The 71,076-nt window shown below is 50.6% G+C and overlaps 1 protein-coding gene across 2 annotated transcripts; it reads left to right on the top strand.

Moving 5' to 3' along the window:
- The first annotated feature begins 16,984 nt into the window (after nt 1–16,984).
- On the top strand, nt 16,985–30,796 carry LRRC32 (leucine rich repeat containing 32). Of its 2 annotated transcripts, none has more exons than XM_019726428.3 (3): nt 16,985–17,146; nt 21,959–22,049; nt 26,780–30,796. In XM_019726428.3, exons 2-3 carry the CDS (start codon nt 21,963–21,965, stop codon nt 28,670–28,672), a joined length of 1,980 nt encoding a protein of 659 aa, XP_019581987.2. In that variant the 5' UTR covers nt 16,985–17,146; nt 21,959–21,962; the 3' UTR covers nt 28,673–30,796. The 2 variants fall into 2 exon arrangements, with proteins under 2 accessions (XP_019581987.2, XP_019581986.2); XM_019726427.3 differs by lacking the exon at nt 16,985–17,146 and adding an exon at nt 19,515–20,892.
- Nucleotides 30,797–71,076: the final 40,280 nt, after the last annotated feature.

A 71,076-nucleotide genomic window follows, 5' to 3' on the forward strand; every position in this document is an offset into this window, starting at 1 on the left:
ATTGGGGTGACAATTGTTAGTAAAATTACATAGATTTCAGGTGTACAATTGTATTACATTATCTATAAATCCCATTGTGTGTTCACCACCCAGAGTCAGTTCTCCTTCCATCACCATATATTTGATCCCCCTTACCCTCATCTCCCACCCCCCCACCCCCTTTACCCTCTGGTAACCACTAAACTATTGTCTGTGTCTATGAGTTTCTGTTTCTCATGTGTTTGTCTTGTTCTTTTGTTGTTTTTGGTTTATATACCACATATCAGTGAAATCATAAGGTTCTCTGCTTTTTCTGTCTGACTTATTTCGCTCAGCATTACACTCTCAAGATCCATCCATGTTGTCACAAATGTTCCTCTATCATCTTTTCTTACCGCCGAATAGTATTCCATTGTGTATATATCCCACAACTTCTTTATCCATTCATCTATCGAAGGACATTTTGGTTGTTTCCATGTCTTGGCCACCATAAACAAAGCTGCAATGAACATTGGAGCACACGTGTCTTTATGTATAAATGTTTTCAGATTCTTTGGGTAGATACCCAGGAGAGGGATTGCTGGGTCATATGGCAATTCTATTCGTAATTTTTTGAGGAACTTCCACACTGCCTTCCATAGCGGCTGCACCAGTCTGCATTCCCACCAACAGTGTTTGAGGGCTCCTTTTTCTCCACAGCCTCTCCAACACTTGTTACTATTTGTCTTGTTGATGATAGCCATTCTGACAGGGGTGAGGTGATATCTCATTGTGGTTTTGATTTGCATTTCTCTGATGATTAGTGATGTTGAGCATTTTTTCATACAACCTGATCTTTTAAAGGAAACACAAACATGATCAATATGAAAGTTCCCTGTTTAACCCTCTGGGGCTTCCTATCCTTCTGAGGCTCAAACCAAAACTCTTTCATGTTGCCTCTGAGGCCCAGGTCTGTCCGGCCAGTGCCTGCCCCTCGGTCTCGTCTCTCCTGCCACCTCATCCTACTGACCCACCCACTCAAGGCCTCTCACGGTTCCTTAAAATCCATTGAGCTGCTTCACATCCCAGAGCCTTTGTTCTCGCTGTCCACCATACCTGGGACACCTGGCCTGGTCCCGTCCTCTCCTTCAGGTCTCAGCTCTGATGCCGCCTCCTTCATGAGATAGCCCTGCTCACACCTCCTAAACGGAGCTCTCTTGTCACCCTCCACCCCATCTCCCAGCATTGTCGCTGTAGCACTTGTTACTCCCTGATATTTCCTGTTGACATGTTTATGGAACTTTCCCCTGCCAGCACAAGCCCAGAGATGCTGGCCAGCGTGCGTCTGCACATTCCCCGGCTCTCAGCACCCAGGGAGGGTGAGCTCTGGAGCTCCTGCCTCTCCCCAGCAGGGCCCTGGCCGTGCAGGCACTAGATAGCCCAGCTCCCAACCCTCCTCAGCCCACCCTGTCCTGGGAGTGGGAGCCAGCAGGCCTGGCAGCCATTTGTCAACCAGCGCTCCCTCAACTGATGACTTTTCCATTCCCAGACAGAAACTTTAGAAAGTGCCAGAAACGTTTTCATCTTCTTGGCTTAGGGAAGGAGGAGAGAGATCAGCCCCAGTGAGCACCACCTGATCGGGGCGTCTCCCAGGCCTCCATGCAGGCAGGGGAGAATCCCATACCCACCAAGGCCCACAGGCTCAGACCCAGCGAATGGATCCCCAGGGGACCACACACACATGCCCATGGACACGTGCGTGCACACACACACACATGCGCACGCATACACATACACACGTGCATACACACTACATCCATCATGAGCATCAGGCACATACACACACAGAAACACCATCACATGCCCTTCCATCTGCCTGGAGATGAGCTCACAGACAGACACACAGACACACAGACTCTCTATAGGAAGGGCTAGGATGCCAGTTGGGAGGGAACTTGTCTTAGAGTTATGTTTACAAGGCAGTTACAAAATTTTACTTGAACTGCATGTTATAGCTTAATTTTTTTCAAGTCAAGTTTTCTAAAAATGCTTCTATCCTCACTTTCTGTATTTGCCACATCTGTAGAAGTTATTCATCTTTATATTTGGGGATATACAGGGAGCCTGGTGGAGATCAGGGGAAGACCAAAGCCCCCTCCGTGTCTTGTTGTAGCCACAACCCAGGCAGCAGTGCTCGCAGAAGACATTCTGTCACGTGTCACAGAGACATTGCACACAGTGGCCCCTTCTCCCTCCTCTGCTCCTGCCAGCCAGGCTCAAAAGTGTCCCCTGCCAGGTTGCTGTGAGGTCTTGGCTGTCTCTTGGAGTCTTGCTCCTTTCTCTGTGCAAAGGCGATCACCTCTCTCTACCCTCCTTCGGGCACATGGGAAGCAAATGAAAAAATGGGTGTGTGCAGGGTGGGGGTCCAGGGTTCCTTCCCTGGATTTGCATAATACCTAGCAATCACAAAGCCCCTCACCCCACGGCCTTATGACCTCCCAAGATCACATCCTAAGTAAGGAACAGAGCCAGGGCGGCCCTTCTCCTGGGAGGCCTCTGGACTTGACAGACACATGCAGGTGAGGCAGCAGTATTGCACCTGTCTGAGCTTTGGTCCCCTGGAGTTCAAAGTGGGGAGGGCACTGGTGTGCCCATGGCAGGGCTAGTGCAGGGCTCAGGAGAAGTCAAGGAGATGAAAGGAGCTACTCGTAAGCCGGTGTGGGCTCTAAATAGCCACCACTGTTGTTCTGGATACGGTTTTATTCTTCTTGCTTCTCCTTTTTCCCTAGGGTCCCCGAGCAGGTTCTCATAAACCAAGAAATCAGGGCAGCCTTTGCCAAAGGCAAGCAATGCTCAGGGAAGGCGTTGGTTGGGCCCTGACGTGAGGGACAGAGTGGGGTAAGGGCTTGTACCAACCGGGAGACTCTTGTGGGTGGTTCACTCCCCTCAAAGAATTCTCTTGCTGAGCTCCCTGGCAGCCAGCCAGGTGCTCACTAATGAGTACCCTAGAACGACATTAATTGATGTGTTCCACTATGAATCCTATGGGCAAACTAGCCTCTTGACACAAAAATAATAAAAATAGAAATATTCCCTTCCTTTCCTGCAGCGCTTTATTCTCAAAACAAATTGTTTTGACTCTGAGAGCTCGTTATTACAGAGCTCAGTATTCTTCACACCCAAAACACTGTCGCCGTTGTACGGCCAAAGTGCCCAGGTGCAGAAGGAGGACGTCACTTGCACCAGGTGGCATGAGCAGAACCGGGAACTGGAGCCAGGCAGAGGGGGGCTCCAGGCTCAGCCAGGCCACCTACTCACATTATATCTCTTCTCAGACTCTCTGTTTTGTCGTCTCTAAAATGAGCATTGAGAGACTACACACAAGGCTTATGCCTAACACAGGCCTAGGCCCACAGCAAATGCTCAAAGACTGCTGCCTCCTTTCCTGACTCTCCTCCCTGAGCCGGTCTAACCCTTTGAGTGTCTGTGAGCACTGTGCTGGGAGTCCAGGTCTTGGGTTGTCAGAATCTCTGGGAAGGGGAGGGGCGTGATAATTCCTTGGTTCTTAGGAAAATGAGACTTCTGTCTTAGAGAAAAACAACCAAACCCACAACCAACTCATTAATCTGGCTTCCAACATCAAAGAGTGTTCACCAAAACCCCCAGGCAGACCAGGAGCATGTGGAATTCATTTCCCTGACAGAGGGGAGAGGGCTGGGGGCCAGGGGGCAGGTTAAGCCCTAAACAAACTCATCTTTCTTCCAAAGACTCCTTGGGAGTTGTTGGGAAAATGTTCTGCTGGGTTGTACTCACAGAGGCCAGGCTGAGTGTGTGAGTGTGTGTGTGTGGATATGGGTGATATGTGTTTGGAGCCATGAGCTGCTGTGTGGTGGAAAGTGCTGGACTTGGCTTGGGGAGATGCCACTGCTGGTCCTTATCCACACAACTTCAGGCCTATCCTTTTTACACTACAGTTTCCTCAAATGCAAAATGAGGCCAGCCACCCTTACTTCTCACGTCATTGTGAGAATTAACCGAGAGAACTGTCGCATCTGTGGTGTGTGTCCAAGTGCATGCCTTGTACATGTGTGAGTAGTATGTTGGGGTGTGTCTGGTTCCAGCCGTAGGTATCCTTACTCTTGGGCCCTCCAGAATGGTAGTGTGGGGGGACAGCCCCTGGCCCTCTGCCTACCCTCTGAGAAGGACTGAGATCGCTCTGTTCTCAGACACTGCCTGCTCAGACCACCCCCAAGGCAGCACACCGTGGGCTCCAGGAAGGAACGCTGACTCCAAATCTGACACACTGCATGTGAACAGACCCCCACACACCGGGGTCCTCACCTCTCCCCAACCTTCCCCCATCATCTGTGGACAAGGATACTGAGGGGCCGGCACCCTCCTGGTTTCTGGGCTGTGCCCCCACCAGGGGCTGTGCTGGTTTCCTTTGTGCTGGCAGCCTTTGGGCTCATTTGTTCTGCATTTCCCCGCTGCCTACTGCAGGCCAGGCCCTATACCTGGAGCTTCTTTCTACTCATATTATCTCTGCGACACAACCACCCTGTGAGACGAGTTATTTATCCTCTGAGAAAACAAAGGCTTGGAGGGATGAAGTGACTTGTCTGTGCCAGCCCCTGGTCTGTGTCTTTCCTGATTTCAGGTGGACACATGGTGCTACAACGGCCCAGAGAAATGCCAGTGGTCCCTGGAGGCTCCCAGAGAGGACGGTCTCAGGGGACACACAACTTTCTCTTCTGCAAGTGGGGTGAGGACAGGTGAGGCTGAGGAGCTAGCCCTCCTCTCATGAGGAGCCAGCCCAACATTTGCATGGGGCTTCCGGGCACATGTCCAGGTGAAACCCTAGAGATGGGGCCCCACGTCACAACTTTCATGATGAGTCAGTGCCAGTTGGTCCCTATGAAGTCCCCCTTCCTTCCCCCGCCAGCCTGAGACTACCGTCCTGTCCCTTGGGGTGGGTTCCCAGCAATGGGACACTGCTGGCATCTCTAGGGGATGGGGTTCTCGCTATGGCAGATGGGGCCATGGGGCTCCAGAAGGTCCTCGCAGGGCTGGATGATCTGAAATTGCTTGACCCATGGTTCTTCGGGTAGACACAATTTAGGACGGACTCCTTAGAAAAGCCCAAACATTTTAAGCTGTCATTCACAGCCCTACGCACGCTGCCTTCACCTCATCTGCCCCTTCCACAGCCAGCTCTCTGGCCATGACAGACTGCTTACTTTTCCCCAAGCCCTTCGTGATGACTTGCTCTCGTTGTTTTCTCTACCTAAATGACCTTATCCATTTTTCAACATTTGGTGAATTCCTATATATCCTTCAAAGTCCACCCGAAAAGCCATCTCCCTAAGTCCCCCCACATGCAATTAGTAGTTGCCGTGCCAGGCCCTCACTTGATGATAGCAGCAGCCTAGTCTACTTCATTCCTTCCTTCCAATGCCCGAGAAGAGGTGTGCACTGGGAGGTGAACAGATGAGTGAACAAGCTAATGAACTAGTTAGCCCAAAGGCTTTTAGTGAACAACCTCCACTCCTGACGTCTCCTGCCAAGTTTCTCCTCTGCTGTTCTCTGCATCTGGGCTGGCTTAGTTTAATGCTTAGTTGAAATCCTGCACACGAGGGGTGTCAGCCTATGACTAGTCCCTGGCTGCTCGTTCTCTCCTCATCACCACCCCTCCTGCTGCTATGGACACTCTCATCACCTCCAAGCCTGGGTGCTCTTCCCCAGCCCCTCTGCTTCCCACCCCTTCTGGCCAACTTCTCTTCATCGTTCATGATGCTGCTCCTTTGCCGCTTCCTCCAGGAAGCCTTCCCTGAAATCTTCCCTTCCATCCTTCTGAGTGCGGTGGAGGGGCACGTCCTCTGGCTCCACAGCCCCCTAGCCACCCTGTCCTGCAGACTAGAGGCTTCCTGAGGCCAGGGCTGGGTCTAAGCCCTCTTTCTGTGACCCCAGTGGAAGAAGAAATATAACAAGACAGGGGAGGTAGAGGAAGCCACTGTGGTGGCAGGTAAACCTCACTTTAAGGAAATCCACCTGCATGAATGCATGAAAATCAGGTGTGCTCAAAGGCTGTTAGAGCTGAGTCGACACTCTTACAGGGGGAGATAAGTGATGTAGAGTGGGAAGGAAGGACCACACATGTACTGAGCATGTTGTGTGTGTGTATCGTCTCAGGATGCTGTCCTCGCAGCCCTAGGAAGAGGGTGCTATCATTGCGAAGTGGGTGCTATCACTGCCATTGCTGCTGAGTTTCCCTGGGGCTGTTGGACGCCAAAGTCCCGGTTCTTTCCCGAGGGCTTGTCATGCTGTCTCTAATCCTGGCTCTGCCCCTACATTCAAACAATCCACTCCTGCTCGGGGTTTCTATGAGTCCTCGAGACTCTTCAGAAGTCCACTAGGAGGCAGGCAAACTGTTCCAGAGAGAATCAGGAGCCCCTCCAACAACCAGAGATTCCTGGCCCTGCCCCAGCCTGCAGGCTCCTTGGGTTTGACTGCCCAGCCAGGGAGGGAGGGTGGTGCTGCCCAGAGTCATAGGTGGGGCCCCACCCCACAGAGTACTCTTGCTTGAGGAATCTCCCTAATGACTGAAGGACAGTGAGAGGACAGCAAATCTCAGCGTCCTGTCCGCATTTGAAAGGCCTGGCCCATTTGCATTTCCTATTAAATAACCCATAGGTTACACTCAACACTCAGTCTTACCCAGGGCTTTCCTGGGCACTGGCTTGTGTGGTCTACCACACCCCCTCCTAGGAGGCAGGTGTAATGGTCCCCATGCAAAGACAGGAGAACGAGGCTCTTGCTGACAGTTCTCTTCCACTGCTGACTGAGCCCTTCCCTCTGGGCTCCAGGCCCAGTGTCGGGCTGCCTGCCGGGCACCTCCCTGATGAGCCACAGACCAGCCTGGCTGTGCGTTGCCCTGTCCTAGCCAGAACCAGGGGTGATCACCCTCTCTTCCCTGTCCTTCCCTGACCCTCACCCGTACCCCCATGATCAATCCCCATGTCCATCCCACCCACCACAATGGCCTCTGCCTTTGTCCAGGCCTCGTCCTGGATCCCCCGTGACGGCACCAACCTCCATGCTACTCTCCTGTCTCCACTCTCCACTGGCCCGTGCTGTTCCCAGTCTACCTGCAGCACAGACCTTGCCACGTCACTTTCCTACTTAGTGTGCTCCCCACTGCTGATGGCCAGGTCCCTTTGCCACGGAGCTCCTGCCAACAGACCCTCCTCGCTGTCTCCCCTGAAGCCCCGCCGTTTCCCACCCCCATGCCTAGCTCCACGCTGTCCACTCAAATTTCTCAGGTCCCCAGTTTCAAGCTAGAGGATTTTCATTATCAAAGTATTCTTGTTAATAGTTGTAATAACCCCCCAACACCTGGAAGCAGTGACCTGGAGACCGTGTAACCTTCCCCTCTCACCTTTGTGTCCAGGTGCAGAATCCTTCCAGCTTGAGGGATGTCACAATATTCACTTGGCCCATTTCCATAACTGACATTGCATGCATGGCCTGGGGGAAGCTAAGCTGTGGGGGCAGGCTTTGTTCTCCTGTGTGTCTACCTTGAGCATTTTGATATAGCCCTAAAACCAGATCCAACTTTCCAGTGTATCAGTGAGAAGTGGAGAGTTTGCTGGAGATTTCCTGGGAAACAGAAGAGAGTATATCATCACGCATCGTGCAGCCAAGTTTTGTGAACCCCTCTAAACCTCTGAGTTCTCCCTCCCAATCCCCTCCTGGGCAGTGCCCCGGCTTCCTCGTCCTCTTTCTCACCACTCCCTTGCCTCGCAACCCCTTTTTATTCCAAGCCAACCAACACCCAGTCTCAGCTTCATGCTTCATTAGTATTTACCCAAAGAGCAACTACAAGATCAATTAAAGCCTAGGAGCCTTTAAAAGGGCAAACGCAGGCTTTCCCAGGCATTGGGCAGGATGTCTCCACGCCTCCCCCTGCAGGCAGCCCTTAGAAGGGTCTTTATTTCACTGAAAAGGGGAACTGATAGGAATAGGCTGACTATCTGCACTTTAACCCTCACTACAATCATGCAAGGTAGACATCATTCTCCTCATATTTTTGATAAAGCTACTGAGACTTAGTCCAAGGTCACCAGCAAGCCAGTGGCAGAACCGGAGCTTGACTCCAAAGCCCCCACCGCACACACCACCCTGGCTGCACAGTTGGCCACAGCCACGTGTTACACGGAAAAACGTGACGCACACCCGTGATGGCCTCAGTCACCAGCCACAGGGTGGGACCAGCCAAAGGAAATGGGGTGAGCACTGGAGTGAGGTCCAGAGGAGCGGGCAGGTGAGGCTGGGCCCCGGGTGAAACCAAGGCCAACAGCCAGGTGTCTGGATGGCAGCTGGAGTTGCTGAATCGGGCAGACACTGGAGTGTGCTGCAGTCAAGGTCAAGGTTGAAACCTGCAGTGAAAGTGGGGCAATGGGAGAGCGAAAGAGCAGGGAAGTCAACTAACTCTGGCCAATCCCGGAGCCTTTTAAAAAGCTGATTCAGGCCTTCCAGACATTGAGCAAGATGTCTTTAAGACTACCCCTGTGGATAGCCCAATGAGAAGGTGGTTTTCTCACTCTTGTGGTTGCAATCTCTCCTCTTTTATGGGAGCCCCATAAGCTGATTCTTACAGCCCTCACGTCTGCCAACTCTAAATGGAGAGAGAGACAGAGACAGAGAGACAGAGACAGAGAGAGTGAGAGAAGAGAGGGAGTTTAACAGAGTTAACAGCATGGTTGGGAGAGAGCAGGAAGGAGAGAGGAATGATGGAGGATGTATGTGGGTGCGTGATATGGAATCTGGGCCCCCTGAGTAGTGAAAGAGACAGGAAAATGGGAAATGTGACATGTGCTTGGACTCCCAGGGCCATCAAAGGGTTTTAAGCAGGGGAGTGACCTAGTCAAACCTGTGTTTTGGAGCGACTCCATCTGGCTGCCATGTGGAGGATGAATGGCTGGATGGATGAACAGGAAAGGGAGACCCCAGGGCAGGAAGTTCTCCTGGGGGAGGGAGAGGAGAAAAAGAAGCCAAGGCCACAGGGAGAGACCCAGGAGCTTCCACATTTAAAAATCAGGTGAAGGAAGAGGAAGAAAGGAGGGGCCAGTACAAGGAGTCAGGAGGAGATGCAGGAGACATAGGAATAGAACCAGGAGAGGGCATCACAAGGTGCCAAGGGAAGGTGATTCAGGAAGGAGGGAGTGGGCATCTGTGAAGAATGCAGCCAAGTGACCAAGTGACCAAGGCAGCTGGGGACTAAACAGTGTCTGTCCATTGCAGTTCTGGACATGAAGGCCAGGAATGAGCTGGTTGGAATGATGGGGCTGGAGACAACTGGAGGAAGCAGTGAAGAGAGTGGGGAAATAGAGATAGCAAGAGTAGGTGACAACCTTAACAGGTCTAGATCTGAGGAGACAAGAGGGTGAGGCAGTAGTTGGGGGGGACCTGAGAGGCCTGGAAAGGGTTTGTGAAATAGGGGAGTGTACACGCTGGTGAGAGACTGAAGGGACAGGGGATGCCCAGAAGCTTTCCCAAGAGGCAGCCTCTGCCATTGGGAACCACGGCCCATCCCCCAGGAGGCAGGTGGGCCCTGATGCAGGCAGAGGTGAGGTTGGTTTTAGGGGTCTGGTTCAGGCCTGACATCCAGGTCTCCTGTCCCAGCATACAAAGATGGGGGAAGGCAAGTGGGCAGAAGTCACAGAGTCCAGAAGAGGCAAGAGAGCATTAGTCTAGAAGGCTGAATACTCACTTTCAAGCTTCCAGACCTAGAGAAAGGGGCTGGATTTGAGGACAGAGACAGGGATCTACTTCTTAAGAGACAGGATCCAGCCCTCTGGGCTGCAGAGCCCCAGCCCAGCCTCTGGGCTCGTGGGGTCCTAAGCTCACAATATCTCATCAGGATTCATCACAAGGTCCCGGGGAAGCATGGCAGTCTGTCAGACAGTGCCCCTTCCCCTTCTTCCCTTTCGCACCCCAGGAAATCAGCCAAGTGGAAGTCTCTTGATTCATTGTGTTGTCTGCTTCTGAGAAAATCAGTCATGAGCAGTGCAAGATCACAGCCTAGCTCCCACAAACACATGTGTCCATGCGTGTATTTGTCTATGCACACAGGTAGCGTGCTGATCTGGGCACTGGGTGTGGGGTGTGTCCACTGGGTTTGGGAGCCTGGTTGTGTGTGTGTGTGTGTGTGTGTGTGTGTGTGTGTATCGGTGTGCACATCGTGTATTCTCAATGTGCATGCTTGTAATGTGTGCTGCACACATGCTGTATATTTGAGTTGGACTCGTGAGGGTGTGTGCATCTGTGTGTGGTGAGTTTTGAGGGTGTCTCCGTGAAGTGTTTGCAGATAGTGTGTGTGCCTGTGTGAAATTTTCATGTAAGATTGATGCATGCTTGTTGTTTTCCTGAGTTGTGGTTCTGGGTGGCCTGTGCTGTCTTTGAGGGTATATATAAAGGTGTGTGTACCTGTGTGTACTATGCATGGTGGGGGGAGTGTGCTTTGCAGGTGCACTGTGTCTGCATGCAAGGATGTCCTCAGGGAAGGTGTGAGACTAACATAGCAGAGAAGGGCAGACATCCAGCCCCCACTTTGCCATCTCCTGGCTCTGAGCTAGTTCCTATCCCCCTCAAGCCTCAGATTCCCCCCACCCCCAATTGCAGTACTTGACATATTCTGGGAAGGCCCTATGGTTGGGAGAAGGAAGGCAATGTGAGTAGGACAAGAACAGGTCACAGTGGCCTATGCTAAAGAGGATGCTCCCAGGGAGAGTCGGGTGTGCCCAGGCCTCCATCCCCTCACCCATCCTCTGCGGTCCCCCCATCACCCTGCAGAATGAGAATGCCGCCCACTCTCACTGCCTCTGAAAGGCAGTCACAGCTACATTTTAGAAAGGTCCCTCCCCACACCCCCCGAGCACAGCCCGGGGAAACTTCACAAACTACTTCACTCCTTCTCTGAACCAAATTGTTATGAAGAAGATGGAGCTGCTGCCCAAAATATGCAAACAAGAACTCGGCCAGAAATCACAAGCTGTGCCATCAGCTGGGTGAGTATCATCAGCGGGCAGGCACATGACACAAGAAGCTCACTCTCCAAGCAGCCCTAGTCATCCTCATTGCTCTACTTTACAGTGACAGAGCGGGTTCAGAGAGGTGAGGCCACCAGCCCAAAGTCACACAGCAGTGGGCAGCACAGTGAGGATGGGAACCCAGGTAGGTCCCTCTCTGAAACCTGGGCTGCTTATGTCCCTCGACTCTGCCCTCCTCAGGCCCCTCCTCACCCCACCCAAGAGGGAGGAAAATACAACTCTACCCCCAGGGGATATCATGGTAAATGTAGAATTTTAGATTATTTGCTTTTTTGGCTAATTAAAATGCTCCATCTAGTGACAGTACAGTAGAGTATAAAGTGGGTAGGCGCTGGAGCCCCGCTGCCTGGACGAATGTACTGGCTGTACAAGCCTGAGCTACTTAATCTCTCTGGGTTTCCTCATGTGTCATCTATAAAACGGAGATAATGATGACACTAATAATAGTAATGATAATAATATAATAACATCCACCTCATTCGGTGTGGTAGGATTATATGGGTTACAACACGAAAGCTACATTAGAAAGCTGCCTGGGCCGGCCCATCCCCTTCCCAACTTGAAAGTACACGGAGGCCTCACACTGGCCTCAGAATTTCACTCATGGGAAGAAAGAGTCCTAATCCTGTTAACCAGAACCTTTACATTTCATCCCTTTGTTTCTTCAGCTCCGTGGGCAGGGGCTATTGTTGTTGCCACTTCATAGAGGGGGGAAGGCTGCACTGGAAGAGCGTCATCACAGAGTCCGCTGCCCCAGGCCCTCACTGGCACAGCGGCCTGTGGACTGGTGGCATCGGCCACTGGGAGTTTACTCCAGATTCTGGCCCCACCTCAGACCTACTGAACCAGACTCTAGGGCCCAGCTATCTGCTTTAACAAGACCTCGCAGATCCGGATACACTCCAAAGTTTGAGAGGACCTGGGCTAGAACCCTGAAGAGTGTGCGGTGTGAAGCGGGAGTACCTCATGTGAGGCGAGTTAGGAAAGTAGGGTGGGGGTAGGGGAACCGCACCCTCAGTCCTCCCGAGACCTCAGGCCACCTCCTCACGCTCTCAGGGCCTAGAATCTGCAGTCCTTGGAGTGGAAAAAAAGGAGACAAAAAGGATTCTCTGAAACTTCGAGAGCTGCCCGTTATCTGTGGGGATCACGTGGCCACGCACGAGACTGTTTCCAGAAGCTGTGCCAGGCTTTGGGGCTTAGCTGACACAGAAGAAGATGGGAGGCCACAGCCTTCCGGGAGCTCAGCACAGCAAAGAACCTGAAGTTGGGAAGGGACCTCCGGGGAACCCTGGGAGGCAGGGTGCCCCACCAAAGGATGTCCTATCTGGGCTACAGCCCTTCTGCTCACAGGAACTGCCCTACCTGAGGGGCCCAGGACCCATGTCTGCCCTGGGACCACTGAGCCTCCAGCACTAAGGTTCCTCCAACTCGGCCCCTTCCCATCACTGGGGGTTCCATCTGCCAACAGGTCCCTTTGGTCAACCACGGAGTCACAGACTTTCATGTGAGGAAAACAATATCAATAATCATATCAACCCAAGCCCCACTCCATTCAGGTTTCCACAGTGTTATCATCTCAACACCCCCTTGAAATGGCAGAATGACTGGCCCAATTTTACAGATGAGACACTGAGACTGCCAGGGACGGTTACCCTAGATCATCAAGAAAAGGGTACATTGTGTTTAACCTTCAAATGGTTAAAATGGAGGAAAAAGTTGTGTGGCTCAAAGGAACAAACCCTCAGGTTCCCAGCAGCCGGGTTGCTGCAGAGAGCTGTGGTTTCATGGTCCGCGACACAGCACAGTCAAACTGTGGAAACGCTTCTGATCCTGCCCTGCCTGCTTCACCCAGTCTCGAATTTTCTCACCTAACATCCCCCTCTCCCTCGGGGCCTCCAGGAGCCTCCAGACTCCTAAGCCCTCAGCCCCAGTTCCAATGACCAGACTCAGGGCCGGAAGCCTCTGGTGTGGCGGCCGAGGGGTACACGGGGTCTCACCAGCACCTGCTTCCCCTGCATTGGTGGCTCCAAGTGCCACAGTGGCATGGGGGGTGGGAGGAATTGACTAGTGCCCCCACTGAGAACAGAAAACCAGCCAAGCCAGTTGCTGGCTATGCAATACGGCCTTGGAGGCTGAGGACTTGTATGGGAGCGGCTGCTGTGCACTGCCCTTTCCCATCTGTTAGCTGTGTGACTATGGACAAGTCATAGAACACTTGCGAGCCTCTGTCCTTCTTCTGTAAAAGGGGGGCAATGATAGTCCCCTCTGTGTCGGATTGCTGTGAGGGGGAGATAATTCAAGTAAAGTACCTGGCACCAGGCCCAGTCCTGCAAGCCCTCACTATTCCCATTTAACACTTCAGCTATTCCTCAGAGCAAGGGACACACCACCTGTCCCTTTATGTGTTTGTTTCCCAAGCACCCAATGTTAGCTTCTAGCTCATAAACTCCCTACAGCTGACATCCAGCAACATTTGCTCTGTCCCTCCATGAGGTGCCCCATGGTGGGTATGGTCTGAGCCCAGTTTCCCTAGGGAGCAAGGGAGGGTGAGCAGAAGAGCCGGGGAACCCAGTGTTCTGCCTCAAAAGGCAGGGCCCCAATAGGGGCTGATGAGGGAACTTCCTGACTCCCAGGAGCCCACAGAGGTGCTAGGCAGGGACAGGGAGTGAGAACAGGCCTGTCCTTGCACTGAGATTTGGTCTGGGAATCCAGAAACCTGACTCCAAAGCTGTGTGACTTGGGCCAGTTGCCTAACTTCTCTGAGCCTCAGTTTCCTAGTGAGTAATTGAGAGTCAAGACACCTAACTGGAAGGCTGTCTATGGCTGTCTTTATCCTGATTTGCCACATGAGATGAAGGACTGGTCCACAGTGTGTATTCAGCACCTGTTGCTGAATACACACTGTGGACCAGTCTTTCATCTCTAAATTGGGGGTCCGGGGTGCCACGATCCTTCTCATTTCGGTTCTACAGTTAGATGAGGACAGCAAGGTTCAGAGAGGTTCAGCAACTTGTCCAAGGTCACACAGGATGTGCACATCATTGCCTTTCTGGGCCACCCGCTCCTAATTGGGACACTTGAGTTTCATTCTGGCCTGAGGTGAAACCCTCCCAGGGAGCCTTGAGCCTGACTTGGTGCCTGAAAGGGTTTTCTCACCCCAGATGGTAGTCCTAAGAACACAGGGAAAGATGTGTCTTCTATTTTCACGGACAGATGCATGCAGGAATGGTAGCATAGCCACAAAAATGCCAGCACAGTGAAGACTGAGCTGCCTATCGATGGGCTGTGCAGGAGAACTCCCCATTCCTAGAGATGTGCGAGCAGAAGCTAAGTAAGCAACGTTGGATGGAAAGTTGGCCTTGGTGGCCTTTAAAGGAAGCTGCCTTTCACATGGCTACCAGGCAAATCCCACCCTTTTCAGTTCCAAGCTCTCCTCCTCCTTCAGCTCAAGCTCTGATTCCTGGACTTGGCCTTCGAGGCCTCTGGACTCAGTCATCCTATGTCCTCTTATTCTCCCATCTGGTCTGGGAGCTCCAGAAGGATAGGTCCTGGACTATTTTATTCACCAGCTCTCCCCAGGCCCTCCAGGGAAGGGATCACATTTACTGAGCAAGGACTACGGGCCAGGCCCCCAACCAGATACTTTACACATGTTGTTGTATTGGATCTTCACAGCAAGCTAGAATATCAGGTGCTATTATTAGTGTCACTTTGCAGATCAGCAAACTGAGGTCAGAAAGATCAAGCGGGCTGCCAAAAGTCACACTGCAACATGACTACTGAAGCAGTGAACAAATGAAGGAAGGTGTGCTGAGCACATGGGGTTCCCAGCTTTTAGCACTCCCCCCCCTACACACACCCTGCCCCGTCCCAAGAGGCATCTGCAGCAAGTGGGCATACTTGGCTGCCCACCTGTGTCTAACTCTTGGGGAGCCCCATCTGGGCACTGAGTGAGGTGTAACCCCATGAACTAACTAACCACAACTGCAGCCTTTAGGGGTGTGTGGGGAGGCAGGCCACTCTCCCCAGCTTGCCATAGCCCCAGCCCTGCCCTGCCCCAGCCCCAGTCAGAGCCATGAGCCAGCACAGTGTTTTCTGTTTCGCAGCAGCTCAGGGAAATGTGAGGTGGTGCTCAGCTGGCCCGGGGGGAACGGGTCGGGTGGGAGAGCCAGGGATGCTTGAATCCAACTCAGCCATATTTTGCCCATGCTGGAGAGCTGCTGGCAATCACTTCCTGGACATTGACCCCTTGAACAAGAATCTGGAAAATGAAGCCTGAAGGATATAGCAGAGGTATCACCAATCACCACCAAAAAGACAATGAGAAGTTACTTAACACCAACTGGGTGCAGGCCCCAGGCTTGGTCTGCTATACTTAGTTCTGGTACCAAACTTGAGAAGTAGCTACTATCTTCCCCACTTTACAGACAGGGAAACTGAGGTTCCCTTTGACAAAGTGAGCACTAGAGCCCAGAGAGGGGGTCAAGATAACCAGCTGGGACCTCCATGAGCATAGATCTGAGGCCTCAGATGACAGGAGGGAAGACGGAGGTCTGGAAACCCTGCCCAGATACTGCAACCTTCCCTACCCATGCCCTCATTGCAGCTTGGGTTCCTCCTTAGGGAAATTTTCCCTGATCTCCTCTGAGGCTAGGTTAGGCCCTGGGCCATCCACTATCACAGCTTGTCTTCTTTGGGCTATCCCCATCTACCCAGGCCTGTCCCCACAGTGAAACAGGTGGAAAGAGGAAAGGCAGCAGCCCTGTAGCATTGAGAGAATCCAGATTTTAAGCCTGATTTTAAGCCTGATTCACCATGAGGCTTTGGGTGGTCACTTTCCCATCTGTAAAATGGGGCACCCTGTGCCGCTACATCAGGGAAGAGAAATACTGTGGAGGAGGAATTCCCTCCTATCCTGGGAACCAGGACCCTGAGGACAGCTGTGACCCTCCTCGCCCAGGCACCACTATGCTTGAGTCCATAGCCAGCAGGGAGGGCACAGTACCTGTGATTTGGTATGGCCAAAGTACCTAGAAGAAGGGGTGGCTTTGGGGAAGATGTACATCAACCTTTGAAGTAAAAGACAGTAATAATACCATGCCACTTTGCACAGCACTTTAAAACAACCTGAGCAAGATGGTGCCTGGAAAAGGGCACCCCGATTGGCCTGGATTTAGCTTTGTGGACAAATTGGGCTCAATGGGCTGTATGACTTTGGATGTGCCAATGAACCTTCCTGGACTCAGTTTCCCAAAATATAAATGGCGACCATACCAGTCTCTAGCTATTGATTTTTATTTATATTCGCTGTCCCCATGCCTAAACTCAGTTTCTCAATCTGAAAACTGAAGACTTCGATGGTACCGTTTCACAGGGTTGCCAAAGGTTTGGAGACAGGTCTGAACACTAAATCACATCCAGAGGGGAAATAATTTGTCGGGACTCGCCAGGGTCTCGCAGCGGCAGTATGGGAGCCCCCTCTGTGGCCGCCCCAGGGCCAGTGAAGGGTCATTTCCTTCCGCGTTCAGCCCCGCGTTGACTTCTGTTTGTCCCCCCTAAGTGCGGTGGCGCCGGCAGCGGGGAAATCGGGGCCAGGCCGGATTTCCTCTGCGGACCTACGGCTCCTAGAGCCACCCGCCCCTCCGGACCCCGCGGGGGCCACGAACGGCACGTGTGGCGGCCCGGGGCCGGGTCTCGCTCTCACTAGGCTTGTTCAGCGACCCCTCTCCCCCGGCCCTTTCATCCCGCACCCTTCAACCCACCCCTTCCCAGCCGGGGTTCCAGCGTGAAGAAAATACTTCATTCCCTTGCGGGTTCGGGATAAACCAAGTCACGCTGGGGAGCGCCGGGCGCTAGGACCCCGCGGCATGGCCGAGGGGGGGCGTGGTGGGGCGGGAGAGGTATTTAAATTGAAGCCCGAGCCGCCCCCTCGCGGGTCGGGCTCCCGTGGGGCAGAGGAGCGGCCGTGCGCCTCTTCGGGCCGTGACCCCGGGGTCTGGCTGGAGGTGGGACCGGGGGTCAGGTTTGCGCAAAATGTGCCGGGGCTGCCTGGGAGAGGAGCGGCGGCCGCGCTGAGCCAGGTAGGAGCCGCCCAGCGGGCGAGGCTGGCCGGCCCCCTAGGGAACCCGCTGTCCCGCGCCCCTCTAGAGCAGAGGTCGTGGAGCTGGTCTGGGGCTAGTCCACCCGGACGCCGATCCCCACCCCACAGCAGCCCCCTCCCGCCGCCGCCCCCCACCTCGCGCGTGGAGCCGGGGTTGACCCACTCTCAGCCCCAGAGCCTCTCTCAGGCTCCTGTAGCAACGAATCTTTCCCGCGAAGGGCGTGGCCGGCGTTCCCATTTGACAGATGGGAAGACAACAGCAGAAAGGACACCTCTTGGCGGGAACACATAGCTAGTCAGTGGCAGATCAGGATTTGAATCAAGGTCTCCTACCATCCTCTACTCAGGCCCTGCGTGGGGCTTCCCGTCCCACCGTACCAGATAACCTGCCAATCTAGAGGGTGGGGTGTACCCACCTCTCTCAAAGGGGCTCCAAAGCCAGCCTTCTTTATGGGTGGTAAGATGTGAGGGACCCCCACCCCCACCCTGGGCTGCCTGAAATTCTGCCATCACAGCCACATTCCTTTGGGTTAAGGTCTAATTCCCCCGTGGGATGCACATGTCTGCCCTTAGTGATTCACTGCTCCGTTCGGCATCCGCAGCTCTCCCAGGACCCCACCAATGATCCCTGCTGAGAGGAGGGGGAGGAACACCCCCAGCCCAGCATCATGAGCCTGTCTGCTTGTGGATGTTGGGGGTGGGTGTCATTGGAGGGGGTCAGAGAGGGAGATCTTGGCCTGGGGTAGTGGAAACATTTGCTTTGGAGGCAGACAGACTGGATTCTGATCCTGACTCTGCTGTTTATCACCTGTGTGACTCTGGGGAAGTCACCTCTCTGAGCCTCTTTTCCTCACAGGCAAATTGAGGGCAGTGTTATAGGGACAGGCAACTCAACACCTGCTGGAGAGAACACAGCATTTGGGTCACATAGAGCTGAGCTAAATGCCCAAACACTTATGAGCTGGGTAACAATGGGGTAAGTCATTTCATCCTTCTGAGCCTTAGTTTTCTCATCTGTAAAATGGAAATTATAGTAATTACTTCATTGGGTTGTGAGAATTAAGTGAGATGATATAGGTCAAGTGCTTAAAGAGTGTCTAACATCCTTAAATAGTAAGGATAGGCTTATTATGATAGTAGGCATTGCCCCACCCCATCTCTCTGTCTCTGTCTCTGTCTCTGTTTCTCTCTCTCTCTCTCACACACACACACACACACACACACACACACACACACACACACAGCTATTCTTTAGCCCTTCTCCCTCCAGTCAGAGTCCTAGGATGTCTCCTGTCACCACTTGTCCACTGGCCTGGGGCCTCCGCCCTCAACACACCTGACCTGGGCTGCTCAATCCTGCAGGTCATGGTACCAGCTAGAAAGATAACATGTGTCCAGGGCACCTTCATAGCCATTCTCAGCTTGATCATCACAATGGTTGGGGGTAGTCAATGGCAGAACGGAAACCAGGCTACTTGCCCTACGGAGGGGATGGTGAGGCACTGAAGAGTTAAGGGACTTGCCCCAGGGAACGGGCTGGGGAGCAGTAGAGTCTGGATGGGACCCTGCTTCTGAGTGACCGGAGTCCTCCCACTTGAGAAAAAGTCACCCTCAAATTCTACACACTTTTTGTCTTGGGCACTGCTGATGGATGCACACAGCTAAGGAGTCCCCTTCTGTCAGATGCCAGAACAGAGTTCCACTGCTGCAGGGACAGTCCCTGCTGGATGCTCTGGTGCCCATCTTGGGGGTAGGGTGGGATTTGGCAGGCAGAGGAGGGGGACATGAGGGCCCCTTTGAGCGGCAATGCCTTCAGGTCAGAACTAAGCCAGACCCTTGCTTGTCCTCCCCTCACACTCACCCCTCAGCCCATTTGTTCCATAGCTCTTTAGTGAGCACCCCTTAATACACCCCTGTTCTCATAGAATAAAAAATTAATTATGAGGAATTGGTCAAGGTGAGGAAAACAAGAAAACCTGTAAGGATCTGGGGAAGAGCATTCCAGGTGGCGGGAGCAGCAGGGCAAAGGTCCTGAGGCAGGAATGCACTTGCTGTGTTTGAGTAATGACCAAAAGAATGGTGAGAACGCTAGAATTTGGTGAGATGGAGTCAGAGAGGAGAGGTGTAAAGCCTGGGCTCTATTGGAGGTTCCTCCAAGCTGTGAGAGTTGTGATCTGATCTATGATTTAACAACACCTCTGTGCTGCTACGTGTAAGACAGACTGAAAGAGGCCCAGGGTCATGGTGGTGCCTCAGCCTGTGGCAATGATGGAGGAAGGAGATCATGGGGGCTATTTCTCAGGGAGAGCAGACAGAACCCACTGGCTGGCCAATGGGGGTGGGGGGTGGGGTGGGGAAGGAATGAGTGTGGCAGGGAGAGTCAAGTTGAACACTACTCTCGCAAGTGTCACCAAGATACTTCATGTCAATTCTCAGTGCTTCCTCCCCACCTGCCCAGTGGTTTGAGATGGGTCCCAGAGGACAGTGAGCCCCTCTGCCCTAGGGACACTTCACATAGGAGTGGGCGGCGGGGGTGGTGGTTAAACCATAGAATGCTTGGTGCTGTGCTCACTGGAAGCTCAAGGGCTATGGGACCGTGGAGGAGGGACCAACACATAGCCCAGATTTAGGGGACCAGGAAGGCTTCTGGGAGGAGGTGACATCTAAGCTGAGACCCAAAGGATAAGGAGGTATTCAGCACAAGAGAGGGGAGGAAGGGAAGGTTTGGGTCAGTGAAAAGGGACTCTGAGAAGTAAAGGAAATAGGAGGCTTTCAGAACCCAGAGTGGGAGAGGGGACAGTGAGAAATGAAGCTGGAAAGGAGACTGGCTGGACGTGGCACACTCCCCAAGGGCCTCAGAGGCCCGGCTGAGGGCTTTCCACTCAATTCTGAGTACACCGGCTTTCAGATGGGGGATGATGTTCTGCTTTTTAAACAGCAGAACAAAATTTCCTGTGAAAACCCAACCTGTGATGCAGGTGAGAAGAGAGCAGCTGTGGGAGCAGAGGCCCATGCTGAGGGGAACCCAAGGAACAGGGTTTAAAAGACCGCCATGGCCCCTGCCTGTATGAACAAGAAAGGACCTCACAAATGCCACATTCACTTAAAATTCATCGCAAGGATGCTAGTGGGTCCCAACAGTAACGACCCAGCCCTCAAAGTTCTAGAAATGCCTCTTATAAAGCAGCCTCAGGGTCACCGTTCAGCACCTCTGGGAGACCTTATAGTGTAGAGGTTAAGGGCACAGACTGAGGAGCCAGACTTGTTAGCTGTGAGACCTTGGATGTGTTACTTAATCTCTCTGAGTCTCAGTTTCCCCGTCTGCAATATGGGAATGGGTCTGCAATATGGGAATGGGAATCATGGAGCCAAGTCATTGAATTACTATGAGGATTAAATGAGTTAATACATATAAAGTGTCAAGAAAAGTACCTGGTGCATAATACCGTGTCTCTCCGAAAATAAGACCGGGTCTTATATTAATGTTTGCTCTAAAAGGCGCATTATGGCTTATGTTTAGGGGATGCCCTCCTGAAAAGTCATGCTAGGGCTTATTTTCCAGTTAGGTCTTATTTTCGGGGAAACATGGTAAGGGCTCTGTAAGTGGCACTTTCCTAGAATATATCTTATTTGATCTTTACCAAAACTTGGCAGGTCAGCATTAACTTCAGAAAAGGAAACTGAGGCTCAGAGAGGTGACATGACTTGCATCAGGTCATGTAGCAGGTAAGTGGAGGAGACATAAGGAACAGTCAAGTATGGGTGACTCTGAGTCCAGCGCCCTAGGAGGGCTTTGTGTGTCCCTCTTTCTTAATGCTCTGTATGTATTATGTCACTTCTGTGCATTTATTTGAATCCTCGGTTCTCAGCACAGAGCCAGACATGAGGAGGCATTCAGTAAAGGTGTGAGTGAATGAATGAATGAATGAATGCAATCGATGGATGGATCTGTGTGTTCCTAGCACTTGGCCCATGTCCTCAGTGAGGGAGCCCCTAGCAACACTGGGATTCCACCCTATTGAGGGTCTCTGTGCTCCCCCAGCTCATAGAGAGAAGGGCGGGTTCAGCAGGCCTGAGTGTCCCCTGCATTGGCACTTGCTGTGGCTTCAGTGAAAGTAAAAGGCCTGGCAGTGTGCTCCTGGGGAAGTTCACTACCTCAGTGCAGGGGTGGGGGGGGGGGGCAGGGCAGGCCTCCTGGCGGGGCTTCCTGTCAAGGCTCCAGGCCCAGCCTTCAAACAATGGCAGGGACTGGAGAATCAGAAAATCAAAAGAAAAAGGGCAAAATAAAGTCCAGGAGTGGGGGTGGGGGTGTTGAGGAATTCTGTTTGGGGCCTGAGGAGCTAGGATGGGGTGACCTGCTTGTGGCTTGTGTAGAAATGGAGTCAGAGGTCCAGCTCCCCACCTCATCCCACCCCAGCCCTAGGGCAGCCCTTAGGGTCCCTCTGCCTCCTGCTTACCCCATCCGGACTGTCTTCCACCAGTTGGGGTCTTTTGAAACCCAAATCTAATCATGTCACCCACTGCTTAAAAATTCTTGCTGGGGTGGGGGGTGGGGTTGAGGGTGGGGAATGGCCCAGCTCCTTGGCTTGGCCTTGGAGTCCCCTTGCGATGGGCAACAGTCCCATTTCCTGTGCCCTTCACAACGTGCCCCATTCACGCACCTTAATTCCAGCTATGACTGTGGCCTGGGGTTCCCTGAGGCCAGGCAGAGACAGGGTGGGAGGGTGGAGGCTGGCAGTGGGAAGGAGCCTGAGCTTTTACACTATTCCCTTTTCCTTCCCTCCCTATGCAGAGCCATGAGCCATCAGACCCTGCTGCTCCTGGCCGTGCTGACCTGGGGCCAGGCTACCTCCCAACACCGAGACAAGGTGCTTTGTAAGATGGTAAGAAACCCTGCCCGGGCAGGGTAAGCTTCCCTCTCCCCCAGCCCTAGGGTATCCTACTGTCGCAGCCCCAGAAGCCAGAAGTTAGACGAGTCAGAAGAGGAAAGGAAAGGCATGTAATGCATTTAAACCTGCTAGAATGTTCAAATACCTATTTACTATTAATCCTGCCAGGTAAGTACCATTATTCCCATTTTACAGAGTTGGAAGCTGAGGTTTGGAGAGATTAGGTAACTTGTCCAAAAGTCATTCAACTAGGATCAGTAGGCCCAACATTGAACTCTGTTCCCCCAAGCTGCCCCCACAGGGCGGTGGTCAGCTGGGTAATGTTGAATATATATATGGTGGGGGGGAATTTGGGGTGGGCCAGCTGGGAAGGGCTCTCATGTACTAGGTTCCTCCTGAGGACAAATCCCCTTTTCTAACTGTGCTCCTTGACTGGGACCCATATGCCACATCCCTGCTGGGGTGTCTCTCACTCATTACGGCCCAGGTTAAATGCTGACTCCTCCTGTGATTCTTCCCAGGCTGACCTGGTTCTGTTTGCTCCCTTTTCTGGACTTCCGCAACCCCAAGCTTCCCTCCATCTCAATATTGAGCACATGGCATAGTTGACACATGGGTCCAAGCCTGTCTCACCTGCAAGACCAAGAACTTCTTGAGGGCCAGATTTGATTCACTTTGTTTCTTTTTTTTGTCCCTGAGCCAGGGAGACTAGCCCTAAAGTTACTGTGACCCTGTGGGGTACAGAGAAAAGGGACCATCTCGGTCTACTTGTAAGGCTGGGTGGTCGCTGAGGTCAAGGCAGGAGCTCTGACAGCTCCACCTGGACTTGGGGCTGGAAGCTTATGACACAGAATGGCACCTGCTTCTGGAGACTGGATGTGCTGGCAGCAAGAACCCAGCAGCCCTTCTTTGGGGTTGCAGTGTCCTGCTGTTGTCACCTCACTTCTTGCTCTTCAGAGCCTTTCTGAGATTCCTAGAACCCATAATAATAAGCAGAGAAGGCCTCACATGCCACCAAATATAGCCGACATTCTTCTTAGGGAGACAGGCTCAGAGAGGTGAAGGGCCTGGGCCACCCAACAGGAAGGGGAACTGGGTGAGCTTTGGATTTGGGGCAAATGAGATAATGGGCAGGGAAGCACTTTCTGAACTACCACAGAAGGAATTACTATGATTTTCAAAATAGTAAAACAAAAATTGCCACAGACTCAGGGCTTGAGCGGTGCCTGCACCATGCTGAGGGCTTTCTCTCCTTTTCTCCTGCCCAGAACTCCTCTTTTCAGCTGAGGAAACTAAGGCTGAGAGAAGAGCTATGACCTGCCAGGGTCATACAAATAGGAAGTAACAGAGCAGGATTCGAACCCAGCTGTCCCGAGCTTATGCTACCCACTGCTGTGTGACTCTTCCTGCCCTGCCCTGTTTTCCTTCTATGATCAGGTGGTAAAATGGAATTGGGTGTCAAGCCCTGTTCCCTTCAAAAAAAAAAAAAAAGGTAGGGAGCAGTGGCATCTGGCATCCCAGAGAGCTTGCGTAGGGGTGTCGGGGAAGCTATAAACTTGGCTAAGGGCTGATTCCCCCAAGATCCCTCCCCATGTAAGTCAGTCATGCTGGGGGCTTGGCGCTCAGGAAATGGTGGGCACCCTGGAAATGGAGTGCTGAGAGCTGCCCTGGCCTTTAAGCTCCTTCCCGGACTAGACTGGAGAGTTGGGTAGCCCAGTGCAGGCCTACCTGCCAGCAGCCTCCTCTGCGCCTCTGACAGGGTCCTGGGCCCCTGGGCATAAAGCAAGTTTTAGGCTCTGTGCTTGGCCAGCTTTGTGTCCAGGCTTAACTTTCAGGGGTTAGTGCCCAGGGAGCCTTTGAGTATCCAGAGGTGAAATGGGATATGGGCTTGCATATAGGGTAACATGTAATGCACAGGACTGTGCCGGCAACACAGTAAATGCTCAGGAAGTGTGGCTGGTATTATTTACTGTGCCGAAAGACTCAACCTGGGTGGTCGACCAGCTGAGGGCCCAGTGGTCAGAACTTGGATGGCACCAATAGGAAAAGGAACTTGCAATCGTAGTTTTGAGCCTCTGACTATCTGATTTGAGGCAGCCCACCCCGCTGAACCTCAATTTCCTTAGGGTGTACTAAGGAGTAAATGTACCTTGGAAGATTAAATAAGGCAAAGGGATCTATGCATTCAGCACAATCTTGGCAGAGCTACCGTGTTTCCCCGAAAATAAGACCTAACCGGTAGATAAGCCTTAGCGTGATTTTTCAGGAAGACGTCCCCTGAACATAAGCCCTGATGCATCTTTTGGAGCAAACATTAATATAAGACCCGGTCTTATTTTCGGGGAAACATGGTAGCACTCCATAGTTAGTGGCAGTCATTGTGTTCGTGTTCATTTTGCTGTTCCTTCTTTAATCAGGATGGTCCAGGAGCTGAGGACAGGACAGGGAGGCCATGCCTAGTGGCCACAGCTGGCCAAGAGGCTGTGGGGGAGGAAAGGTCAAGGAGCCAGGCAAGACTGGCAAGGTGGCCAGGGTAGGTTTCCAGTTGACATGGATGCCCTACCGCAGGGGTATCCCTGTGCCTCTGAGTAGGCCAGTCGCTATACTGCATGGAATAGGAAGAGGCACACAAATGCCTGATGGAGGGCAGTCTGTTCCTCCCCTCTCCTCACCTTGGAGCTCTTGGGAGGAAGCCAAGAGCTGAGCCAGGCAGGAGGGAACCCCTAGGCTGGTGTTCCTGCCCCGCTGGCTCAGCTACTGACTCACCATGACCAGTGCAGGACATTGCCATCTTCAGGCTCAGTCTCCCCATCTGGGAAGTGGGTGGGCTGGACCCTTTTTGCTCTAACAGTCTATGACTTTAGTCTGAATATATGGATCATCCCTTTTCTTTCCTTTCAGAAAAGTGATTGAATCAATCCCTCAGAACTTTACTAAGCGAGGATATCTGTGACTCATTCATTAAAAAGAATTACTGAGCACCTTCTGTGGGCCAGGCCCAAGGCATCCACATCAACTAAACCAGTCCCTGTTGGCTCTGAACTCACTGTCTAGCAGGTCCCCACACAGACAGTCACAATTCAGGGGCCAAAGCTATGACAGAAGAAGCACCGAGGCCGTGAGAACCTGGAGGAGGCATTGACTTGCCCTGCAGTCAGGGAAGGCTTCCTGGTGGAGGAGACCCTGGGCTCAGTATGCAGAATTCACCCTCCAGATCTGATTGGGAGGGACATAACCAACACAGGGAACGGCAAGGAGGAGGCCCAGAGGTGGGCATGGGAGGGTACAATGGGCAGTTGTCAGGTATGGTCACTGCATGTGGGCTGAGCTAGAGTGGGGTTGGGAAGAGAGAGGACAGGTCAACAAGGGTCACAAACAGCCTGCTGGGGTCCTGAACTTTGCCCTGGAGGAGTTTAAGTAGAGGATAGCTCGGTCAGAATAGATTTTTGAGTAGTTGCCAGGCATTTGGTTGGTGGATGGGTCAGAAAGGATCAATGGAGATAGAAGCTGAGGCAGGAATTGGACCTGAGCTGGGTGGGGGGAGAAGTGAGACCCTTGGTTGGGAAAGGCTGGGGTTCCTGGTATACTGGAAAAGACGAGAGGGTGGCTGCATTTGCATGGAAAGAATTCTGGCCCCAGAAGGCTCATGGGGTGGAAGGACAAAACGGGCCTTTGGTTGTTAAAAAACCTGGGTTCCAACCCCAGCTCTGCTCAGTGGCTGAGTGATCTCAGATCCTCCCTTATCCTCTCTGAGCTTGGGTTTCTTGAATAGAGGCGATCACATTTGATGAGTAGGCTATTGTGAAGATCCAATGAGACCATTGGTCTGAAAAATGCTAAACAAAATCAAATACTGAATGGGCGCTGGGGAGGATGACTTACTTACTGGATAAGAAACCAGAGTGGGAATGTGACTTGATGAGGCTCACGTAGCAAAATCATAGTGTTATCATCCAAGAGTGCGGGTTGGCACCCTGGCCATCCTTCCCCTGCCCCCTGTACTTTCCCCATCTCTAGGGGCTGATATGGACCAGGCCATGGGAAGCGAAGCCACTGATGGAGGTGTGTGTGGATAACAGCGGCAGGAAGGAGGGCATTTCTGGGGAGTGTCGCTGAGGAAGGCAAGCTCTGGGACCTGGAACTGTGTCCCACTGAACGAGGGCTTGAATGAGATCTGAGGGTGGGAGGCTGAAAATGGATGACGAGTGCAAATTGCATTTTTCCCTTTGGAAAACATTTCCCCTAAAGTGGGTTAGTCTAACACCAGCTGGACAAATTTAACTCTCTGGGCCCATAAAAGGAATTCAAGATGGGCAGCCAGGAGGCCTGGGTTCCACGTTGGCCCTGATCTTCACTGGCTCTGGGTCACATTAGAAGACATGTGGCTCAGTTTCCTGTAAAACGGAATACCAATCAGTACAGGGTGTTTTGTCAGTTCATTGGTCCTTCTGTCTGTCTATCACCTCTCTGTCTGTCTACCCATCAAAGCTTCCTTGAGTCCCGTTCTTATGCCATGCCACAGACAGGGCAGGGAGCAGAATGGAGGTCATTCAGACATGGGATGATTGGGCTGGGGTGAAGGTATGTCGAGTATTCTGGGAGGCCAGGGACGAAGTGTAGCCAAGCCTGGCTGGGGTTCCAGTCCCCTTTCCTAGAGGCATGTATCTGATTCCAGCGACTGCAGTCACTCATGCCTGCTGCTCTCCCTGCCTCCCCCTGCACAGGTGGACAAGGAGGTCTTGTGTCAGGACCTGGGCCTGCTCCAGGTCCCCTCGGTGCTTCCGCGGGACATGGAGGCCCTCGACCTGTCTGGAAACCAGCTTCGGAGCATCTTGGCCTTGCCCCTGGGCTTCTACGTGGCGCTTCGTCACCTGGACCTGAGCTCCAATGAGATCAGCTTCCTCCAGCCAGGTGTGTTCCAGGCCCTGGCCCACCTGGAGTATCTGAACCTTGCCCACAACCGCCTGGCGCTGAGCACCAGTGGTCTAGGCCCCCTGCCACACGTGACGTCCCTGGACCTGTCTGGGAACAGCCTGTACAGCGGTCTGGTGGAGCGGCTGCTGGGGGAGGCGCCCGCCCTGCGCACCCTCACGCTGGCAGAGAACAGCCTGACGCGCCTCTCCCGCCAGACCTTCTGGGGCACACCGGCACTTGAGCGGCTGGACCTACACAGCAACGTGCTGATGGACATCGAGGACGGTGCTTTCGAGGCCCTGCCCCACCTGGCCCACCTCAACCTTTCCAGGAACTCCCTCACCTGCATCTCTGACTTTAGCCTCCAGCAGCTGCGGGTGCTGGACCTCAGCTGCAACAGCATCGAGGCCTTTCAGACGGCCCCAGAGCCTCGGGCCACGTACCAGCTCACCTGGCTGGATCTGCGGGAGAACAAATTGCTCCACTTCCCCGACCTGGCCACATTCCCGAGACTCATCTACTTAAATGTGTCCAACAACCTCATCCAGCTCCCTGCGGGGCCGCCCCAGGGCGGGGAGGCCATCCACGCACCTTCCGAGGGCTGGTCGGCCTCGCCCCTCTCGAACCCCAGCCACAACACCAGCACCCACCCCCTCTCCCAGCTCTTGAATCTGGATTTGAGCTACAATGAAATTGACCTCCTCCCCGAAGGCTTTCTTGAGCAACTGACCTCCCTGCGCTTCCTGAACCTCAGCCGAAACTGCTTGCAGGCCTTTGAGGCTCGGCAGGCAGGTTCCCTGCCCTGCCTTGTGCTCTTGGACATCAGCTACAATGCACTGGAGACACTGGAGCTGGGTGCCAGAGCCCTGGGGTCTCTGCGGACACTGCTCCTACAGGGCAACACCCTGCAGGACCTGCCCCCATACACCTTTGCTGGCCTAGCCAGCCTGCATAGGCTCAACCTGCAGGGGAACCAGGTCATCCCCTGTGGGGGGCCAGGGGAGCCTGGACCCTCAGGCTGTGTGGCCTTCTCTGGCATCTCCTCTCTACGCATCCTGAACTTGGTGGACAATGAAATGGAGACACTCAGGGCAGGTGCCTTCCTCCACACGCCACTTACCGAGCTGGACCTCTCTGCCAACCCTGGGCTGGAGGTGGCAACCGGCGCCTTGGCAGGCCTGGAGACCTCCTTAGAGGTCCTGGCCCTGCAGGGCAATAGGCTGGAGGTCCTGCAGGTGGACCTGCCCTGCTTCAGCTGTCTCAAGCAGCTCAATCTTGCTGAGAATCGCCTGAGCCGCCTGCCAGCCTGGACACAGGCCGTGTCCCTGGAGGTTCTGGACTTAAGGAACAACAGCTTCAGCCTCCTGCCGGGCAGTGCCATGGGCGGCCTGGAGACCAGCCTCCGGCGCCTCTACCTGCAGGGGAATCCGCTCAGCTGCTGTGGCAATGGCTGGCTGGCGGCCCAGCTGCACCAGGGCCGTGTGGACGTGGATGCCACCCGGGACCTGATCTGCCGCTTCCGCTCCCAGGAGGAGGTGTCCCTGAGCCACGTGCGTCCTGAGGACTGTGAGAAGGGGGAACTCAAGAACGTCAACCTCATCATCATCCTCACCTTCGCACTGGTCTCTGCCATCGTCCTCACCACGCTGGCCACCTGTTGCTGTGTCCGCCGGCAGAAGTTCAACCAACAGTATAAAGCCTAGAGAGGCTGGGGCTGCAGATCATCCCAGCTGGGAGCTAGAGGCACAGGGAAGGGTGGGGATTGGCCCAACGTCACACAGTGAGCCGGGGTCCCTGAGCCCTGGTCTCTAATCCCAGCCCAGTGCTCCTTTTCCTACATCCTGCTGCATCGCAAGGCAACCCATTTCCCAGGCTGCACATGTGGCCCAGCTGTGGAACCCGGAAGTTGAGCAATTTCAGGAGTGACAGAAAATGAGGTTGACCCAGGGGATCAACAAATCTTCACCAGGCATCTGTTTTGTGCCACACCCTGCTCTGGGCATTGGGGACACTGGTGAAGGAGACACATCCCTGCCCTCAAGCGTCTCCCAGTCTGGGTGGGAGGGGGTCGCAGAGCCATGCAATGACCACACAGAGTGTGGAGTCCAGGGCTCCAAAGCTCAGCAGTGCCAGCTGAGTGCACAGAGTCCTGCCCCGGCCAGGCCAGACAGGGCCAGGGAGGGTCAAGACCAAGAGGATTTGTCTGAGACATTTGCAAGCAGACTATTTGTCACATACTCTGATAATGACTTTCAGCTTCTCTGGAACATGAAGAGCTTGTGACCGGAAGGGAACTGGAGCCACATGAATACCTCTTGGATCTAGCACTGTTGGGCGGGCTGCAGCAGCTGCAGCAGGTCCTAGTTAAGAGGTTGTCACCCTGGGCTCCGGCCAACACTGGACCATTCCTTTTCCTGCACTGGACAGGCTCTTTCCCTACCTGGCACCCTTGTGTTGCACATACTGGCCCAAATACTACCCTAGCCCCCACTCCCTGCCCAGGCCCCTTGCTCCATCCCAGTCCCACCCTAACCGGAGAGGCAGGAATTAGAGCCTTAGGGCTCTGGATCTGTTTTACCAGGCTTAGCAGCTGTAACAAACCCAAGCCTGCATCTGCCTCTTTATGACAACACTCTGAGGTTGGTATTTTATCCTGTTTTATGAAAGAGGCTCCAAGTCTCCCTCCATTTCTTAGCCTCAGCTAAGAAATGCCACCACTGAGATTCAGATTCATCCTCCTGATTTCAGGGCCCGAGCTTTGCCACTGTATGGGCTGCAGGCTGTCAGGTGGACCGGAAGTAGCCCCACATCACTGGAACAAGGCCAGGGAGAATCCTGTGCTGTGCATCCCCACCCACTCCTCTCCCTCAGGCAGGCAGAGAGAATACAGGCAGCCACAGGCCCTCTCCTCTTCTTTGCCTCAGTTTCCCTCATTCCCTCCTTTGCAGGCTGGTCTCTTCTTGTTCTTGCATTCCCTCATTCCCTTTTTATTCAGTGAGCACAGCCTGGAGTGTAAGAGCATTGAGTCCAACCTCCCCATTGCACAGATAGGAAAACTGAGGCTTAGGAAAATAGGGACTTGCTCAGAGCTGTACAAGTTGCTGGCAGAGCCTGTGAAAAAAGTCAATTCAGACTGCATTGGGGGTGTGGCAGGGGAGAGGTTGGGGGCTGGACCTGAGTGGTTTCCTTCCCTCACAGCTGTCACATCACAAGATAATGCTGGCACCAAATTCTCTTTCTGGTCCTCATCATGTGGGGATTTTTTTTTTTTCTCCTAGAAAAATAGGTAGAAAAACATATACAGATTTAACCCCTTATCCCACATACCCATGGAATCATGGGCTGTCCAGCAAGAAAGGAAGCCCTGGGATCAGCCCAGGCCCTCGTGTTGTCTTCACCTCCCACCTGTGCTTGGCTGCTGTCTGGCTCAGGACAGTGCTTGGGAAAGAGTGAGACAATGAAAATGCCCCTCTCTCCGCCCCATTGTACAGATGAGAAAACTGAGCCCCAGTGAGGGTCAAGGACTCAGGGAGTCGATGGCAGAGCCAGGATTGGAACCTGATGTCCTGGCCCCAGCCTCCGGCCCTGGGGGCCGGGCGGGCAGCCCAGGGGACCCAGTCCTGATTGGGCTCATGACCACAGGTGCTCACTGCACACAAACACTCTCTCAGGCTTGGGGACAGGGGCAGGCCCCTCCATGCCTGATCTTTGAAAACACTACATAATGCTGCTCTCACCTTCTAGTAGCCAGGCTGCAGCCCAGGCCTTGGGACCAGCTCTTTGTATAACCCACATGAATGTATTAAAAAATAATTTTGGAGAAACAATGCGGCCTACCAGCCTCTTCTTTGCTGAGGGTAATTGGCACCATTGCATCCACTCGAACCCTGCTTTCCTCCTCTTCCATTATGGTCTTTGAACCCTCATGGCAAACCCTGGGGGACAACCGCTGAGTGGGAGATTAAAGCTCTGGGTCATCCCCACCCTGGGTCTTGGGACTTCAGCCCCAATCACATCCCTTCACACTCAAGGAACCCTGCTCCCCACCCCCATCGCTGAGAAGATGGAGGATCACTTCTGGCCCTTTACCTGTGCTCACCCCCTCTTCCCCTCCTCAGCCTCTCCTCTCTAGTCACGTCTTCCTCTCAGACATCAGCTGTGCTCAAATTCCACCCATCTTAAAAATAGTAAAAAGACCCCTAAACTACTTCCCCTGTCCTTCTCGTGCTTCACCGGTAAATTTCTTAGTAAAGCAGCTTCCCCAGCCTCCCCTCCGTTTCCACCCACCCAGGCTGCTTTCAGCCCCTCGGTGCCCCGCGTTGCCCTGGCCAAGGCCAGCGAGGGTGCCTTCGCCAAAGTCCCTGCACTTTCCAGTCTGCACCTCCTTGCCCTCTCAGCTATGAGGACCCCTCCCCCCTCCCCCAGCTCCTCCCGTCACAGGCGCCCTCCCCTAGGCATGCTCTCCAAGGCACTGAGGACCGCCTGTGTTTTTCACCTTCATCTCAGGCCACTCCTTGTCAGGGCCTGCTGTGTGCTCATCTGCTTACATGCCTAGAGCCATCTAACTGGTGGCCACCAGGTCTCCCATCCCAGGCCCTCTTCCTTTGGGAGGGTCATGGCCCTCGTCGCCATAGCCACCACAGTGCTCTGACGATGCCCACAGCTCTAACTCCAGCCCCAGTGCCTCCTGAGCATCTCGTCCTGATACCCTGATGCCCAGGGGCCTTCCCCACTAGAGCTAAAGGTCTCCCAGGAACGGGAGAATGGAGGAGAAGTGGGCAGGCTGCAGCTCAAGGTTGAACTTGGAAGAAGAGCCAGGAGAGTCCAGAAGAACACCTTGGTTCCTAAAAGGGAATTGGAAGATAAGGGTATGGGCTGTGGGGTCTGGGGAAGGGGGCAAGGGCCACCTCATGTGGGGTGGGGGCAGGTGAGGGGCTCTGAGGCACTCTAGAGGGAAGCGAGTGGCTCCCCCACCTCCCACTTTGCAGCCCTCTGTGCTTGTGCTCATGTGGCTCCACCTCCCCTTCCCAGCTGCCTAACACCCAGATACTGCCCCCTCAGGTGCCACCCTCCTCTCCCTCAAGCTCCAGGTCAGTGATGCTTTGCTCCCCCACGCCCCAAGCATCCTGGAGATTTCTCCAACCCAGCTTCTCTGGGCTGTGACCTCTCACCTCCCAGCGCCTACTCTCAGCTCCTACTATCCAGAGGAAAAGTTTTAATGCCTATTTCATGGATGGGGTTAGGCGGTGAGAGGGCATGTGACTCAGCCCTGGCACACAGATGCTCAGTGAAGGCCTAAGGGAAGGCAGTAGCAGGGGCTGAGCTCAGCGCAGGGCTCTGTGGGCCTCCCATCTAACCTGGAGCCCCCCAGGCTCCTGACCCCTTTTCCTGGCAAACAGGAGTGTTTGCTCACCTGGCCAAGACCCCCAGTGAGGCAGAAATTCCTGTTTTCAGCCAAACATGGACACAGCTGCCAACTAGGTCATCAGAGCATCCGGCAAGTTCCAGGGAGAGGGGAGGCCCCTGCCTGCCCAGTCCCAGATGGCCTGCTGTGCCAGGTCACCAGGCCCATTCCATTCAGTGAGCTGTTATGGAGCCTTAGGAGGCACAGGATCCAGCAGGAGCCAGGCTTGCAGGCCAGGTGGGAGGGGAGGAAGGCTGCCCACGGCCCATACCTGCCTGACCCTCTCAGTCCCCTGTGCTGGCGTGTCCCCCCTGGACCCAGGAACTGCTGTCCGCTTTCCTGTCCTTTAGGCAGCTCACAGTCCCTGTGGAGCAAGGTCCTGCGGTCCTCCAGCCCCACCTCGCTCTGGCTGCCTCCCACCCTGTGTTCCGAGCAGACAGTTATTGAGCACCTCCAGTTGGGCCTTGTGCCGAACTTGGCTATACATTGGTATATGTCATTCTAATAATCGTTGAAGAGATTTCTATTATTATCATCCTCATTTTAGAGAAACTGATACTCAAGTTCCCACAGCTGGAAAGTGCTAGAGCTGAGACTTATAAACCCAGGTTTGCCCCACTCCAGAGCCAGCAATATCAACCGTTAGGCAGCACAGCCTCCTGACCCTCCCCAGCGTCAGGCCCTCTCCCACTTCCTCCTGCTGAAAAGTCTCACCCACTAGGACCCACCTACCAAACTCCTCCTTTTTCACCCCTGCCCATATTGTCTCCTCCGGGGAGACTGCCCTGATTTCCCTCCTTCAGCTGCCCACAGCCCCAGGCTGCCCTCGACCACAGCAATTGGGATGTCTGCCTGATCTGCCACCAGCCTGGGAGCTCCTGAAGGGAGGTCCTACCAGGAGTCCTTTCTGTGTCCACAGGGCCCATGAGCCAACGCAGACAATTTTTCCCAACTTTTCTGAATTCAGAAAAGTTTTCCCGAATGGATGGCCTCTGCTCTCCAAGACTTAAAAACTAGTGGGGATTAAGACCAGCCCTCAGACAGAATGGGGAGACAGGCTCCTCAGACAGATGCAGGGGACATAGAGGACACAAAGGGGGATACAGGGTGTGGGCTGCCCAAAAGCAGCAGTGGCCAGTGGTGAGGCAAAGAAACAATCATTTCTCCCCACCCTCCAGTTTCTTCTTGCCTCTAAGACCCTGTCTTATCTTCTCCTCCCCCCCTCCCTACTCTTTCCCGTTCCCTTCCTTGTTCATCTCTCCTCCCACCCCCCATCTCACTGGAAGCATTTTGAGCTGTGGTGGCTGAGAACAGGGACGGGTGGAGGGGAGGGAGGCCCGAGCTGTTTATAGGAACTGGAGCAGCTCCATCCATCAGCTCTGTTTGGAGCTGGAAACCAAGCATAATAAATACCTTGGCTCTTCCCCAGCTGTGCTTTCCCTGAACTTGGCCATTCGAACTCCAAAGCTTTCTGGCCTGCTGGTTCTCAGGACCCAGCTCCCACCCCACCCTGCTCCCACCTCCCACCAAGCTGCCCTGGAAAAAACCCTGCCTCTAGGACCAGAAACACAAGCCTGAGTCTAGGCTCTGCCACTGCTTTGCTTTGGGAACAAAAGCAAGTCAAGGCACTTGTCTGTGCCTCCATTTCTCCATCTGTAAAATGGGGTGATAATCACTGTGCGTATAACGTATGAATATATGCACAGCAGTATTCATACGTTAGGCCAGAGGAGCTTGAACATCCTCTCTGTGCTGGGTCCTGGTGGGATCCCAGGACAGTCAGACAGAGCCCCTGCCTATGGGATCGAGGGAGGGGCCTCAGCACTGCACAAGCAGGAAGTGGTTAGTGCCACGAGGGAGGTCCAGATTGTGTGTTGGGGGATTTGTTTGCAGCAGGGAGTGGCCCTTCCAGCTGGAGGAGTGAGGAGGACTTCAAGGACATCCTGGCTGGCCCTGCAAGGAAGGGTAGGATTTCAGCATGTGGAGATGAGTAGAGGTTCTTCCAAGCAGAGCAAATGCGTAAGCAAGTCGGGCAGTGAGAAAATGAGGGCCCAGGAGGGGCAGAGATGAGTCTGCCTCTGCCCAGCCTCCACCCTATCACTCCCAACTTTGTCCTCTCTGATCCTGCAGCACCTTTTGCTTCGACCTTCTAGCCTTCTGGAATCTTCCCTCCTTCTCTGGAGAATATCCGACTCACCCAGCTCTCCCAAATTACGGATGCATTCCCGGAATGCTGCAGTCATGTCCCTACTCTCACTTCCCTCCAAAAAGCCACCCTAGAAAGTGAAAGACTCAGATTAGAGAAAAGTCACTAGCCAATATCGTATGTTTCTGGAATGAATAAGTAAATAAATGAATAAAGGAATGAATAAAAGAGTGAGTGAATGCGAAACAGAATAAGTGAGTGAATCACTGAATTCAACTGAAATTGCTTAAGCCCCTGCTACAAACCATGCTAGGTGCTGTATACACAAGATCCCTCTCCTCGTGGTGCTGTTTATTGGGGGAAATAGACATTAAACACACACACACACATACACACACACACGCTCAAATAAAGACAAAATGGCAAATTGTAACGAGAACCATGAGAGGAAATAAAGAGATGTAATTGAGATGGGTGGACTCAGAGAAGTCCATGAATTTGCCAAAATGCCTGGGGAGAGCAGGAGCTGCACTCTAGAGCCTAAGGTCCGTTATCATGCACTAAGAGCTGCCCCCTACACAGGGACCCTCTGGCCCTCTCCCCTCCTCTGTGTCTTGGCTGCCCATTCTAGAATCATAGAGAAAAATATGAAAGGGCGTATGGTAGTGAGAGGGATGACCGAAGAAGGGGTCTCAGGAGTCAAGCATTGTAAGTGTAGGGGGCTAGCTAGGCTGCAGGGCAAGAAAGCCCAATAGCAAAGGCCCCCACTTTTAAATTATTGGGGTGGGGGTAGGGTGGGCTTGGCTCCTTCCTCCATTTCTGTATCACTCATATCAGCTGGCAGCAACCCTTCTTTCATCCTAGGTAACTTATTAACATTCTCATTACTAAACTTCTGTATGTTTTCTCCATAATCAAGTAATCACTGACAGACACATTTAAATTACATGCAAATACATATATGCATTTATCATTGTTTAATAAAAATGGGATTATATTGTGTATAATTTTCCTGCATCTTGCTTTTCTTATTCAACAATACTTCAAGGAAATTCCCCCAATCAGATATAGTTCTGATTAATTTCTGACAGTACATAATATTCCATAGTGTGAATATTCCATAATGTATTTAGGCATTCATCAAATGATGGACATTCACTTTATTATCTTTCCTTGAAACTATAAACATGCTGCAAAAACATCCTTGTTCATATGCCTGAGGTCTCTGGGACTTGTATTTCTGTCAGATAAGTACTTATAAGTGGAATTCTAGCTCAATGGATAGATATTATATATGTTACATGTAACTTAATAAAGCTTACTTTTCCAAAAGACAGTAAAATTTCACATTTCCATAAGTAACTTATGAGAGTATCTTTTCCATTTTTACATGTTTACTGTCAAAATAGAGAAAAATGATTGGTTTTTGTATATTTATCCTGTATCCAATAACCGTATCAATTTTTCTGAATTCAAATAGGTTTTTTAAATTTGTTTCTTTTGTTTTTGCATTCATTTTTGATTTTTGTTTCTCTGATAGAGGCTCTTGGGTTTTCTAAGTATACAATCTTTTTTTTTTCACTTGTTCAGACGTACAAAGCAACAAAATATTTAGACATTTACACCCTCACAAAGTGATAACCCCCGTTCCCCAAGCTACTACCCCTCCGACATCTTATATAACTGTTATAATACCATTGACTATCTTCCTTATGCTGTACTCCAGCTTCCATGACTATATACATATATATGTACATACATATTTAATTATAGTTGACATACAATATTATTCTACTTCAGCTTCAGCTGTACAGCACATTGATCATGCATCTACACACTCAGTATACAATCTCTTAATGACTTCATTGTTTCCACAACTCCTTTGATGATCTCCACAGTAGCACCTGCCCCCAGCCAGCCCTCCCTTCACCCAGCCTGCAGCCAGGTTGCAGGGACCCCCACTGCCTACTACAGAGCCCCTTCTCCCATGCCCTCCCTTTCCAAGACCAGCGCTCTAATCCCCTCTCTCCCCGGCTTGCAGGAGTAGAGTGGAGGTGTGGGTGGGGGGCTCAGAATCCTGGCTACTTTGTTTCATAGAGTGAATTTGTTCCACCCTACCTGGAATTCTGTTCTCCTCCTAGAGCAAAGGTTGAAAACTGGTGGCCTGTGGGCCAGATTTAGCCTTCAGGCGTGCTTTGTTTGGCCCACACAGTGGTTTATGTAAATCTGTATTAGTTGCCAACATTTAAAAATTGGAAGAGTTGTTTTATATGAGAACATAGAAAAATTTGAATTTCTGATTTTTCTTAAAATCCTGTGAAATCTAAGAACCTGGGCCCCCAACCCTCAGGACAACGAGTGGCAAGAGCTGTGAAACTGCATCTCTCACCTGCGCTGTGAACTCCTCAAAAGCAGTGGGCCATCCCATCCCTCTGTATCCCAGCACCAGACACAAGGCCTGGCTTTAGACAGAGGTCATGAAAGTTTAATTGCTTTCTTCTGTATAGTGCACAAGTTTCAAGGACATGTGAGTTGAGAGTCCCATACATTAAGGGTTCTGACCTTTACCGTGCCATGGAACCCCTTGGCAGTCTGAAGAAGCCTATGGACCTCTTCTCAGAATTAGATTTTCAACTTCATAAAACAAACGATACACCTGATTACAAAGGAAATCAATTACATTGAATGCATTGATCAAAATATTAGAAAGTAATTGATTTAGTAATATATGTTTTTACTAACACATTAAATAACGAGATCTAGTGGCAAATCTAATTGCGACTGTAATTTTGAAGCACTGACAAGCATAAACAATATTTTGAGAGGTCTGCCATTATTGTAACAAGGCATGAAAACATCTGTGACTTCTGTTGGTGAGGGAACTGCTAATGTCACAGAGACTCGTAATCCGATAGGGATTTGGGGCCTACATTCATGATGGAAAGAGGTATTACATTTCAATTGGAGGCTAATGATGAAAAGAAAGATGTAATCTTTTTCTCACTTAAGTTCACAGACCCCAAGAATTCTGCCCAAACATCCCATGGACCCCAGATCATCCCATGGATCCCTGCTTTTGGGAAAATGTCTAATGGCAGCCTACAACTGAACCACAATAACAGAGAAACGCAATTCCATAAAAGCCACCCCAGTCATGTGTTCTAATTCAGGGCAGGGTTGATGTGCAAATTAGGTCATTTTTTTGGAGGGCTCTTTGGACATACATTCCAAGAATCTCAAAAATGTGCATCTGTTTAACCCAGCAATTCTGTGACTAGGAGTTTATCCTAGGAAATAGAGATGTAGCCAAAAGAAAATTGAATGTGTGTATATTTATCACAGCCAAGGGCACATCCAGTTTTTGTAGACCCTGAAGCTTATAAAATTTAGAGGTCCCCTTTTATAAAAAGAAGGCAAAAGCGTTAATCTAAAATTGCTAGACCCCTCCTGGGCATTTAGAAATGAGGGACTCTACATAAATTAACCCAATTATAGCATTATTAATAATAATGTAAAATTAGAAACAACTTAGAAGAGCCAACAATTGGGATTTGATACATCGAGTTATAGTATATCTATACAAGGCAATGTGATCAATCATTTAAAATAATATGAATGTAGAGGTATATTTATCAACATGGAAAGATGCTCAAAACATAATATGAAGTGAAAAGGCAGGTTATAAAAATATCCAAGTTTTGTTAAAATAACATATTCGTTATGTATAATAGGATCTTAAATGGGACTTTTACTGTCTCCGAATTGCTGCTTTCCCCTAGGACCTTAAAAGCAGCACCAGACAGGTATAAATGATAAATGTCTATTACATTGTTTTGTACACCTGAATCTAAAAAAAAAAAATCTAAACTTAAAAAAAAAATCTCCTACTATGGAAAAGTTAAACATTTCCTCTGCATATTCAAAATTATTCAATACATATTCAAATATTTGTTGAATATAAGAATAAATAGAAAATTAATGTGTTTGGACACAGCAATCAATGATTATGTCATCATAAGAGCATGTGTATGAACTTCTTAACAGACATGCCTGCTTACCTTTACTTTGCTTACTGTCGTGCGGGAGACCCTGCTGCTGCGCCATTTGTCGTGCGTGGAGGCCTGCTCACGCGCCATTTTTCAGGCGGGGCGGCTTGCGGGGTCTCTGCTCCCGCTCCCCACACAAGAATGCAGGATATGGTGAGGCCGAAAAGGAACACCCATAGAGCCATAGGTAGGGGAGCCATACCACCACGGTCTCACTGGAGGCCGGGTCCACCGGACGCGCAACCTGCCGTCCGCCTTTCCGCCAACCGACCGACGGACGACTCTCCTCCACTCTCTCGACTCTGTTCCTCTCCTCCCTTCCGCTCTCTTCGGCCCTCCTCTTCCGCTCTCCTCAGCTCTGCTTGACTCCTGGGCAGTCCTCGGCTCTCCTCCGTAGCCGCAGCAGTTATACCGGCGGCCAATCGGCTAACCGGCTACAGCCGACAGCCAATCAGCCACAGCCGAGGGCCATTCACCACCCGAGCCAGCACCCTTCCACGTGAGGCCGAGAGCCTGTAAACTACTTTTTGGGGCTCTGTCCCCCTACTTACTTTTCTAAATAATTGAATATTATGTATGTCCATATAAAGTTAATTTGGAAACATGGTATCCAACATGGAAGCACTAGTTAATCTAGAATCACACTATTGCAGTACAATTATGAACTTAAAAGGTTAGTAGCGCAAATGAAGGTATACTGTAAGTGTAAAATACACAACAGATTTTGAAAACTTGGTATGAAAACATGCAAAATATCTTATTCATGATTTTATATTGATTACATGTAGAAATATTAATATTTTAAATATAAGTGATCAAATAAAATATGTTATATTAAAAAAGCAGCACCAAGCAACCCAGCAGGCTCGGGCAGCGATTGTGACATCCTCACCCTATCACCCACTTCCCGCAGGACCTGACCCAGGAGAAGAGGATGGGTGCTGAGGCTTTTCCATGGGGAGAGAGGTCCAAGTGCCATGCATCACCCTACATGGTTCAAGTGAAGCAACCGGGGCTTCCCTGGTACTTAGAAGACACAGAGCCTGAGCCTACCTCTTCCATGAAAAGTCTGAAGATGAGAGGATAGTGGGAGCTGTCCTGGTGGTAGGCCGAAGTGGGGATGGGCGCTGCTGTGGGAGCGGCCTGTGTTACCAGAACCGGGCAACAAAAGAGAGGAATGTTTCCAAAAGACAACCACTGGATACAGTGCAAGGTAGCTGAGCATGAGCCATCCCCCAAAATCCCTGCCTGAGAAGTCTGCCTCACCCCTCCAGGACTCCTCAGCTGGAGTGGAGGGGACAGGCATAGGTGGTCAGCCAGGGATATGTCCCCTGAGCCCAGGGACCAGCTGGAGGAGACCACAAAGAAGGCTCCACACAACCTAGAAAGTCTTTGCCACATGAGAGCAAGGGCCAGTTTGGGCATCTGCCCCCCAGAGGGGTCTAACGTTAGTTTACCACAACTCCGTTCCCGAGCCAGCCTAGCACTTTCCTTTACGTTCCCCAGACCCCCACTCAACCCTGAGACAGATTCAAAGATACAGAACAGAAAGATGAACAATCCTTCCTCTCTCCACCACAAGTTTCTGAAATGTGTCTCGTTGAGAGCCGTAGGAGAGGAGAGAAGCTTTGAGAAAATCTGTTTGTGTAATTGAGATATAATTTGCATAAGGTAAAATTCACCCTTAATGTACAGTTCTGTGAGTTTTGACAAACACATGCAGTTGTGTAACTACCACTACAGTCAAGATGCAAAACATTTCTCTGCCCCTGAAAAGTTCCCTTGTGTTCCTCTATCGGCAACTCCTTTCTCCATTCCCAGCCCTAGCAATCACTGATCCATTTTCTGCCATAGTGTTTTGTCTCTTCCAGAATGCCATGTAAGTGAAATCACACAGTACGTAGCCTTGTGAGTCTGGGCTCTTTCACTTAGTAGAATGCACTTGACATTCATCCATGTTGGAGATAGTATCGAGGTTCCTTCCTATTACTGAGCAGTAGTATTTCATCGAGTGCATGTACCACAGTTGTCAAGCGCTCAACTATTGAAGTACATTGAGTTGTTTCCAGTTTGGGGCTGGAATAGATAAACAAAGCTGCTAAAATGTTCACATATAGGTTTTGGTGTGAACATAAGTTTTCACTTCTCTTGGGTAAATACCTGAGAGTGGGCATGTTGGGTCTTATGGCCGGTGTCTGTTTAACTTTCAAAGACACTGACAAACTGTTTTCCAAAATGATTGTTCTATTTTTAATTCCCATCAGTCAAGTGCGAGTATGAGTTCCAGTTGCTCTTCGTCCTCACCAACACTTGGTATTGCTATTGTTTTTAATTCGTTTCATTGGAATATAGTAGGAGACTGAAGTTTTTCTTTTTAAATAGAATATTTTTTAGAGGAGTCAGATATGCCTTTTGTGAACATTTTCTCCCAGGGACTGAAGTTTAATTTGAATTGAATTGGATTTTTTTTTAACTTTAATTTTGAAACAATTTCAAACTTGCAGAAGAATTGTAAGAATAATTCAAAGAATTCCCCTATATCCTTCACCCAGATTCACCAACTGTTAGCCATTGTTAACATTTTGCTTCGTCACCTTCTATCTCTATACACATATTTTTCCCCAGACCATTTGAGGGTAAGTTGCATCATTACCTCAAATATTTCAACATGTATTTCCTAAGGGAAAAAAAAAAAAAAAAAAATTCTCTTACACAACCACAGTAATCAATTCAGGAAATTTACCATTGTTATTATCTAATCCTCAGGCCAGATCTAAATTTCATGAAATGCTCCAATAATGTCCTTTATAGCAATGTCCCTCTGATCTAGGATCTAATCCAAGATCATGCAATCTATTGGGTTGCCATGTCTGTTTCATTTCCTTTAGTTGGGAACAGTTCCTCCGTCTTTCATTGTCTTTTATGACACTGACATTTTTGATGAGTCTGGGCCAGTTTTGTAGACTGGTTTTCAATTTAGGTTTGTCTGATGTTTCCTCTGCAGGTTCCGCCTTTTTGGCAGAAATACCACAGAAGTGATGTGTCTTTCTCAGGTCACCATATCAGGAAGCACTTCATACTCCACTGAGAATAGCTTTTAATATGCATGAAGGGGTGGGGGAAACACTGGAAAGAGGATATTCACCTAAAAATAGAGTGGGAAGAGGATTTCAGGTGATGTTTACTTTCTTCTTTGACTTATCCATATAGTGGACTCAAACCCAACAAGCATTTAGTCCAGCCACCTACCACCTCCAAACTCTGCCCTCTCACCCACTTCGAACTAGACCTTGGCCTTTGATGCTCCAGGGAAAAGCAGGTCACAGTCAAAAGGTAAAGAAATTGCACAATGCGATCTTTGGCTTTTGCATTTCTAACATCCTAGGTCCTTCCACTGAAGGGATTACCCTGGGTCCTTTTTAAATAAATGCGTTTTTCCTCTCGTCCTCATAAGATCCCACGCCACTGTATTTTCAGAGCTTTTATGTAGTTAACTTACATTACTTGTGAGTGATAAGAAAAAAAAAGATATTAAAAAAGGTGAAAAAGCACCTGTTTCCATGAATTGACATTTTGAACTGTGGACCAAAAACCTCAGCTGCCTGGGGTGGAGGTGGCTCTTTATTTTGCTCGCTCACCAAGAGGGACAGCTGTCACAGAGGGGATGGGGGTGGAATGATTTATATGTCACTGCAGACATCATGGAAATTCTCAGTGTGGCATCTTCAGAAGAAGGAGGAGCTTGGAGGCAGGCACCTCGGAGGAGAAAAATACCTCCAAATCAGTCATCAGGTTGGCATTTCTTACTCCTAAACGTCTCTCATCTTCTCTCCATCTTCATGGCCCTGAGGGTTCAGGCCTTCAGCATCTCTCACCTGGATTGTAGCCCCAGATACTGATCTCCCAGTCTTCCTGTCTTCAGTCTGTTCTGTGGCTGAATAATCTTCCCAGAACACTGCTGTTGTTCTATCTCCTTCCCATGACTCCCCACTTCCCCATCCCCTACCCAGTTAAGTACATTCCCTGATGGTCTGATAACTTCCACCCTTCCCCACCCTCTGGTCCCACCTTGCCTCTGCCCCTACCAGTGTTCCACACCCCAGCCTCCCGTGCGTGTGTGCTCACTCGCTCCCACATTGCCCTTTCCTGCCTCTGTGCCTTTGCTCATGCCGCTCTTCTCCCTGGATCGCCTTCCCCTGATACTCTGCCTGTCTGTACCGGGACCACCAAGGGTAAGCATCAGAGTTCTCTCTTTCAAGACAGTCTTCAGCAAATCTTGGCTGGAGGGTTCCTGTGGTCCAGCTCTGTGTCGGGCCCTGAAAAGACAACAGTGAGAATGACACAGGCCCTGCCTCCAAGGGGTTCACAGTCCATCAGGGAGTGAAGAAATGTAAACACCTAAACAGAGACACAAAAGCTGGATTAGAAGAAAGGATAGGCCAATGATATTTGTAGCAGAAAAAAAGTTGCTCTTGTAAGTGGTGTATTAGTTTGCTCAGGCTGCAGAACAAAGTACCACAAACTGGGGGTGGGGGCGGGTGGGGCAGGGGTGGTGCTTAAAACAACAGAAATATATTGTGTCAGGTCTGGAGGCTGGAAGTCCAAGATCAAGGTGTCAGGGGCATACTCCCTCTGCAAGTTCCAGGGAAGGACCTGTTCCAGGCCTCTCTCTTCGCTTCTGGAGATTCGCTGGTTCACAATTCTAATCGCCACGTGTGTATGTGTCTCTGTGCCTGAATTCCCCCCTTTTTATTAGGATATCAGTCATATTGGATTAGGGGCCCACTCTTACTTCAATATGATTTCATCTTAACCAACATCTGCAACCACCCTATTTCCAAATAAGGTCATATTCTGAGTTACTTCGATATATGGATTTTGGGGGGGTCGGGGGTAACAAAATTCAACTGATAATAGGTGAGTAGAGGCCAGAACTCAAAGGGCAAGGCTGGGCCTGGAGAACTGGAGGTGCTGGCTCAAGCTAGATTTGCCCATGTGAGAAAAGCATCTGAGTCAGAAGAGGGATTTGGGGGAAAGACAGAAACAGCTCATGGGATTTTAACAAAATAAGTTTTCTCTGTGTGGTATGCACCCTCAACTCTTCTGTGTTTCCACAAAAGATACTTCTGCTCAGTACAATGGAATGGGGAGGGGCTTGTAGATGGTGCTGGTCCAAAGCCAGACCAGAGCCAAACCAGCCCTGCCCACAGGCGGCCAGGGCTCCCGGGTAACACAGTTTAAACCCACGGCACGGAGGAGAAGGGGGTACTCCTGGCGGAGGGAGCAGAATGAGGAAGAGTCTGGGGCAACAACTTCATAAGGGAAGAAAGAAGAAGACGTAACGTTGCATTCGGCATCAGAATGCCATAAGCATTCATTTCTGAGAGTAGATTTGATTCTCAGAAACACCTTATGTTAGAAATTATTGTCCCTATTTTACTGCTGAGGACATGGTGGCTCAAAGGTGATGTGTCCTGTTCGAGGTCCCCCAGCAGACACCAGCGAAAGCGAGGTGTGAACACAGGAAGTCCGACAGCAAAGCCCACGCTCCTTCCCAAGCTCCTCAGGTACACTCTCCCCACAGCCTCCGCACGACACCTCATGCGCAGCTGAGCTCCAACAAGCCAGATGTACTGATAAGGATTGTTCCTGCACAAGCGCCTCAGAAGCCATTGTCATATATCCCTTGGTTCATGTCTGATTTCAGCGGAAGCTCACGTCCCATGGTCAGTGTTCTACCTCAAGGCAGAGCCATGACCTTCCTCGTGGGCTGCAGGCTCTTCACTACCGCAGGAGCTTGCTTGGGCAGGCAACGCAGCCGGGAAGTCTGCAGGCCCTCACTCGACAGGATGGGGGTCAGCAGATGGACTTCCTGCCTTCCAGCCTGCAGGTAGACGATTCTAGGAGGTATTCTGTAGGCTTCGCAGGGTCCTGGTGGAATGCAGTCCTGCGGCCCACTGTGGAGATGGATATAACACACCCTGGCATGGGCTTTTCTTCCTTCCCTGACTCACATTCCCATACCCTTATTCTCCTTCCTGGGGTCACCTCTCCAGCAAACTATTTGCCCCAAGGCCTTGTGTTATACTCTGCTTTAGGAGGAACCCAAACTAGGACAGCAAGGCAGGCGCTGGTGGGAATGAGGAGAAACCCTTTCCAAGGGGGCATTCTGCATGGACTCAGAGCCACACATGAAGAAGCCAACAGAAGCTAATGGATTATGGACCTCAAACAAGGCTTTGCTTTAGAGGTTAAATTGGAGAGGGAGGGCTGGGCAGATCACAGAGGTTAGCGAGTCTGGGCTCCGTTTAAGCACAGAAGAGACATGCTTTGATTTGTATTGCTGAAAGGCCACTTTGGCTGCTGAGTGGAGGATGAGTGATCGGAGGGAGCAATTCTGGGGTCAAGGAGACCAGTGAGGAGGCCATTGCTGTCGCTGAGTATAGATGCAGAGGCCCAGACTAGGGAAGTGGCGATGGCCTGGAAGGAAGGTGACAGAGTCCAGGGCAGCTTAGAAGGCGGGACTGCTGGACTTGGTGAGAACCTGGATAAAGGTCAGGGATTGGGGGTGGAAAGAGGTGGGAGAGAGACTGTCAGGGCTGACTCCAGGCTTCTGGTGCTTTTCTCTGATGGAGGGGACATGGGGAGAGGAGTAGGAGGAAGAGACCAGGTTGGGTGTGGGGGTCTCATGGTTTACAAAAGTCTCTGGAGCATGCGGAGGTCTGTGTTTGGTGCTCAGGAGGGAGATTGGGCTTGAAGCAGACTTGGGAGGCATCCGCCTGGCGACGTCAGTAGTGGCCCTCACTCCTGGGTCTGTCCCTGCTACTGAACCAAAAAGATTGCCTTGGGTGACTCCTAAGGGGCCTGCAGCTCAACAGGAAGAGCCTCTGCTGCTTTTGCTCTCCCGTCTCTGATACCTTCCTCATGCCCAGCATAGGGGTAGAGGCAGACAAGCCTGGGTCCAGATCTCTACTCTCCCAAGACCCCTCAGCAGGACACTCTGCTTTTCCAGGTGCCAAGATCCAGAGATCCAGCCTGTCCCAGGAGATGGGAGACATGGAGAGACCTGGTCCCAGCCCTTGGAAACCTCTGTCTCATGGTTTTCACAGCAGCACCAGCCTCAAAACAATTCAAGGGGTCTGGGGAAGACAGACTTTGCCAAATCACTGCCCTGTCTCAGGCAGGTGTGGATGCGGCATCCCAATAGAGATGTGGAGTGAGGTGGCAAGGTAAGAGAACGGTCCAGTTCAGTCCTGGCTAGGATTCCAGCAGGCAGGACCCCAGCAGGGAACAGGACCACTCAAGGTGAGATGAATGAAAAGATGGGCAGGGTGAAGGGAACCAACAGTAGGTGAGTGGCTCCCAGACCAGCAACAGCAGGACATGGTTACTTCCCTAGGCCTGCAGAGTCAAGAGGAAGTGATGCTATGTCCATTCTGGTGCTAGGCTGGTGCTTGGGGCCATAACCTTAGAATGTAGCAGCTGCCAGCAGTGTGCCCACCCGGGGAAGAACAGGGGGGCCAAATGCTTTGACCTCTCTCTCCTCCTTGCTGGTCTCCTGCCACAGCCTCCCATTGGCTGAACCTGACAGAAAGGTGATGCATCCACAGAAGTCAGCCTCCCAGGACACAGAGCAGGACAGGGGACAGATCTGGGGCAGATGGAGAATGGCCAGCACAACATGGAACCTGGATGAAAGTGCCAGCTACACTGCTTTCCAGAGGCTCAAGGAGGTTTTTCACCTCTTTATTTTCCTCATCCGTAGAGTGGAAATAACTGGGTAGGCATCTAGCCCGTAGAGAGCACTCAATGTTTCCCTCCTGTCATCTAGTCGCCCCCACATTTTATTCACCCGCATGTACACACGGGCACGCCCACAGCAGCTCCAATGCTATGAATCTTCACATTGGGTTGGATGCATTTTGCAACATCTTGTGGACAATGCTTGGAGTCTGAACACTTAGGTGAAGGTCCCAGCTCCATCCCCTGCCTTAGTTTAGGTAAGTCCCTTTACATATCTGAGTCTTGATTTTTTTACCTAATAAAAAAAAAGTCATAAAAATTTTCATCTTTATTATTTTTACCCACACCCCTTAGTACCCCTTGCCCATGTGACCTGAGTCGTTCCTTCAGGAAGGAGCTAGGCGCACTCTTTCACACGAGTATGTACATGACTGACAGCCAACTCGGAGCTCTTGCAAGGCACTGGGAGGACAAACAGATGAATCAGTCAGTGAGTTTATAGGGTATATCTTATTCATATCTGCATCTCTGGGACCTAGCGCAGTCTCCTCCTCCTCATGGACAGAGGATAAATGTTTGTAGAATGGCTAAACTCTAGTCCATGTACCTCTGTGTTCTGGGTACTTAGACAGATCCAGGCAAACAGAACATGTGTGATCGGTACTTGAAGGGATTACTGAATTCAGTGGGGCCCAAAGACCATGTCTGAGTGTGGGGTTCCTCACATGCGGAGGCCAGCAACAGATCCGTGGGGCCAGGCTCTCCCCTCTCCGCATGCAAGAAGTCAAGGCCTTGGCAGCAGCTGCAGCCAGCTGGCACCAGGTCCCAGCAAGTCATTGTTTGGCCAAAACAGGAAGCCGCCCGAGGGGAAGTGTGGCCTCGCCTCAGTGAACCCCTAAAGAATGGCCCCCGAGAAACTTGGGGACGTGCAGGCAAGCACACACTGTGTTGCAGCTGCACCCCCTCCCTCAGGCCAGGTAGTGGACCTCACTTAACCCCTGTGGCTTGGTCCAGGGAGGACAAAGCTGGGAGCCAGGGGGCTGGGAATAGTCCTGTGTGACCTTGGGCAGGTTACTACTCCTCTCGGGACATATTTTCTCATCTATCAATTGATGGATTCATTCGAACTACACATTTGTGGCTCCATGTCTGGCGGTCTCATCATTCCTTCTGGATGCCTGTTTCCTGATGTCTTCCAGTGCAGATGAGGCTCATGGGATGACCTTTTTCCACCAGGAGAAGGAAACCTAATCTTTCCACAGCACTTTACAATTATTAAAGTACCATCTCCTCATTTCATCTGAACCTACAACAATTATGTCGAGAGGTGCAGGTGGGGTTCCTGGTCCCATCTCACAGAGGAGGACACACAAGATGAAGGCTGGGATCAAACCCACACCCCTGGCGTTGGATCCTGAAGCTTCTGGACCGCTTCATTTGATGAATGAGTACACCCTCAGGCTGGAGGGTCACCACCACTGTGAGGTGACTCGGAGACAGAGGGCTGCTGGTTGGACGGGCAACGGGAAGCCCCGAGGAGGCACCAGGATCCTTGCCTGTGGGAGCAGGCTCAGGAGCTTGACTTGAGAGCTGGCAGTTTGAGGCCTGCTTGGTTTGTCTGCCATGCATTTATTTTTTGTCAATTCAGGCTCTGCCACTTACTCACTATGTGGCCCTATCAAGCTACTCCACTTTATGACTCAGTGACTTCAATGGTCATCTAGAGATGAAACTGTCCCGTTGGCCCCTGGACTTGGAAGGGTTCCAAGGAGCTGAAGAGGGATGGAGGCGCATGGTCCTGGGGACATGTTGGTTGCCCATCCAGTGTCTATTCACCAGTTCCTTCCTCATAGGACTCCAATTCTGCTCATTCTCCCCATCCCCAGTTTTAACACTAGATCTCAATTAATCTAGGCCAATCAGCACATGGCATACCCTGAGAGACTGTTATTGGTTGGAAACATGACTCAAGTTGTCCTATTCAAACCAAGGAAAAGGACTTACAGTCCAGGGGTGGACGGGAGGGAAGTTTTCTCTATCACTTTCCTGCTGGACATTCACAGAGAAGCCTGTATCCCCCACTGGCACTGGCAGCCATCTTTCAACCCTGAGGAGAACAAGCGGCAGCCATCACGGTGTTACCAGGGGAACCAGCTGAAGACAGGAGAGAAATAGAAAAGTCTGTGTTCTTGACACCAGGAGCTGCTGCTGGTGCCAGAGCCACACTCTCTGGACTTGCAGTGCTGGGGGATCATACGTTTCTTTGTTTTATTCAGACGTTGGAGCCAGGGTTTTCTCTTACTTGCAGCCAAAGACATCTTCAGTGCCCCTTGTCATCATGTAGTTTCTGATGCAAAGAGGGGACTGAGGAGCGCTCCCCACGTTGGCTCACTCTTGATATTCAAACTGAGAGAACAGTTGCGAAACCTCTGGGCACCCAGCCAGAGCTGACAACTTGTTCACAGCTTTTTGGAAGCTCTGCATTCTTTCCTCTCTGTTCCTCGAGCCAGACAATTCCTCCCTCTCCACAACTGGTCCTGGCCTGAACCCAGGCCACTTCACTGACATTAATGCTACAAGACTGATGGGTCAGGGAGACAGAGCCTGGATTCACAGGCCCCAGCTCCGGACGCCCCTCTGCTCGGCCTGGTTTCCTCCCTCCTTCCGCCCCCCAGGGACCTCAGCCATTTTGCAGCCTTAGCATCACAGGTTTCAGAACATAAGGGCCCTCAGAGATGACCTGGTACCATCTCCTTGGTGTACAAAAATGGAAACAGAGGCCCAGATATAGGCAAGAAACTTGCCCTGAGTTACACAGAGCTGGGGCTGGAACTCAGGTACCTTGACTCTTTCCCATATAGCACAGGAAGGTCATCATTGACATGATTTTTTCTGCTTTGATTATCGAAAAACTGCATACCTGGTGTCTCTTATCTCCATCCTCCTTTTCCATCCCTAGGGCTGCTGCTTTGATTTGGGCCTCATGGTCTCTTGCCTGGGTGTTGGCCTCTTTCTAATAGTCTGTCCAGTTCCCATCCGTCACGCTGCCCCGCCCCCCCCCCCCCCCAACACACACACACACACACACAGCAGCCAGAGGAATTGTCTTTAATACTGGCCTGACTCTGTCATCCGCCTGCTTCACTGCCCATAGAACAAGTTCCAGGATCCATAACCTGGCCCCTCGTGATTGGCCACTGCCCAACCTCATCTGTCAAATAAGACCTATATTTCTTACTACTAAACTCAGTTGGTGTATCCTCCAGGCACCTTTCCCAGATTCTTCCTTTTGTGAATGGCACTATGTCTGAGTCTATCATGGAGCCCTTCTCAGGATGGGAGGGTCTGACCTGAGCTTTCTGCTCCTCTGGATGGTAAGAGCTTCCAAAACAGAGGCAATATCCACTCAACACCACTGCCTGCTGGCACCCTCCACCAGATGTGACCTTGCTTGTGTGCGGTTTCCTCTTGTTGGTCCCCAGTTATCTGCCCATCGCCCTGGGAAGGCAAGAAGAACAGGGGTGAATGACAGGAGAGTTTGATTCTTCATCCTGAGTGGGCTCCAGCCGGGACAGCTCGGCCCATCCTCTGATTCGACTTGGGTGCGAGTGTGTCTCTACTTAAGATCAGACACTGAGGACCAGGCCAGTACTCTGGGAAGTCACAGGAGCCAAAGCTTAACAAGCAGTCTCCTCTCTCTGAGCACAGCCAAGAAAAACCCTAAAATTGGAACTCAGTGCTAGGATTCTAGGAGCTCCACTTCCAGGAATCAATCCTAAAGGGAAAAAAATCCAGAATGTGAACAAAGATGAACATAGTAGAATGTATTTATAATAGCAAAACTCTGGAAACAATCTAGAAATCCAGCAGTAACAGAAAGGCTTAAATATGTTAACATGTATTCAGATAGTGAAATATTGTGCAGAAATTAGAATTATATTTGCAAAGAGTTGTTAGTAACATGTAAAAGTGTTCAGTGAAAAAACCCAGAATACAAAACCCTATAAGTAGTGTGATCCTAACTGAAAAAAATACATAAAGACTGAGGAAACATGCATAGACTAGACTGCTACAAATGACTGACTTGGCATGGAAAGATTAAAATTTTTTCTAGGTTTATACTTTCCTGTGCTTTCCAAACTTTCTACTATAAACTACTCATTTCGTAGTCAGAAAAGGTCTACTATAAACTTGTTCATTTTATAGTTGGAAAAAATTTAATTATACAAGGGGATAGAAAGGAGAACAATTCTAGTTCCAACTCTGGTGACAACTGGACACATGACCTTGGGCAAGTGACCCATCCTTTCCAAGACTCTGTTCATTTTTTTGTTCATCTGTTCCTTCTTTTCATTCTAAAAATCTCTCCTAAGGACCCCATCTGTGTGAGCTGGGGGCTACAGACCCAAAAGTGAATCAGAATCTAAACATATGAAAAGATGTTAAACCTTGTCCGTAACCAGAGAAATACCAACTAAAGCTAAGCCACAATACCATATCTCATCTATCCGACTGGCAGAAACTCAAAAATTTGACAACATACTCTGTTGGCCAGACTGTGGGAAAACAGGCCCTCTCGTACATTGTGTGCTGGGAATACAAACTGCTGCAAGCCCTATATGGAGGGGAATTTGGCCATTTCTAGCAAAATTACATATGTATTTACCCTTTGACTCAGCAATCCCTCTTTTAGGAATTTATCTCCAAAATATTCTGGCAAAAAATAAGACAAGACGTATGCATAAAGCTATGCATGGAAGCACCATTTGTTATAGTAAAAAAACTAGAAAGTACTCAAATGTCCATCGGTTGGGATTAGCTGACCACACAGGGATGACTTTGCATCTAAAAAAGGGAAAGAGGAGACTCTCTAGATACTGTGACATCATCTCCAGGATACAGTATTAAGTGAAAAAGCAAAGTGGAATAAAATGTAGATCGTACGTCATCATTTATCAAAGAAAGGGAAAGGAATATATGTTTTCTTTAATTTTAAAAAATCAGTCAAAAATTTTAAAATGAAAGTTTTACATTGTTATCTATTGGAGGAGGAGGAAATAGGGTAAAGGCAACGGGGGTAAAAGCTAGACTTCTCTGAAAAGACCTCATTTTGTAGATTAACTTTAGAAATAGGTAAATGCTTCACATACAAATGAAACAAAGTTAAATAAAAATAAAAGTCAGAAGCAATCCCCCAAAAATCAAAAGCTAAATGAAATAAATGAATCTGTATATTGAGTTCATGATTTCACCGTTCAGAGTTATTTCAAGCGATTTAGAAACCCGGTGACTCGACAAGTTGTGTATATATATTCTAAGGACAAAAAAACTGCAAACAAATTGTAAAGAGTTTTCAGTCATCATATTTTTAGTAATCCTACTGGTCTTGTCATTCTGAGGTTTAGGGGAAGGAGGAGAAAACACGTCAGTAATCACGTCAGTGTAGTTAGGAAGCAAGGTTTTCAGCGTTAGAGAAAAGAGATGCACGTATGAAATCAAAGAACTTAAGTGAAAGCCCTACAGTCTTAGGTTTTACTTAAAACATCAATATGAACTCTTGATGCATAGTTTCTTAAGAAAAAAGTATTTCCCAGCCTTGCACACGGTGAAGGCATAGATGTAACGACAAACGAAGTAGCATCGAGCACCCCCAGCATCCAGATACGTGGTCTCTAAACACCATTTCTCACTAAAAGAACCAGGCCTTCTCGGAGCAACAGCTGATTCCAGCTCTGGGTAGAAAATGCATAAGACAAACATGGACATTGTGTTATACCAGAATTAAACACTACAAAGATCAGGTCAAAGGACTCAAAAGCCAATTAAAGGCGCTCCCCACTGGCCAGAGATGCGATACTTTGAGTGATAGCAAGTGATAACTGTAATGGATTGAAACATATCAACTGCATTAAAACTATGAGATAATAACGATCCCCCCAAAACACAAACAAAAACAGAAACCTTGTTTGTCACTTTTGGAGAATGTTAGGGAATCAACTCATTATGCTGAAAACTGGTAAATAAGCTGCAAGTGGTTACTCTCTATAGAAGTTTTCCAGCTAATAAATAAGGAATGATAAAATTAAAATATTGTTTTGCAAATTTCTAACAAAATAGTGGATCTAGGCAATTGTCTTCAAAGGCTTCTAAAAACGCAAAAATCAGACAACTAAACATTATGTGCCTTTAGAAGAAAGTACACATACCTCCTATGAAGTGTTCTTGCCAAAACTTTGAATCTGCATTTAATCAAGTCTCTAGCTCTACCTACCAATTTCTAGGAAAGGCAGAGGACTAAAGAATATGTTACATAACACCATAGCGCACAGTAGGAGAAGCCCAGAACGTGGAATGCTACAGGACAAACAATCTGGTTTATTCAACAAAGAAGTGGGAGAAAACATAAGAGAAGGGGGAGAAACCTACAGGTTGAAAGAGATGTAAGAGACCCAGTAATCAAGTAAGATGGATGGACCTTGTTTGGATCCTGATTTTGAACAAACCAAACTTAAAAGACCATTTATGAGACAGTTGGGGAAATTTCGACACTGCTGGATATTTGATGATAAAAAACATTATTAAAATATAAGTATGATAATGGTATCCCAGTCATGCCTTTACTTTATAGAAATACATACAGCCATATTTATGGATAAAATGATTTGATGTTTCGGAATTGCTCCAAATAATCCTGTGGGGAATGTAAATGAAACATGAGTGGATTTGAGTTGATGAGGGTTGAAGCTGGGTGAAGTCTACGTGGGGTTTTTTGTACTATCGTGTTTTAGTTCATGCTTGAAATTTTCCACAGTAAAATGTCTTTGCTGCTGTCAAAAAGGTCAGGAAGAGGACTTAGACATATCAACCCAAGAGATTAGTTCCCTCCAAGGCAGTGATGGGGGCACATCCCAGAGTGCGTTTAGGCAGGAATGTGCATTTAGGGAGGAGTTCCCAGGAGAGGGAAGAGCAAGTACAAGAAGGTTCCACATTTAGGGATGGCAAACAATCTCTGCACTGAGGGAGTGAAGGGGCATATCAGAGTAGTGGCTGAGAAGAAGATGGGGAGTATCTTGGAGGGCCTCAAATGCCCAGCCTGGAAGCCCCCGAAGGGTTTGAGCTGGGGAGTAACACTGTGGGCTCTGTGTTTTAGCAATGTCACCCAGCTGCTCGCAGATGGGAGGAAGAGGTCTGGATGGGTGTGGGGAGACGTGAGCAGAAGCTGGGCAGGGGTCATAGAAAGAGACGAGGAGGCCCAAGCTGGGGCACGACCTGGGGATAGACTGGAGGAGACGGGTAGCTGCAGGGAGGAGGTGCTAGTGAGTCCACGCTGAGGCCGGTTTGTGGCTTGGGCAGCTTGATGGATGTTGGTGCCATTATTAAATGGGGTAGGGGTTGAAGGTTAGTCCCCTCCATCTAAAGCCCTGGTGGGGAGGCAGGGGCCTGGGTTCTGGCCTCACTCTGCTGTCTGGCTGTGGACTCCAGGGCATGTCTCTGCCCCTTGCTGGCCTATGGGTCCAAGCAAGGTGTAGGATCCTCAGATCAGAAGCTCCTCACATCTACCGCTAGACAGATTTGCACCCAGACCGTATATGCATCCTTCTTGCCAGCAAGAAGAGATCACGAGTTCTCATCTGGCCACACTGGAAATCCAGTCGTGTGATGTCAATGGCATTTCCCTTCAGAAAAAGGAAATGAGGTTAGCGAGTGTGTTACCAGGAAAGGAAAGTTAGCTGGGCCCCACCCTCTGTAGCCTTTGTGTTCCCCCTCCGAGCATGGTAGGCCCCTTGCCTGGGGCTGGGGATAAGACTCAGAAATGTCATGGTTCAGAGAGGTATCAACACAAGATGGGGTGATGCCTTCCACCCCCACCCCCCTCACACCCCCCTGCCAAGCAGGGCTGCTCCCAGCCCTCCAAAAAAGTCAGCACCCTCTCCAGTGCTCATGGCCCAGACCCTGGCCACCCTGGGAGACTGAGGTCACAGGAAGCTCCAGGAGGTTTCATGAAACGTCAGCAAGGCCCTAAAGACGAGTTCTTTGGATGTGGAGAGTCTGAGGCTCAGAGAGGAAAAGGGACCTGGCCGAGATCACAGGGAAGTCAGAGGAGAATCCCAGGTACAGGTCACGTGGCACCTGGGCGTCAGTGTTCTGGAAAGCTTGGCATGCTGCAGCGTTCCCAGAATGCCCTGTGCCTGGTGGATGTCCCCAGAAAGTCCTTCTTTAGTTATAAATATTAAATGCCTTTATTAAACTAAACCACCCCAACCCTTACCTTTTGACCATTGGAACATTCCTTAAAATGCTATTATGAAGATAAAATGAAAACTAATTCTAACCCATTCAATAAAATTGCTGTATACTTTTGAACCGAAAGAAAGAATTACCATGAAATTGATAAATTTGGTGTGTTCAGCAAATCAGTCATTTGAAAGATTGATCACTTGGCAAATTAGCTGTCAGGTGAATATGTTTTTAGGGACTTGAACAAGAGCCTCCCACCGATCCCATCCTCCACTCCTCCTCCTGACAGTGAGCCCGGGGGAGAGGGTGTAGGTCCAGCTGCTCTCACTGCACCTAAACCCCAGCCCAGCACCTGGCTCACAGTGGGGTCAGGTGTTGGTAGTTATTTGCTTAATAAACTGCTGTTAGGCCTGAATGTCCTCAAAGGTTGGAGGGGCTAATGGAGGTATATTAACAATGGTGGCCTTGGTCACCCCAGACACAGTGAGGTAACAGGGTGGAAAAAACTCTCATCTTTGCTCTTATTGCAAAAGTCAACTGTGGTCATACTTTCCACTGTGCCCCCTGCAAGGAGGGCGTCTGGTTCACCCTCCCACACACCCAGGGGCTAGGGGTTTTCAGGTGAAGCAGAGCTAGGTGTTTGTGCTTCTGCACCTTTGAAGGATTGCTCAGCAACAATGGAGCCAGAAAAGGCAGTGTGTACTCGTGGCATGCAGCGTTGGTGAGCTTGTGTGTGTGTGTGTGTGCGCGCATGCATGCAGGTATGTGCACGTGTGTTTGCACATGCATGGCAGATGGCTGTGATGTATGGTTTTGTTATGAAAACCCAGATGCTTATCTATCAGTGTTTATTGCTATCGTGTATGAAAATGTGTAAATGAAGTATATGTGCATAGCCATGTTCATATGGGCATGTGTGCTTGTGTGGACATCCATTTGTATACAAGCTTTCACAATGCAAGCATATCGATTGTAGCTAGCTGTTTATCCATAGAGGTGTATATGATTGGGTGTGTATAAATGTACCTGTTTGTGCTTTTTGCATAAATACATGTTGTACATTTATGTTAATCCATATGAAGGTGTGGTACATGTGTGCCTGTTTGTGTAAGGTGTGTGTGTGCTCTGTAGGTGTATCTTAATATAGGATAGGTGTGAGGTGTATGTATGGATGCCTGTGGAAATTAGTGTTTTACGCGAGCCTATGTGAACACACGAGTGTGGAGATCTACAAATATGTGCATATAGGAAAATCTGTGTGTGAAGTGTGCATGTGCCCATGTGTGATATGTGTGGTATGCATGATACATATGGTGACAGGTATGTGCACACACAAACATACCCTTCTTGCCCTTTTCTTTCTTTTCCTCTTGGGGAATTACAGAGCTTCTGAATCTTAACCATGGCTGGTGGCTCTTCCAGGAACATGGTTTCCTGGACTTGACAAGTAAGAACATCAGAGGTCCAAGGTGAGTGAGGAAGGGGGGTGAGCCTGAGGTTTGGGCTCCTTTGAGAACTAAATGAAGGCCGCCAGGGCCACTGCTGTGGACCAGGCTGGTGAAGAGCTTGAGACACCAGGGGCCTCACACCTCCCTGTGTGCCCTGGGGAATGTCACTGCCACCTCCAGTCTTCAGTCCACCCATCAGTGCCTTTCAAAGCATTTTTGTGTGTGTGTGAGTAGGAGCGGGGGGTTGTTTTGTTTTTTGTAGTGGAGCCAAAATAAAATCTTACAAGGATCCTTTCCATGGAAAGCAGATGAAAAAGTGCAAGTGCTGTGGCTGAAGATTGGGATTGGGGAGGGTTTGGGAGGCGTCTCCATGGAACATAGTTCTAAGCTCTGCGCCTGAGTCGTCCCTGGGCCTGTTCAGTTTACATTCTAGTTTATAGTTTAAAAAACATACCCACATCCATAATTCAGCTAATCCTCGTGAACTTCTTCCAGTCTGCTTGGGGAGGCTGGCAGCAGTAAGGAGAAAGGACCGGCTCTGGTTGCACCCCTGCCCCCATTTTCTATACAAGCAACTTCTGCCTCCCCCCGTCACCCCAACCACACCCCACCTCCCTCACAGCGAGCATCATGTGAGACCATGTGAGTCAACCCCAGGAGGTGTTCCATTCACACCTGGCACATGGTAAGCAGCCCCCCAAAAGTAGCTATTGTGCTTACAACGATCCCCATGAAGAAACTGAGACTTGGGGAGGCTTTCCGCCTTTGTCTGAAGTCAACCCCGAGATGCTAGGATGAACTGAAGCCCATCCCAACCCAGGATCTCCACCCTCTGTCATTTTCTTGTTCTTCTGAACTTGGCCCGGCGGTGATAAACCCTACATGTGGTTCTGTGGTTGCCCATACAGGCCTAAAAATAGCCAATAGGAGCCCAGGGGCTCCCCCTTGGTGAATAGCAAAAAGCCTATGGACCTGCTCTGCCCACAGATGAGCAGATCCTGTCTAGGGAGGGCTGGGTGGTCTGGGTACCATGTATGAGGTGCTAGAGGCTGTGCCAAGCTTATAACAAAGATTATTTTATTTCACTGTGGTTTTTTTTTAAAATCTGTGATTAGACAGATATGAAAACTGAGGTCTAGAGAGAGAAAGTGACCGGCCCCAGGTCAAGGAGCTTCAGTAAGAACCCAAGGTGTTTTGATCCAACGCCCATGTTCTCACTGGCTCACCTAACCACCCCTTCCGTATCCTGAGCCTGGAGACAGCTGGTGCAGGGGCAAGAGCAGGGCCTTTGGAGCCACACAGACCTGGCTTCAGCTCCCAGCCTCGCTGATAACTCCTTGTGGCCTTGGTAAGGCCACACCTCTCTCAGCCTCAGTTTTCTCACCCACAAAATGGGGACCACACTGTCCTTTTTGCAGGATCATGGTGGGGATTGAAAAAAATAAGGCCTGGAAGTGCCCAGGGTAAGGCCTGCATGTAATAGTGCCCAGTCAATGGCTGTTTACTGTCTCCCACTACTTGGGACCATGCTTCCAAAGTTCGGGCGAGCAGGACAGTGTTGATTGAGCCTCTGGAAGTATCTTGCCAGGTCAGGGAAGTGGGACTGCTGATGAGGGGTACGGAGAGGAGGTCTCCATGGCAGGGGGTATTTTCTAAAAATGGCCTCAGCAGTATTTCCAGGTTCACAGACTGGAAACTTGTCATTCTCCATCAAGCAATGGAGTCTGTTGGCCTTCCCCTTGAAATTGGAGAGAACTCTGTGACTGCTTCAATGAACAGAATGTGGCAGAAGTGAATTACGTAGCTTCCCAGGCTAAATCTATAAAGATGATACAGCTCTACCTGTCTGTCTGTCTGTCTGTCTGTCTGTCTGTCTGTCTCTGTCTCTGGAATCCAGCAACCATATTATGAGGAAGCCCAAGCCACATGGAGAGGCCACTACAGGTGCCCTAACCAACAGCCCCAGTTAAGGTCTCAGCCAATGGCGAGCTTCAACCACTGCACATACGCAAGAACGACTCTTCAAATGATTCCGGCTTCCGGACTGCAAACCATCCCAAGTAATATCACGTGGGGCAGAGATGAACTATCCCCTCTGAGCCCTGCCCAAATGCAGATTTGAGAACAGAATAAATGTCATTGTTTCCAGCACTACGTTTTGGGCACAGAATACAAGGTAACAGAAACAGCCCTCGTCCTTCTCCTGCAGCCTCTGCGTCACCCCAGCCAGGTACAGGTAAGCTCTTCTCAGGTCCCACTTCCACTCCTGCAGGCAGAACATGGAATCAGTCCTCTGCCCAACGCTGATGCCTCCAGACTGAGCTGCACAACCCTGGCTCAAAGCCCAGCTCTGCCGCTTCCAGTTGTGTGCCCTTGGGCAGATCAACAACCCTCTCTGATGATTAATTTCCTCTGTGTCAAACGGGAATTCTAATAGTGTCTCTCAGCAGTCTGGGGATTGATTCAATAAAGCGTCTGGCACAGAGTGAGTGCTCCCTAGTGGATACAGGGATGGATGTGAGGCTGGGAAGAAAGGAAAAGGTCAGAGATGTGGCCGCAGCCTCTGACTTACTCAGGGTGGGGAGGCGGAGGACAAGGCTTCAGGGAGCGTGGAAAGCAATGAGTTCTGGTGGACACTGAGTGTGAGAAGCCCAGCTCCGTGCAGGCTGGATGGGTCCCCAGGAGACACTGTCCTCAGGTTGCTCCCCAGTTCACTGGGATATGGGAGGAAGAGGAGTGAGACTGGGCAGGCCCTGACAAGATCCAGTCAAGGGTGAATAGGAGGGGGAGTGAAGGCACAACAGGCAACAGCTGGAGGTGGGGAGGTGGGGAGCACACCAGTGCCAGGTGGGCTCAGCCACACCTGAGCCTCAGGCTCTGAGGCTTCTCAAAACCTGAGGCTGCCTTCTGTGCCCCAGACAGGGCCAGCCCGGCCCTATCTAGGCAGATAAGTCCCTGCGGAGGCTCGCAGACCAGAGACGTCCTTATCAGCAGCTGTTGTCTGGGGTACTTGGGAATGTAAACGTGCCTGATGCGCCAGCCACAGGATGACACGAAGCAGATGTACAGGAGGACAGCCCCCTCTCCCCATTCCCCCATCCCCTCCCTGCAGCCTTGCAAGTGGGTGAGGTGGGACACCAGCTTCACACAGGGCAGGAAGTGAGCCCTTCACTCACCCGCCTGGGTCCTCTACTCTAACACCTGGATGGTTCTTTTCTCTTCACATCACATTCGGATTTAGAGAGGCTTCAAGAGCCTTTTCTTAAGGTCATGTTGGCCAATACGCCCCAGGTGAGCACAGCACGGAGCCTACCCCGCCAGGAGGACAGAAGCAGGGCATGCAGGCTGACGTGCCTGTGTGACCTAGAATAAGTCTCTTCACTCAACCAACAGGCTGTCCTTGCTCACATACACATGCCCTGAAACCCCTGTTGGGCCAGGTACAGTGCTGGGTGCTGGGGTAAAGTGGGACCCTGAAAACTCAGCCATCTGGAGTCTACTATCTGGTGGGCAGATGGACAAACAGGTGATAATCACAGCAATAATAATAACAAGCTCATTTTTTGAGTACTGACCAAGCACTGTTCTGAGTGATTTACACGTATAAGCTCATCAAAATCACACACAAACCCATAGTGTACGTAACTATGGTAATAGTCCCATTTCACAAAGGAGGAAGCCGAGGCACAGGGAGGTGATGGCACAAGTTCCCAGAGCTGGAATTCAAGCCCGAGAGGACTCACTGTGCAGAAAGTGTGGAGAGGGCCGTAAATGGGGGCTCCAATCATGAATAGTCTCTCCTGGCTGAGCTAGAGTGAGCTGGGATGAGACCAGGGATGGGCGGGGTCAGCATAGAGTGGGTGCCTCCCAAGGCTCAGTACCCCCTGCCCTCCTCCTCACACCCCTTTCCCACCCCACACCCCCTCCCCAGTCGTATTGGGACCTGTGGTTTGGGGCTCCCAGTCAAGGAGACGTCCCTTCAAAATAACGTACACTTGGGATCCAGAGGCGCCAACAGGCAGCAGAAGCGCAGAAAGAATGCAGGGTTTGGGGTCAGACAGGCGGAGTTTAAATCCTGGCTCTGCTCTAATCTGGTGGAGTGATGCTCAGTGGTGCCGGCTCATCCCCAGGCCTCCTGTTCCCCATCTGTGAAACGAGGTGTGGCCTAAACGATCTCCCAGGGCCTTGAGTTCTGCCAACGCTCAGACTCTGTGTGAACATGAGCAACTGACGGCACGAGCAGAGATGCAAACAAGGGGCCTGGGTGACTGTGACAGGGAGATGCCACCAGTGGTGGCCCTTCCCCGTTCTCCTCCTTCCCGTCCTTCCTTCCACACTTCGCCCTGAGCTCAGGATCTGGTCACTGGGCTGAGGGGCTCCCAGGTCAGGCGAGGGGGCTGTATGCTCGGAGTCACAGGGGCTCAGATGAAGGTACAGGGTACAGTGGGGGAAGGGCAGAGAGTAAGGGAAGGGTCAGGGCTACCCTGTGGCGGAAATCTTTGGGGAATGTGATCCTTAAGAAATGGAAAGGTATTTATTTGCCAGGCAGGCCAGAGGGAGAAGAAGAGAGTGCTGAGCAGAGGTGGCTGGGAACCAAAGCTTGGAGGTGGGAGCCTGGAAATCTGTCTCCTGTGACGACGGCATGGGGCCCATGAGACCAGCAGGTGCCAGTGGCATGTAAAGAAGGGCCTTGCACAGCGCGCTGAGGAGCTTGGGCTTTTTCCTGAGGGTGCTAGGGAGCCATGAAAGCGTTTGAGGGGAGGAGGGGTGTGATCAGAACTGTGTGTCCAAAATGTGTCTCTGGCTACTGGGGGGAGGTTGGACTGGAGCAGGGAGATGCGCAGGAGGCCAGGAGGCCCTGGGGATGCAAGCAGGGAGAAGAAAGAGAGACGGAGGCCTGAGCCCAGTCAAGGGCAGTAGGCGAGGAAGGTCTATTTCAGAGGTGAAGGGATGGCCTTGGGACACAGGGATTGTCAGGGGAAAGAGAGGGAGGCAGGTGACCTCAGGGGTGTGGCTGGCTTGGGCACAGCTTGGATGATGGTGTTTACCACTGACAGAGATAGACAAGAGGGTGGGGCGTAGGACTGGGGCTCATGACAGGCTCCGCTTGGGACACGCAACGCATGGTTACATGGTGCTGGATCCTGGGCTCACAGCCTCCAGGTATCAGAGTGAGAGGCATGGGAAGCCAGGGGGTGGGCAAGGCCATTACAGGCTAGTATAGGGTAGAGTGACGAGGACATGAGATGGGACGTTGGGAAGATGCCCAAAGCATCCTCCTCTTGAGCATCTGGATTAGATGCCTCATGTCGGGACAACAGAAACCTCATGGGCAGTGTGGGTCACTCAGCCCATCCCTGTCTGCAGGCTAGGCTGGCCCGTCCCTTTAACCGTGGATGATTTGAGCTTGATGGACTTCTGCTGTGTGTGTGCAGTGTGGGGGTTGTACCAGAAGACTCCAAGCCCCCTTCTCTTTCTGACTTTTCCCAGATTCGTGGTTTTCCTCTGCCCCATACTGACTGTGAAGCCGTATGTAAGACGTCCCTCACTCTGGGCCTCAGCCGCCTGCACAAATCCAGGGCCTGTATCAGACTAGAATGATCTCTAAGGTTGCACAGAAGGCCTCAGTGTTTGTTCAAAGAGCAAGTGAACAGATTGCAGCTGCCAAGGCCCCAGACTTTGTTCGTGTCCAAGGAATCCACTCTCAGTCCTGCCTCACCGGCCAGCCAGCCTACCTCCCTGTCCCCAGTTAGTCAGCGCTAAGGCTATGGACACAGTCTGTCTGCTCCTAGATCTCCCACTCCCTGACCCCCGAGTGCCCTGCAGCTGGGGAGGAGCGGCCTGCAAGGCCGGAGGCTTTCCCTCCAATCTCAGGATTAAAGCCAGCTCTTAGTAAAACCCCTTCATCCCCAGAGCGGGGGTGTGGTGGCTCTTAGCAGGCCCTGGAATTCAGAAAGAAAGCAGCTGGCGGCAGAGAAGTAATGACCTTTGTCTGGGTTTTCAAACCTCCTTTACAAAGTGCTGGACATCATTATATGGACAACACACACACACACACACACACACACACACACACATACACACAGCCCATGGTCCTATGAGGAAGGTAGGACAGGGAGAGCCATTACTGTACAGATACAGAAACTGGGACTCTGAGAGTGAGGAAATAAGCTGCCCAGAGTCACAGAGTACGTGACAAAGCTGGGACTTAACACCTTGGCTCTTCCAGAACGTCTGTCCTCCACAGACTTCTGACTCTGATGATTCCCGAGGTTCCTCCAGAACTCACATCCTAGCCTAGGGTTTCCCCAGGCAGATGAGAGAGGCCAGGAAGGCGGGAAGGACAGGACAGCCTGAGCTTGGTGAGAACTTCCTTGCTCTGCCTCCTCGTGGACTTGAGGCCTCACCATAGTCCTTAAGACCCTGGCCTGGCTCCACTGGCCCTTCAGCCTCTTTCTCCTTTGCCCTACAAGCTCCTGCCTTGGGGTCTTCTTTATTTTCTTAAGCAGACCAGGCTCCCAACCATAGGGCCTTTGCATGACGGTTCCCTTAGCTTAGAAGGCATGCCCCAAGTTGCAAAGCCCTTTATGTCCATAGTTAACGCTTCGTTATCCTTCCATCTTTTGAAAATAACAGCTTTACTGAGATATACTTCATATGTCATATTCACCTGTTTCAACTATATGATTCAATGGTTTTTGGTATATCCATAGATTTGGGTAACCATCACCACAATCAGTTTTAGAACATTTGCATCTCCCCCTCCCCCAGAAAAACCCCGTACTCATTAGCAGTCATTCCTCCCACCCCACAATTTGGCAACCACTAACCTAATTTTTGTCTCTATGGATTTGCCTGTTCTGGACATTTCATATAAATGGAATCGTACAATATGTGATCTTTTGTGACTGGCTTCTTTCACTTAGCCTAATGTCTTCAAGATTCATCCATGTTGTTATGTATACATACTTTTATTGCATAACAATATTCCATTGCATGGATGATCCCACATTTTATTTATCCATTCATCAGTTAATGGACACTTGGGTTGTGTTCACTTTTTTAGCTAGTATAAATAATGCTGCTATGAACATTCATGTACATATTTTTGTGTAGACATATATTTTCTTTTCTCTTGCATATATGCCTAGGATTGGAATTGCTAGATCATACGGTAACTCTATGTTTGACCCTTTAAGGAACTACCAGACTATTTTCCATAGAAGCTGCATCATTTTTTCACTGCAACTAGTAGTGTTTTAGGGTTCCAGTTTCTCCACATCTTTATCAGTGCTTTTTATTGTCTGTCTTTTTATATATCCATTGTAGTGAGTGTGAAGTGGTATCTCACTGCGGCTTTGAGTTGCATTTCTCTGATGGCTAAATGTCAGAGCATCTTTTCATGGGCTTATTGGCCATTTGTGTATCTTCCCTGGAGAAATGCTTATCCAGATCCTTTGCCCATTGTTTTTAATTGGGTCATTTATCTTTTTATTATTGATTTGTAAGAATTCTTTACATATTCTAGATACAAGTCCTTTATTAAATATATGATTTGAAAATTTTTTCCCCATTTTTCATTGTGTTCTTTGAAACATTAAAGGTTTTCATTTTCATGATATCTATTGTTTCTAATATTCTTTTTGTTACTCATGCTTTTGGGGTCATTTCCAAGAAATCATTGCTTAATCCAAGGTCAAATAGATTTACAACTCTGTTTTCTTCTAAGAGTTTTATAGCTTTACCTTTTACATGGAGGTCTTTGATCCATTTTGAGTTCATTTTTGTGTATGGTGTGAGGTAAAGGATTAACTTCACCCTCTTGCATTCTTTTGTTCCAGCACCATTTATTGAAAAGACTGTTCTTTTTCTCATGGTGTGGCCTTGGCACCATTGTCAAAAACTGACTGCCTGTAAATGTCATCCTTCCATCTTCCATCTTAAGTCATGCATCAGTTCCTCAGGGAAGCCTTTGCTAACACCCCTCCCTAGCCAACCTCAGCTTAGCCAGGTTCCCCTGTGCGCGTGCGCGCACACACACACACACACACACACACACACACACACACACAGCAACAACGTAGATTATAAACTGTATTTATCTGCATGATGTAGTGGTCATGAGCACACATTCTGCAGCCAGATAGCTGAGGTGCAAATCTTAGCTCTGCCACTTCCTAGCTGCCTTGTATATTGTTTCACTTCTCTGTACCTCAATTTCCTCATCTCTAAATAAGGGACTGACTTACCTCGTAGAGAGTTGATAATATGTGAAAAGTACATGGCAGGTAGTAATAAGGCTGAATGCAGGGGCTCTTATCAACCAGTGTCATCTGCTTAGACTTTAACCTCCATAACGACAGGAATCCTGTGTATTTTGCCTTCCATAGCATCCTCATGGGCAGCACCAAGCCTGGCACCGGGAGGACATTCAGTACTTGCTTTTGCTGAATCAGTTTGTGAATGAAGGCATGCACGCATGAATGAGCCTGGCAGGCGGGGTGCGAATTCCCCCCTCACACCGTCTGGCTGTGTGACTTCTCCAGCACTCTAAAACCAGATCATTGGATATATGAGTGGTTTATTCCCTTTCTCTATCTGGATACAAAGCTCCCTTCCCTTGAAATTAGAGGTACAACAGACAGAGAGAGCTGCTATGAGAAAAGCCTGGGTGGGGCCCAGAGCCCCCCAAACCCCCCAGGGCCTGCTGGACAGATGCAGTGTTAAAATCACCATCTGGGATGGGATCCTACATGCTCCCCGTGGCTCCAAACAGCCCATGATTCAGAGGCAGCTGACGTCTGAGGCTCTTAATTCAGCCCAAATGCTGGAGGTCTGTGTCTTGTGGCGTGGGGGAGGGAGAGGAGCACATTCCAAAGGGGAAAGCACTTTTTTCCTTCTACCCATGGGAGGAACAAGATGCACCCTGAAGTTGCCCAAGTACAGACGAGCACGTCCCTGCTCTCGTGCCCTCCGTTCCTCCCTCCTCAGCTTCCTGACCCAGATCTAGAATGACCTGGCCTCTTGGGTCAAGAGTCCTCCTGTCTGCCCCTCCACTCTGATCTTAGACACAGCTCACTTCCAAGGAGGCCCACTCTGCTCCTGCCCCAGTCACCTCCACACCCTCATTCCACCCGGGAGACAATCCCTCAGAGGCTTAGAGAAATGGGTGACAGCAAATACGTGGCCGAGTGAAGATTTGAACCCCAGGCTCTTGACTTCAAGTTCAGACTCTCTCTCCAATAGCTGCCTCCAATAATGGGACACCGCCGTCCCTATGACCACGGTCGTAGGACCAGACCAGGAGGGGTGGACCAGGCCACACGGACAGGCCCAGACCAGCAGGTGCTGGGGGTCAGCCAAACTCTGTGGCCTTTGGAAGGAGGGAAAGCCCGAAGTGAGGACCCCCAAGGCAGGTCCCCTGGCAAGAGACCTAATCCTTCTGCTTCCGCCAGGCAGAGGTCCCTGGCTACAGTGGGCAGTGCTGCCCTGGGAAAGGAGGGTAGAGGAGGTCCTCGTTTGGCAGGTTATGAACATGAACTTCGGGGCCATGCACACCTGTTGGGGTTACCATGAACCCCTGGGGGCCTCAGTGTCCCTCCACCCCATGACATAAGAACAGTAGTACCCACATAGCTGGGTTGTTGTGAGGGTGGAAGGAGGCAAAGGCCAGAGGCCTCTGAGCCCGGCATGACCATAGTTATTATCACTGCCCTCAGTGCTGGGGAAGCTCTCAGCTGGGCCACGGAGGAGCTGCGGAGCGTCCCTGTGAGGAGGCAAATCCGGGCTCATAAAGGAGACCACCGACTTCATAAATCTCCCCGTCTTTGAGTTCATTCAGAATGTTTTGTTCTAGGAACTATATTTCTACCAGAAAAAGAGGTTTATGATGTTAGTAGTTTAGAGGAAAGAACTTGAGAGTCACTGGTTAGTTAAAGAGTCGTCTTGGGTTAATTTTTCATTGTTTTAAGCTCAGATTTCCTTCAGGACATTACCTCTATTTGTCTAGTAAAGACACGTAGTGTAGACATGGGACTGTGGGAGGGTGGGCTGGGGTGGGAGGGGGCAGTGCAGGGACTGCTGTGTCACCTTGTTTTGAATCCTAGCTCGGTAAATTATCCAAGGCAAGTTACTCAACATTCCTGAGCCTCAGTTTCCTCGTCTGTAAAATGGAGGAAGGTGAACTGCTGCAGGTGAAGGGCCAAGCCCCTGCTTCAGCTGTATGTGCTAAGTTAGGGCTCCTATTTGGGGCCTTTAAGGTGCTGAGGAAAAGGTCCCTTCCAGGCAGGGGAACCTGGGAGCACTTCCGGGAGGCAGTGGCTGGCCCCGGAAGTACAGAGAAGGCATTCCAGGTAAAGGGAACAGCTTGACCAAGAGTGTGGCAGCGGGAAACCACAGGGTCCACAGAGATGGTTGCAATAGAGACAGTGAGGCTTCCTAGAGGGCAGAGCAGGAAGAAGGTGGGAATGGGGAAGAGGATGCTGTGGGCAGCTCAGGTGACCTGTTCTGAGTCATCTACAGAGACGTGCTTCTAACTGGGGCCTGTCTGCCTTTCCTGTGCTTTGGGCTGCTTCTGGGAAGGGCTCCTGGATCTATTCTCAGAGCTCCCAAGGGATGGGGAAGGCCAAGTGATTCAGGTCTGCTGTGTGTTGACACAGCTTCCTGACCCAAATGCTAAGGGGCAGGTTCCCGGAGGGCGTGGCCTCCCCTTCCCTCCTCCAGCCCCTCGACCCCCAGGAGGGTCAAGGGAAGTAAGGTCCAACCCACGCCTGAATTATTCATCCAATAGCCAAAAAAAGCCAACAGGAGACACCCACGTTAATAATAAAAATAACAATTCCTTAAATGTGATCAGAAGCATGGGAAGTAATTGCCAAGGCGTGCCTCCCTGTGAGGTCACTCTCATCACCCTCCTTACACAGATGAGAAAACTGAGACTCAGGGAGGGAAGTGGCTCCACTGAGGCCACTCATTCAGATCCTGTGCCCCCGTGTGGGGGTGGGGACATTTGTGTGTGCCTTGTGAGGGGTGGGGGAGTGGGCACAGCAAGAAAGGGACCACTGCCTGAGGACCTTAATCCAGTGAGTTACCCTAGTCTTGGGAGGGATGAGAGGTGGGTGGGGACGGGACCCAGGGCCCTTCATTGCTTTTAGCGCAGGCGCCACAGCAGAAGCAACAAATTGGTACCGCATGTACAGTAATGTGGAAGTGAGACCCGGATGGCATGGGCAAGGCTCCACGTGGATGGAGTGGGGCTTTGTAAGGGCCAGATAAGGAGGTGGGCTCTAAGGGAGAGATGGAGACAATCTCTTGGGCAATCTGCTGACATACCATGGGGAGACTAAGGCCCAGGAAAAGGAGGATTGTCTCTCCCAGGCTATACTAGCATATTCCAGGCCAGTCTGAAGCGAGTTGTCTTTCCCCTGTGGCTCTGAAGCAGTCCTCACACGGAGTCCTAAAATATGGGCACCCCAGTCACATCACTGGCATAAACACAGCAACCTCCCAAGGGGACTGCTTTGAGGGCTGAGGCATATTTGATGGGGTGCCTCCTAACTATTCTGGTGACACCTCTGATATCCCATCTCATGTGGGATATCACAGGACCCTTCCTCCCCCAACCGAGGGTAGGGCCTGATTTGCTTGCTATCGGAGTCCAGTTTGTTAATGGACAGTAAATTGATTTTTGAACCCCGATCCCTGCTGGACCCAGCTGTTCTTCCCCTGACCTGGCAGCCAAGGCCAGGCCATACAATGGTCAGTCCTTGGACCGCTCCCAGGCATGTCCAGATTTGGCCCGCCAAGCCTTCCAGGGCCAGAGGGAACCTTCCTGAGTGGCTCTGACTAACAGGCCTCTGTCTCTGTGTAGCTTCACAACAGAGCCTGTTGCCAGGGCGACCTCCAGACCCGGTGGTCTGAGACCTGAGGCTTCCAACCCCACCCCACAATCCCCACTGGCTGCTGACAGGAGCACTTACTGAGCAGCCCTCCCTGCTTCAGGGGGGCTGTGAGGGAGAATAAGGCAGGAGGGGGCCATATCTGGGTCTTTGGGGCTACTCAGCCTGGAGGAGACCAGAGAGGAAGTAGAGTCCTTGGCTTCTCTCGCGCTCTCCCTGGGTCCTGGTCTCCTGATTTCTCCAGCAGGGACCCCACATGGCCACCTCATCACATGGACCAGGGTCCTGGGCAGCAGCACGGATACCTCCTGAGCTCTCTCAGCCCCATCGATCACCATAGCCTGCGCTTTCTGTCTCTCCAAAACCTCTGGCTTTCTCCCCTGAGCTGTCCCCCCAGGTCCAATTCAGGTTCCCTCCTGAACCTGGTCTTCGTCACAGCCCAGCCTCCCTTCTAGAAACTTCAGGACTCCAATTTCCAAAGTGGCCTCAAATGGATCCAGTCCTTTCCTCCGGAATCCCTCCTTAGCTTCCCCATCACTCTCAGCCATGAATGAATCTCACCTTCCCACCAGTAAAAGCAAAGTTCGTGCAATCTAAACAAAATATGACTTTATTTATTTACATATAAATTACATACATTTGCCATCGTACAAATATTTTGGATAAGTTATAAAATATATTCTAAAAGTAGAAACTGAAAAAAATGAAAGAATAAATAATATTATTTTTAAACTTTTGGTTTCATTTTATTTAATGATCTAAAAAAGTTTCTTGCTCTGACCGAATATATTATTACTAAAAATTGTGACTAAGTATATCTCATTTTTAAGTAAAACCTTGGTTTAATGATGTGGTACATTTATTTGAGAATCTAGTAACTAAATTCCACTTATCTTTTCACTTGATTTAATGCCTGTTTTCCTCAGGAGACCTGGGATATGGAACATATGGCCTACCATGTGTGTGGGGTGGGGGCACTGATGTCAGTCTATTTATTAAATATTAGTAGAGCTTAATTTTTTCTTCCTTTTTAAAAACCAGGTAAAAATAAATATAAATTAAAGTTCTAGAATGTTCTTTCTACATGAACAAATCCCCTTGTGTACTCCATTTTGGACACTTCTGGAATTCAACAGGGTCCTTGGCCATGTTCATAGCCCCTCAGGATCTGTTCTTGTCTTACTCGCACCTTGGCTCCCACATAAAACTGGATCCAAGATTCCTGAGTATATCACACCTTTTTGTGTCTTTTCAATGCAAGTCTTTCTGCTTGATATGCCCATCCCCTATGGACTGGTTCAAAAATCTATTCTTTCTTCAAAAGCCAACCCTAAGCCACCCCTCCATGAAGTCTGTTCTGATTCTCTGGGCAGAGTCAATTATTCAGCTATTCAACACCTATTTATTGAGCATCTACTATATGCCAGGCACTGATCTAGAGGCTGCTGGGAACATAGCAGTGAACCAAACAGACAAATCTCCTTCCCTCTGGAAGCTCGCATTCTAGTGGGATAGATGTTGATGTTTTAGAGTCAGTCCTTATTCCATTTATCCACAAGGTGGTTGGCCATTTACAGATTTGTCTCCTCAGGAAAGCATTTGCTCCTATTAAAGCAGGGTCTCTGAGCCTGAGCTCCAAGCACCAGTTCAAGCCCAGAAGAGGAGCCCGATGGATAACGGAATTAAAAGAATAATAATACAGGGGGTAACCCATGCCATGATGCCAGCCATGGGCGAAGAGCTGACACCAAATCCAGACTGACATGCTCCAAGTGCCTGAGTCCACCACAGGCTGGCTCAGTACTCAGGGCTCCGTTCTCGAGAACCTCATCCCTGCTCCTATGAGAAGGAACTGGACGGCCCCCTGCGGCAGGCAGGAACCACTTCCACCTCCGAGTGTCCCTATATTTAGCCATCTGCTGTGACCCTGCAGCCCTCTCTTCTCCACTGCAGGAGGGAATTGCTCAGGCAGCTTTGATGGCATGTTTTCCCAGGCCCTGCTCCTGCTTCCCAGACCCTCAGCCTCCCTGCAGGAGGTGGGGCCCAAGACCAGGGCCCTGTCCACTGGCAGGTTCCGCATTCTAAAATAGCATCAGCACTTGGCAAGTAGAGCTGGCCACCTGTAGGGACAGTGCTGGGGGTGGGGTGGAAGCTCGGGAGTGAGAGGGGGTTGGCCTGGACAGAAACCTCCCAGGTAGCACACTCTGTGTTCTCTGATCCCTTCCAAGCAGGAAGTCCTTGGCCCCTGACTCTTCCACTGCACAGGGTCTAACTGCTGATCGACAAACAAGGCCTCGACCCTCAGCTCCCACGACCTCCCCCCCCCCCCCCCCCACACACACACAATCTGGACACAAGCCACATGGTTCCACATGGGTCCCAAATGAGCTTCCAACCTCTGAAACTTGGCTTAACTGGACCTCCCCTATGGCACCCACCCCCAAGGAATGCCTTTATTATCTGTTGAAATTTAGTCACTATATAAAGAGTCAGTTCAAATGCCACCTGGGCCCCAAGGTCCTCCAATGCCATGGGCATAGGGGAGGTGGCCATGCTTCAGTGCTCTGTCTCTGACCCCCCAGGCCTACCCACCCTATAACTTCTGCTTGGTTCAAAAACCCCCAGACTGATGGTTGCACGATGCAGGTTCTAGCCTAGCTTGCTGTGTGACTTTGGGGCTGTCACTCCCCTGTCTGGCCCTCAGTTTTCCTGCCCATGAAATGGAGAAGTTGTGTTACATGATCTGGATGGGCCCTCCCGGCATTCTGAACCTATGATTCACCATCTGGGGCAGTAAGGTCATTTTGGTAGAGAGAACTCCCTCTGACCCTCAAGCTACTAGAGGTGTGGTCCCCTCCTTTCCCCACCAACTTTCCCCACAAAGCCAGTCTCCCAGAGGCAGGTGTGGTCTCCTGAGGGGGTTCTCTGGCTGTGGCCAGAGGGCACTGTGGCCAGGCTGGCTTCCAAACCAGCGAGGCAGCCTCCCATGCGAGGAGGCCTCCCTCTCACCATCCATCTGGTTCAGGTTTCTCTGTTTTGTCTCAGCTGGAGCACTCGGCCCACAAGTCTTGCAAACTGGAATGAAACATCCCAACCACAGCATTTCCATGTTGTTGATTTCAGCAGGGCAAAGGCCCAGGGGTTCTACACAGACCACTGGCATCTCTGCAGGATGATAGGGAATC

The sequence above is a fragment of the Rhinolophus sinicus genome, chromosome 14 (assembly GCF_057876585.1).
Source record: "Rhinolophus sinicus isolate RSI-liver-muscle chromosome 14, RSI-T2T, whole genome shotgun sequence".
In the NCBI taxonomy this organism is placed as follows: domain Eukaryota; kingdom Metazoa; phylum Chordata; class Mammalia; order Chiroptera; family Rhinolophidae; genus Rhinolophus; species Rhinolophus sinicus.

What these genes read in the sequence shown, in the direction of transcription:
- LRRC32 (XM_019726427.3), top strand. Translation starts at nt 20,867, where the DNA reads ATGACTTGCATCAGGTCATGTAGCAG. An exon ending in TGCATCAGGTCATGTAGCAG is followed by an intron (nt 20,893 to 21,958) that starts GTAAGTGGAGGA and finishes CTCCCTATGCAG; the next exon opens with AGCCATGAGCCATCAGACCC. An exon ending in ACAAGGTGCTTTGTAAGATG is followed by an intron (nt 22,050 to 26,779) that starts GTAAGAAACCCT and finishes CCCCCTGCACAG; the next exon opens with GTGGACAAGGAGGTCTTGTG.